General features: G+C 48.2%; 1 protein-coding gene and 1 long non-coding RNA gene across 3 annotated transcripts; both read right to left on the reverse strand.

Moving 5' to 3' along the window:
* Nucleotides 1-2,087: 2,087 nt before the first annotated feature.
* Nucleotides 2,088-35,094, reverse strand: LOC122461799. Of its 2 annotated transcripts, XR_006283988.1 has the most exons (6): nt 35,000-35,094; nt 34,806-34,893; nt 21,237-21,330; nt 17,393-17,521; nt 7,785-8,026; nt 2,088-4,955 (listed from the first exon to the last, which is right to left on the reverse strand). It is a non-coding gene; the product is annotated as an uncharacterized LOC122461799 (long non-coding RNA). The 2 variants fall into 2 exon arrangements; XR_006283989.1 differs by lacking the exon at nt 21,237-21,330.
* An 8,240-nt stretch (nt 35,095-43,334) lies between these two features.
* On the reverse strand, nt 43,335-62,911 carry LOC114020408 (HEPACAM family member 2). Its single transcript, XM_027826393.3, has 6 exons — nt 62,783-62,911; nt 58,859-58,958; nt 53,192-53,524; nt 50,421-50,705; nt 48,440-48,565; nt 43,335-46,572 (listed from the first exon to the last, which is right to left on the reverse strand). Exons 2-6 carry the CDS (start codon nt 58,923-58,925, stop codon nt 46,481-46,483), a joined length of 903 nt encoding a protein of 300 aa, XP_027682194.2. The 5' UTR covers nt 58,926-58,958; nt 62,783-62,911; the 3' UTR covers nt 43,335-46,480.
* Between the last annotated feature and the right edge of the window lie 8,275 nt (nt 62,912-71,186).

Raw genomic sequence — 71,186 nt, forward strand, 5'->3', positions numbered from 1 at the left:
AAAGCGTTAAAAAAAAAGTCCCCCAGGTAAAGGAAAGGGAGTGGGCACCTGACCAAAACAGCCAATGGGAAGGCTAGAACTTTTTAAAATGGAGAAAAAAATTCCCCTTTGTGTTTGTTGTTGTTCTCTGGGAAAGAGGGGAACAGGGAGCAGTTATACTATGAGAAGCTTTAAGCCAGGTATGATCATAGATCATCAGATCATACCTAGAATGACTTATTTGGAACCCCCAGATGTGTAAGTAGATCAGGAATGTTTAGAAAGATGCAATTAGGTTTATTTCTGTTTATTTCTTATGGCTAGAGGACTCCTTTGTGCTAACCCCAGATGCTTTTGTTTGCTTGTAACCTTTAAGCTGAACCCCCAAGAAAGCTATTTTGGGTGCTTACTTTTTGGAATTACTCTTTTAAAATCTAGCAAAAGCCTACATTCCAGATGTTTTTTTTTTTTTGTTGTTTTTAATAAAATTTATCTTTTTTAAGAACAGGATTGGATTTTTGGTGTCCTAAGAGGTTTCTGCATGTTGTTTAATTAGCTGGTGGCAACAGCTAATTTCCTTTGTTTTCTTTCTCAGCTCTTCCCCGGACAGGGGGTGAAAGGGCTTGAGGGTACCCACAGGAGGGAATTCCCAAGTGCGCCTTCCTGGGTTCCAAAAAAGGGGTTTTGCATTTGGGCGGTGGCAGCGTTTACCAAGCCAAGGTCAGAGAGAAGCTGTAACCTTGGGAGTTTAATACAAGCTGGGAGTGGCCAGTATTAATTTTTAAAATCCTTGTGCACTCAAAGTGCCAGAGTGGGGAATCAGCCTTGACAGGGGTAAAACCACACCAAGTTGTCTCTCCCTATCCATCTCTCTCCTTTTCATCTAAGAAGACAAAAGAAACAGACATTGGGTTTTGGAAGCAGATCCTGACCTGACACTTGGTCAGCATTGTTACTGGGAACCTGTAGTAAGAACTTCCCCTTGAACCAAGTCTGGTTTGTTAAGTTTAGAAAGTTCAATTCTGACTCCAGTGCCGTATGCTTGTGCTCACTTAAAGCCTATCTCTGTGTAGTTAAACTAACTTGTTTTATTCTTTAATCAAAACTAAACCAATTCTGTGAACTATGCAGGTAACTCCATTTATGGCAGCTCGCCTTAGAGGGGCAATGGGCCTAGTACAACTGGACTGTCCCAGAGAGGGTTGGACAGTGCAGAACACATGTTTTTTGGGGAAATCCCAGGACTAGGTGTGGTTTTGGGTTACCCTGCAGGTGGTAACCAAGCATAGTGGAAGTCAGAATGTGGCTGGTGTGTGCCAATAGGCTACTGGGGTCAGAGTTGCTGGACTTGGGCTGTGGCTATACAGCAGTGGTTCTCAACCCACAACCCGGGGGTCACTTGTGGCTCAATCAGCACACAGTTGTGGCCCATGTGACATCCTCAGCACCATACAGGTAGTATATATGTTGTGTGGATGTGGCACACATAACCCATAGAGGGCTGCTTATGCGGCCCACAATAGTAAATAGGTGGAGAACCACTGCTATACACAGACAGTCAGGGGGTGCCCTGCATGCTGTCAGGCTGTTTGTGAGAAGCCCAGGTTGGGTGCTACAGCAGCTAAGCACTGTGAGGCACCCCAAGTTGCAGGCAGAGGTGACCCAGGCCCTCACTGGTCTGGATTGCACCCTGGAATGTCACATCTGGGACATCCCCTCCAGGTTCTTCACCGGGACTTTGTTTTTCTACAGTGAAGACAATCCCCAGAGACTGTATCCCAGGTGCTACCCTGAGCCTCGTGCATGCTGGGGCAGGACTCTGGAGAGTTATTCTATGCAGCACAGATGTGCCCAGTGAAGTCTGTGATAGTGTCACGCCTCTATATGGAGTCTAAGCCCTCTAAGGAACTCCCAAGGCAGAGCTGAACAGTAAAACCCTGTTGGAAATGGTGCCAGCCGTACTGCCTCTTACCACCCCTTTTCCCACCTACCTGCCATGCCTCACAAGAGAAGTCTGGGAGAACAAAAGCCTGCCCAAGTTTGCCTTTAGCATAAGACTGAGGCCCTGCTCACCTATGCATCAGCTGTCTCATGGCATTTTCCTCAAGAGGCAGGGTGTTAACCCCAGTGTCCTGGCCTCATTCAAACACTGATAATTATATTTTTCCTCTTGAAATCCCCCCTGATGCTTTCAGTTGGCTATGGTATTCTTCACTTCCTGTCCTAAACTGTCAAACAGCTGCCATGTTCCATCCTGGGGTGGCTACATTTTGGAGACGGATGCAGTAGCCCCTCTCTATCTATCCCACACTGTGACAGGTAGTGCTTGAGGATCATTTGAGCTGGAATGTGCTGTAGATCACGTGAAGGCTTGTTTGAAATGAGGGCACCACTTTCAGTTATGATTTGTCCTCTTTCCTCCTCTTCCTTTTCCTTCCTCCTTGTCCAATGTCCTGCTTTGACAAAAGCCACAGCCCAGGAACTGAAAGCTGCCCTGAAAGGCTGAGATGCTCTTATTTGCTAGGGATGTTGCTTTAATACTCCAAGCCAAGGTCTTGGCCCTGGTCAATGGGAACTTTGCCACTGACTTTATTGGAACTAGGATTTGGCCCTTAAAAAATGTTACAGTAAAGGCAGCTGCATCCAGCTGCTAAACCTGAACCATTTCTAGCAAGTCGATCTTTGTATCTTTCCATAGACTCATTGAGCTTCCTCAGAGCGGGCCAAAGGTTGTAGCAGTTACCCTATAACGAGCTACTTGACCCCAGGCACCATGACTGTGTGATCCACGAGCCAGGCTGGGATCTGCGTCAAAACATCCTGCACTGTAAAACAGACATGCATGATGCCCTGTCTCTGGAATTCCTAATCCACTCAGACCCGGGCAAAGGGCATCCTGTGGATTTCCAAACAAAGCGGCACTAAAAGCATTCCCCCTGCCCAGGGCTAAAAGAGAATCTCTGCTTTGTTCCTAAATGGCCCAGCAAGCTGGGAGAAATGTGCAAACCACAGGCGTGGAGGAAGCAGACTACAGCGGAGCAGCAGCTGTGGCCAGGGAGCTGACTCCTCGGAAACCTTCACCGCAGGCTTTCTGCTGGCTCAGGCGTTTTGTCCTGCATCACTCCCCCCTCCCTGCTTTTTCACTGGAGTTGACACCATTCCCTGTTAAGCAGGAAGAGAAAAGCCAGCTGTTCCAATAGCTCAGGACCCTCCCAGAGCTGTGAGCTGAGCCACGCACCCAGTGTTGCTGACACCTGAGAGCGGAGCCTGTTCAGCATGTGCTCTATTGTAATTTTGTTCTTGTTTATTTTTAAATTCTTTTTTTTTTTGGTTCACTGGAAAGGAAAGAAAGATGCTAGTTTAAACATTAAAGTGAAGAAGTTGCTTTGCTGCAATAAAACTAAATGTGTACAAACACACACACACACAAAGGTGCTCCCCAGTGGAAGCTCCCTCTGCAAAGTGCCAGGCAAAGTCACCCTCTGAGCCAGATTCTTCCCTGTGTCCAGCTTCTGCTGCATGCAGCAAAGGGGCAAAGCTGCCAGGCATCTACTTACAGCTCCCTTGCTCTCTGTCCAGCTGCAAGTTCAAGTTAGAGCATCCTTTGGGCTGCTGTAAGGTGTGCCAGTGGACAGTAGTCCCTGCCTTTCTCCAGCCTGGATGGACAGGCCCCTGTGCCAGAGGCTGTGGAGAAGGGAGAGGCATGAGCCAACTCTGCTGGATCTATATCGGCTGGGGACCCCCCCATGCTGAGTTTGTTCCCAGCTAAGGGGCAGTCCCAATTCTCTTTCCACCACCTGAATGAAGCAAGTCAGAGAATCTGTTCCTCTATGTCTGCAAACAGCTCGGAGCCCTGAGATTTATTGTTCTTGTAGCCTGGGTATCTAGCAACTGCTTCTGCAAGTGCCAGCCAATGCTGTTCCTTTGATGGAGTCACAGAGGGAATTGGCTACCACATCCTTCTCCCTCACAGGCTTCCTCTCCGCCCTGCTATCCCAAGACATTTGTGAGACAGAGGCAGCTGTCCCAGGCCCTGGGTTTTCCACAGAGAGATGGATGCAAAGACTGGAGGAATTGCTCACCAAGCAGGGGTCAGGTTGAGCCAGTCCAGGCTTGTATGTTATAGCAGCACTTTTCTCATAGCTGCTGTGGGCTGTGCAGAATTTAAGCTTTTACTAAAAGTGAACAAACACAAAACCACCCAAGTTTCCAGTCCTAACGGGGCTGAAGAAAACCTTGAGTGTGGACTGACATGGTGCCGTGTGACAGTTTGCAGTCGCTCAGCCCAAAGAGAGAGGGGTCCACCATATTCGTTAGGGAGAGATGAGACTTTGGTCAGTTGAATCCATTATGGCTGGGCAAGCTCGTCCTTAGACAGCGGACACAGCAGTTAATTAACTGATCATCTCAGCTTCCCCTATCTGGGGCATCACTCACTCCTTTAACTCCATCCCCAACGCTGGCTTTTATCTTATTGCTATCTTATGCTGGTTATTAACTTTCAAGATTTGGATCTTTCTTAGGGGGTTCCAGTAAACATTATACATGTCGCCAAAATGCTCCCAGCATAGCATCATGCTTCTTCCTCCATCATTGCACTTTTGCTCTTGTCACAGGGAAGCTGCAGGGATTAATTTTTTTTTTTTTAAGACCAAAGGTAACAGAATAATAGGCCCCGCTCCTGCAATCTGATCCTTGACCCCCTGTAGGCCATTGACTTCTGTACTCCGTGTAGGGGTGAGGGTCCGCCCAAATGGATCAGAGCCTAAGGTTACAAGGCCTGAACCTCAGCTGGTGGAAGTCCAGTAACCTGCACATTGGTAACAGATGTGCAAGCTCAGCACCAGTGTGCTGAGCTCTTCTGGAAATCTGGCCCTCTGTAGTGTCCGCAGCTCCATTCCAAATGTGAGGGTGGCCGGAGGCTGCATGCAGAGCTCTAAGGGTCGTCTGGCTGGCAGGCTTCACCTCGGCCCCTCCTGCAGTAGGAACGAAGAAAAGGGAACTCTATTTTCATACTGAATCATTTTTGGTTTTGAAACCTTGTGTCGAAACAGATGCTGACAAAAGCAGAGAGGCTCAGCGCCCTGCCAGTCCTGAGACAGCCCTGGCTAAGGTACCATGCGTGCATTGCAGGCACCCAGACAGGCCAGCTGTGCTTCCCTGCCTCGCCTTCTGCCCTGGGCTTCTCCTTTGAGATCCTGATCCGCAGCTGGCTCTCTCACAAGCCCAAACTCTACAAGGTGAAAGTAGGGGAAGGAGGGTCATGGGGCTAGAGCATGAGACTCGGAGTCAGGCAGTTGGGGTTCTGCTCTTCTGCTGACTCATTCTGTGACCTTGTGCAAGTCATGGCACTGCTCAGTGCCTCAGTTTCCCTGTCTGCAAAGTAGGGATGATGACCACACTGAGCTAATGGAAAATGCCCTCAGAGCTTGTGATGTAAGATTGCAGCTAAGTACTATGTAGCTAGAGGGAAGGAGTCAGGAGAATCCGCCTCACTTCATCTCTCTCTTTGGAATTGATGCCCAGTAGAATCTGATTCATGTGGTTGGATTGACTTTCCTGTTTATGTTACAAAAACTTTGAATAACAAAGGAAGAGACAAGGAAGAAAACAGACTGGTGGGTAATTCTAGTGGCTCCTGCTCTGCCAGTGGCTGCAGCATCCCCCTCTTCCTCTTCCTCCTCCTGTGTGAAATATTTTCCCCAACAGGAGAGCTTTAGAGAGAGACCCTCTACTCAACCCCCCCGACTATAGGGAGGGGGCATCTGGCGCTGCTCTCACTGAACCCAGCACGGCTTGCTCTGATGGGTTCTGGAGGGCTCGCAGCCTTTCATGGCTGGGGAGACAGGCACAGATATGCCATCTTCGAGATCAGTAAAGGAAGAAAGAGGGAAGGCCAAAGGGGTGGTGTTCAGATATCACCGAATAGAACAGAAGCGATCTTGAGAAAACATAGCAATTGAGCGTAGTGCATTATAACAACTAGAGGGAGCTGGTAGATAGGAAAATGGCAACTATGCTGTCTGACTAATTCCATCATTGGAGTTTAGTGGCAGGGACTGGGTTCTTTAAGGAGCCTGGATACCAGAGCAATAAACTTGGGCTGGTCAAAGATTTTCCACTGAAACTCTTTTTGGACAGAAAATTGGATTTCAGACTTCTAGTTTGCAGCTGATCTTTTTCTTGTTGTTGACAAAGTTTTCCATAGAGTTTTCATCAACATTTTCTGAGCGGGGATTTTCTGACCAGCTCTAACCCTGACTAATGTCACCTTAGCAAGGGTGACTCAAGTCACAGGGCTCCTAGTGTTGATGCCAGACCCTGGCACCATACCTCCTGTGGTGGATTGCTTGTTTCTGAACCCCAGGCAGTACCATCACTCCCAAACATTCAAAACCATGAGTCAGGCCTCAAAAGTCATGAGATCAGCTTAAAAATCATAAGTTTTTTTTTTTTAAATCAACTATGGGTTCTTTTAACTTGTGTTCTTGTTTCTGAGCTTTTTGGGTACACTTGGGTCATATTTTTCAAGTGACCATAAGGGCCAGAAACTTCCTGAAAAATATAAAAGAGCAGAGGGCTTATCTACACTTGAAATGCTACAGCAGCACAGCTGTGCTTCAGTGTAGATATTCACTGCAATGACAGGAGGGGTTCTCCCAACTGGCATAGTTAATCTACCTCCCCGAGAGGTGGTAACTAGCTTGAGTTCTTCCGTCAATGTAACTTTTGAGTCTAGACCTGATCTGAGAAGCTCATACAGTCACATGACTCCAGCCGCTGGAACTTTAAGAAAAACACCAAATATTGTGAGACTCACAATAAAATCATGACTTGGCAATTCTCGCTGTGTGTACCCACGCAGTCATGCCCTGCTCGCTGCTGACAGGCAGCCTATAGCAAATGTGCTCTCACTGCCTCACCCAGCACCGGTAAAAAAAAATAAAAAAAAAAAATAAAAAATGGAGGTGGCTCACGTTCAAAGTACTGTTTGTACCATAGGGTTTGAAATGGGGTGATTTTTCATTTCTTCCATATTGTTATTTTTTAAATCATTTTTTGACCATTTTGAATGTTTTCATTTTTTATTCTCCCTCTCTCGGGTTTTTCTTTTTCCCCCAGAGTAAAGGGCAGAGGGAGGGAAAATGGCAGAAAATGTGATGAAATTAATTTTAAAAATGACTTTTTTGCATTTGCCAGTTTAATTAGAAAAAAAAATAGGAAATTTTGGAGGGGAAAAGCAAAATTTTTTAGTAAAAATTTCCAGTTTTTCAAAAGGCCATTTTTCTACAACTGCAACAAAACAACATTTCATCTGAAGCCAGAGAGCAGTCCTGACAGGGAGGCAGATCTCTGACGAGGCTGTGAAATAATCTCCCAAGAAAAGGTGTGAAACCTCATTGCTTGGGGCATTTGGAGGTAGAATGGACAATGCCTTGGAACAAGGCCCCATTAGGTCCTTCTCTTTATGCCCTCAATGGAGGTGGTCTGAGGTAACACAGACCAATATACCATGTCCGTGTTTTCTACAGTTTGCAAACATTATGGTGCCTTTCCTACATAACACTCTGGCCTTTTGCTCCTACCCCTTGTATCATGGGGGAAGCCCTGCCACATGAGAAAGCGGGCTGGAAAGGAAGGCATAGGTGCAGCTTCCCAGGGAAGGAATTCCTGTGACATCTAAAGCCAGGAGTTAGAGTTCAGAGTCACATCCACCCTCAGCAGCATGGGCCGTACCCTGGGAATCCTCCTTCTGAAGACTCCACTGCAGCCCCACAGCTGCAAAAGGGCTGCTCCCTGCTCACCTGCCTGATATCCTCTTGGTGAATCTGACACTGATCCTGCATGCCGTTCAACTCCCGGTTCCTTCTCAGGGCCTCCATGGCATGGGGGTTCCACTCAGAGGCATGGACAAAGGCAGCACAGACGTGGACCAGATACGACAATGTGAAATAGCCAGTCCTTTAGGACAAAGGATGACGGCACAGTCCCACAGCAGCCCTGGCTGGCTGTTTCCTGCAGCCCTCAGTATGGGATCAAAGCTCTCCTGGATGAAATGAACTGACTGGAGACCTATAAGCCATGCCATGGTCAGGAAGAAGGCCCCACCCTGGAATAAGGGGGGGAAGTTCCACTGAGACATGCTGATAGCAGCTGCACAGGGCCCCCTACTGGAAAGATGCTGCCAGCGGGTGACATTACTGGACGGAGAGTGAGAACGAAAGTATGAACACTGAGAATGAGCTGGACTCCTTGTGACTGATTCTAACAGCAGCAGAGGGCAGGGTGTGGCTGTCTGGGGCCAGGCTGATCCAGGTAAGGACCTGCAGGGAGTAGCAGTGAATTGGGGCTTGTCAAGGTTCCTCCCCCACTCTGAACTCTAGGGTACAGATGTGGGGACCTGCATGAAAAACCTCCTAAGCTTATCTTTACCAGCTTAGGTCAAAACTTCCCCAAGGTACAAAATATTCCACCCTTTGTCCTTGGATTGGCCGCTACCACCACCAAACAATTACTGGTTACTGGGGAAGAGCTGTTTGGACACGTCTTTCCCCCCAAAATACTTCCCAAAACCTTGCACCCCACTTCCTGGACAAGGTTTGGTAAAAAGCCTCACCAATTTGCCTAGGTGACTACAGACCCAGACCCTTGGATCTTAAGAACAATGAACAATCCTCCCAACACTTGCACCCCCCCCTTTCCAGGGAAATGTTGGATAAAAAGCCTCACCAATTTGCATAGGTGACCACAGACCCAAACCCTTGGATCTGAGAACAATGAAAAAGCATTCAGTTTTCTTACAAGAAGACTTTTAATAGAAATAGAAGTAATTAGAAATAAGAAATCCCCCCTGTAAAATCAGGATGGTAGATACCTTACAGGGTAATTAGATTCAAAACATAGAGAACCCCTCTAGGCAAAAACCTTAAGTTACAAAAAAGATACACAGACAGAAATAGTTATTCTATTCAGCACAATTCTTTTCTCAGCCATTTAAAGAAATCATAATCTAACACGTACCTAGCTAGATTACTTACTAAAAGTTCTAAGGCTTCATTCCTGGTCTATCCCCGGCAAAGACAAAATATAGACAGACACACATACCCTTTGTTTCTCTCCCTCCTCCCAGATTTTGAAATTATCTTGTCTCCTCATTGGTCATTTTGGTCAGGTGCCAGCGAGGTTACCTTTAGCTTCTTAACCCTTTACAGGTGAGAGGAGATTTCCTCTGGCCAGGAGGGATTTTAAAGGGGTTTACCCTTCCCTTTCTATTTATGACACGCCCCCCAAATCTCAGCTAGGGTGAAACACTGGCTGGGATTTCTTCCTGGAGCTCTAGGAAAACAGAGTTAATAAGACACATGCATCTCTAAATATGCTACCAAGTACATAAAGACTAACAATATTTTCCACATCTCAAGGACGATTTTAACCAGTTGATTCTGGGAAACTTTCACGGGAGAGTGCATCAGCCACTTTGTTAGAAGCTCCTGAGATGTGTTGGATGTCAAAATCAAAATCTTGGAGAGCTAAACTCCACCGAAGAAGTTTTTTGCTATTTTCTTTGACCGTGTGAAGCCACTTCAGTGCAGCATGGTCGGTTTGCAGGTGGAAACGCCGTCCCCAAACATATGGGCGTAGCTTTTCCAGAGCGTAGACAATGGCGTAACATTCTTTTTCAGTGACTGACCAGTGGCTTTCCCTCTCAGACAGTTTTTTGCTGAGAAACACTACAGGGTGGAATTCTTGATCAGGTCCTTTCTGCATTAAAACTGCTCCCACACCACGCTCGGACGCATCTGTGGTTACTAGGAACGGTTTGTCAAAGTCTGGGGCCCTTAGTACAGGGTCAGACATGAGTGTCGCTTTAAGCTTGTTAAAGGCCTTCTGACACTTTTCGGTCCACTGAACCGCATTTGGCTGTTTCTTTTTGGTTAGGTCTGTCAGTGGGGCGGCGATTTGGCTGTAGTGCGGTACAAATCGTCTGTAATAACCGGCCAAGCCTAAGAAGGATTGAACCTGTTTCTTTGACTTTGGGACAGGCCACCTTTGGATAGCATCCACTTTGGCCTGTAGGGGGCTGATAGTTCCTTGACCCACCTGGTGTCCAAGGTAAGTCACTCTGTTTAGGCCTATTTGACACTTCTTAGCCTTAACAGTTAGTCCTGCCTCCCTTATGCGCTCAAGGACTTTTTGTAGATGTTCCAGGTGGTCTGCCCAGGAATCCGAAAATATGGCCACATCGTCAAGGTAGGCGACTGCATATTCTCCTAATCCTGCTAGGAGACCATCTACAAGTCTTTGGAAGGTGGCGGGTGCATTTCGCAGCCCGAAAGGGAGTACATTAAATTCATACAGCCCGAGATGTGTGGTGAAGGCTGACCTTTCCTTGGCAGATTCATCTAGCGGTACCTGCCAGTACCCCTTGGTTAAGTCCAAGGTAGAGATGAACTGGGCCCGTCCCAGTTTCTCTAATAGTTCATCTGTGCGTGGCATTGGATAGTTGTCTGGGCGAGTTACAGCATTTAGCTTACGGTAGTCCACGCAAAAACGTATTTCCCCATCTGGTTTGGGAACTAGAACCACTGGAGATGCCCATGCACTTTCAGAGGGGCGGATTACACCCATCTGTAACATATCCTGGATCTCCCGTTCTATAGCAGTTTTAGCTTGAGGAGACACCCGGTAAGGTTGGACTCTAATTGGGCGAGCATTACCTGTGTCAATGGAGTGATATGCCCGTTCAGTCAGTCCTGGGGTGGCTGAGAACGTTGGCGCGTAGCTAGTGCACAGCTCCTGGATCTGCTGTCGCTGCATACGCCCAAGGGTCATGGAGAGGTTCACCTCTTCCACACCACCAGCACATTTCCCTTCGTAGTAGACACCTTCAGGCCACTCAGCGTCGTCTCCTCCCTGGGCTGTAAACTGACAAACCTTTAATTCTCTGGAATAAAAGGGCTTTAGAGAATTAATATGGTACACCTTAGGCTTTCGGTTGGAGGTGGGGAATGCTATGAGATAATTAACAGCTCCCAGGCGCTCCTGGACCGTGAACGGCCCTTCCCACGATGCTTCCATTTTATGGGCCTGGAGCGCCTTTAAGACCATGACCTGGTCCCCTACTTTGAAGGAACGCTCTCTGGCATGTTTATCATACCAGGCTTTTTGCTCTTTTTGAGCATCCTGTAAGTTTTCTTTAGCAAGGGCTAAAGAGGTTCGGAGGGTGTTTTGTAGGTTGGTTACAAAGTCCAGAATGTTAGTTCCTGGTGAAGGTGTAAATCCCTCCCATTGCTGCTTCACCAACTGCAATGGCCCCTTAACCTCACGGCCATATACAAGTTCAAATGGGGAAAACCCTAAACTGGGGTGTGGTACAGCTCTGTAGGCAAAGAGCAACTGCTGCAACACTAGGTCCCAATCATTGGAGTGCTCATTTACGAATTTACGTATCATGGCCCCCAAAGTTCCATTAAACTTCTCCACCATGCCATTTGTTTGATGGTGGTAAGGAGTGGCAACCAAGTGATTTACCCCATGAGCTTCCCAAAGGTTTTTCATAGTTCCTGCCAGGAAATTAGTCCCTGCATCTGTGAGGATGTCGGACGGCCAACCTACCCTGGCAAAAATGTCTGCTAGTGCCTGGCACACACTGTTAGCCCTGGTGTTGCTTAGAGCTACTGCTTCCGGCCATCGGGTGGCAAAATCCATGAAAGTCAGTATGTACTGCTTTCCTCTGGGTGTCTTTTTCGGAAAAGGACCCAGAATATCCACAGCTACTCGCTGAAATGGAACTTCAATGATGGGGAGTGGCTGGAGAGGGGCTTTGACCTGGTCTTGGGGCTTTCCCACTCTTTGGCACACCTCACAAGACTGGACATAGGTAGAAACATCCTTGCCCATTCCCTCCCAGTGGAATGACCCCCCCAAACGGTCTTTGGTCCTGTTCACCCCAGCATGGCCACTAGGGTGATCATGGGCTAAGCTCAAGAGCTTGGCCCGGTATTTAGTTGGAACTACCAACTGTCTCTGAGGATGCCAGTCTTCCTGGTGTCCACCAGAAAGAGTTTCCTTGTATAAAAGGCCTCTTTCTACAACAAACCTGGATCGATTAGAAGAGCTGAGAGGCGGTGGGTTGCTCCGTGCCGCCGTCCAAGCTCTCTGGAGGCGTTCATCTGCTTCCTGTTCGGTCTGGAACTGTTCCCTTGATGCTGGAGACATCAGTTCTTCATTGGATTGTGGACCTAGGCTTGGTCCCTCTGGAAGCGATATAGGGGATGGAGCTGTTTCTGTTGACTGTGAACCGCTCTCCGCTGGTGCACTATGTTGGGATTCAGGCTCCGGCTGAGCCTCTTGTGTCGGGTTATCGGCTGCTGCCGGTTCAGGGTCGGTGGGGCCCTCTAGTGTTGAGGTTGCAAGTACTGGATTCAGGGCTGACAATGGGTCTGGTGTTGGTTGTTCGGCTGGTTCCGGTTCTGGGACTGGTTCCATCTGGGTCTCTGGGACTGGATCCACTACTGCTGTTGCAGACATTGGCCTGGGGTCCGGGTCCATCACCTCTGACCGGGTCCTGATAGAAGTTTTCGGAACAGAGCTAGGCCTCACGGCTTGTTTAGCCTGGCTGCGGGTGACCGTTCCCACCCTCTTGGCTTGCTTCACATGATTGGCCAAGTCTTCCCCCAACAGCATGGGGATGGGATAATCATCATAGACTGCAAAAGTCCACGTTCCGGACCAGCCCTTGTACTGGACAGGCAACTTGGCTGTAGGCAAATCGAAAGAGTTGGACTTGAAGGGTTGAATCGTCACTTGGATCTCTGGGTTGATTAAATTGGGGTCCACTAAGGAAGCATGGATAGCTGACACTTGTGCTCCGGTGTCCCTCCACGCGGTGACCTTCTTCCCGCCCACACTCACAGTTTCCCTCCGCTCCAAGGGTATCTGGGAGGTATCTGGGCCTGTGGACCTCTGGTGTGATTCCGGTGCAATGAACTGTAATCTGTTGGGGTTCTTGGGGCAGTTGGCCTTTACATGCCCCAGCTCGTTACATTTAAAACATCGTCCAGCTGACTGGTCACTGGGGCGAGGAGGGTTGCTGGAGAACGGGGTGGAGGGACGATAAGGGGTCTGGAGGGTTCTTTGGGAGGTAGGTGGGGCTTTGGGCGGCCCCCGGTAATAGGGTGTGGTCTGGGGTTGTCCCTTCTGGTCTCCGCTCCAACTGCGACCAGTTTTCTTCTTCTTTGCCACCTCCACCCATCTGGCTCCAATCTCTCCTGCCTCGATTACAGTTTTGGGCTTCCCATCTAGGATGTATCTTTCTATTTCCTCAGGAACACCCTCTAAGAATTGTTCCATTTGCATTAGGAAGGGCAAATCTACTGGAGACTCACCACTTGCTCCTGATATCCAGGCCTCCCAATGCTTCACAATGTGGTAGGCATGTCGGGTAAATGACACATCTGGTTTCCACCTTAGGGCTCTGAACCTCCGACGAGACTGCTCGGGTGTTATCCCCATTCTGACTCTTGCCTTGGATTTAAACAGTTCATACTTGTTCATGTGTTCTTTAGGCATTTCAGCTGCCACCTCAGCTAAGGGTCCACTGAGCTGCGGCCTCAGCTCTACCATGTATTGGTCAGTAGAGATGTTGTACCCAAGGCAGGCCCTTTCGAAGTTTTCTAAGAAGGCCTCAGTATCATCACCTGCCTTGTAGGTGGGGAACTTTCTGGGATGGGGAGTGGTACCTGGAGAAGGATTGCTAGGGTTTGTTGGTATATTCTGCTGAGCCTTTACCTTCTCCATCTCCAGTGCATGCTTCCTCTCTTTTTCCTTCTCCTCCTCCTCATGCTTCCTTGCTTTTTCCTTCTCCTCCTCCTCATGCTTCCTTGCTTTTTCCTTCTCCTCCTCCTCATGCTTCCTTGCTTTTTCCTTCTCCTCCTCCTCATGCTTCCTTGCCTCCATTTCCCTCCTGTGGGCAGCCTCCTGTACCTCCTTCTCCAGCCGCATGAGTTCTATCTGTCTTTCATGTTCCTTTTGTTTTTCCTCAGCCTGAAATCTGGCTAATTCCATCTTTTGTTGTGCCGTGGATTCTGTCATCCTAAACTCTCTGTTTTTAACTAACTTTACACCCGAGGTTTAGAAATAAACAAACAAAACTTGGCTGTAAAATTTTGCTGTGCTGGAATAGAATACCTATTCTCTGATAGTGATTGTCAGCCTACAAAAAAAAAAAAAAGACAATTCCCTTGTCTCTGCTCTGGGCCCAAATCAAAGCAAAAACTTCCAGCTACTTTGAAACCTGTTTACCCAGCCCAAAGAAAAACCAAGTTTCCTTTTTAAACTTGTGCTCCTTGTAAAAAATCAAAATCCAAAAAAAAAACAACCCTGCCCCTTTTGTCTCCAGGCAAATGGGTAGAACACCCCCCCTTCTATTTACTTTTAGGGAAAAAAAAAAACTCTGGGTTGGAAGACTGTGAATTTCCCTGCAGGAGTTAAGTACCCTGCCTCCAGGCAAAGAAAACCTGCAATTCACAAAGATAATCCCCTTTTGTCTCTGCTTGGCCACAAAGCAGAGAAAAAAACAAGCTGCTTTCAGTTTCAGCTGCTTCTGGACTTCCTTTTTAAAAATCTGTATTTCTAGTTCAACAAAATCTCAACTGGATCTCAAAATGATTTCAGGTTAATCCCACCACTATGCCACCATGTCAAGGTTCCTCCCCCACTCTGAACTCTAGGGTACAGATGTGGGGACCTGCATGAAAAACCTCCTAAGCTTATCTTTACCAGCTTAGGTCAAAACTTCCCCAAGGTACAAAATATTCCACCCTTTGTCCTTGGATTGGCCGCTACCACCACCAAACAATTACTGGTTACTGGGGAAGAGCTGTTTGGACACGTCTTTCCCCCCAAAATACTTCCCAAAACCTTGCACCCCACTTCCTGGACAAGGTTTGGTAAAAAGCCTCACCAATTTGCCTAGGTGACTACAGACCCAGACCCTTGGATCTTAAGAACAATGAACAATCCTCCCAACACTTGCACCCCCCCCTTTCCAGGGAAATGTTGGATAAAAAGCCTCACCAATTTGCATAGGTGACCACAGACCCAAACCCTTGGATCTGAGAACAATGAAAAAGCATTCAGTTTTCTTACAAGAAGACTTTTAATAGAAATAGAAGTAATTAGAAATAAGAAATCCCCCCTGTAAAATCAGGATGGTAGATACCTTACAGGGTAATTAGATTCAAAACATAGAGAACCCCTCTAGGCAAAAACCTTAAGTTACAAAAAAGATACACAGACAGAAATAGTTATTCTATTCAGCACAATTCTTTTCTCAGCCATTTAAAGAAATCATAATCTAACACGTACCTAGCTAGATTACTTACTAAAAGTTCTAAGGCTTCATTCCTGGTCTATCCCCGGCAAAGACAAAATATAGACAGACACACATACCCTTTGTTTCTCTCCCTCCTCCCAGATTTTGAAATTATCTTGTCTCCTCATTGGTCATTTTGGTCAGGTGCCAGCGAGGTTACCTTTAGCTTCTTAACCCTTTACAGGTGAGAGGAGATTTCCTCTGGCCAGGAGGGATTTTAAAGGGGTTTACCCTTCCCTTTCTATTTATGACAGGGCTGCTGGAGGGGGATTCAAGGCAGGATATAGGTTGGCCAGGAGGAGTGGGGGCAAGGCAGTAGCAATGAATGGCCCAAGAGACTGGGAAGCAGCAATGCTTTGGGTCAGAGGAGGGGCCTATCTGGGGCAGTTGTTCCCAATCTATGTAAATTACATAGCTGATTAAGTTACCACAGAGGTTCCGTGTAGTTCTGAGCTTCCTGCCCCTCTTCTGGTGGCATGAGATGAAGGGGCTCTCCCGAGGGATAAAAAGTCACAGTTTCCCAAAGAGAAATGATTGTGACTCACATGCTCTGCTCCCAGAGACCCAGCAAACTCATCACAAGAGACAGGCCTGAGTTTTATTCCCAAAGCTCTGAAGAGGGAGACAGGGATGGGCTTGGGGACCCTACAAGGAGGGTATCATTTCCCCCTTTTGGAGCAAGAGGTTTCATTTGCTTGTTTAATGCTGTCGGAATTTAGCCCTTTTAGGTCTGGGTGTTTTTCCAGCCAGCTGCTGGGGAAGCAACTAGCAAGCCCTGTGCAGATCAAAAGGAGTCTTACTGTTTCTTGCAATCCTATCCTCCACTGAACCAGAGTGAAATGCTTTGCTCCATCAGTGCCCCTGGGCCCCTGCCCTGGAACCCCTCAATAGTCAGCGCTGCAAGGTGGAGCAGAACTCACTGATCTCAGGCAGCCCTGTTATTGCTGAGCTGAGTCAGAAAGCTGCTGACAGTCCCAGCACGTGCTCCCCAGTGTAACAGGATCATAGGTGTGCCTTGGGGACAGCAAATCACTTCCCCCCTTGCTTTCCTCAGCCTGGGTCCTTCCCAATCCCCCAGGGAGTGGAAATGGAGTTAAGGAAGCGCCTACCCTGACTCATGGACAGAATACGAAACGTGCACCAATGTTTTCACTAAAACAAATAGGGAACCAGCAGCACTAAAAATCATTAAGAACATAAGAACGGCCATACTGGGTCAGACCAAAGGTCCATCTAGCCCAGTATCCTGTCTTCCGACAGTGGCCAATGCCAGGTGCCCCAGAGGGAATGAACAGAACAGGTAATCATCCAGTGATCCATCCCCTGTTGCCCATTCCCAGCTTCTGGCAAAAAGAGGCTAGGGACACCATCCCTGCCCATCCTGGCTCATAGCCATTGATGGACCCATCCTCCATGAACTTAGCTAGTTTAAACAAGCCCTGCCATCCTTCTAACAGAGGGATGGGAAGCTGTCCAGCCTCCCTGTAATTCCTGTACTGTACATGCCTTTGTGCCCTTCATTTATGCCAACATTGCCCCCTGGCGGTCAAAGTCCAGAGAAACAAGTGTCTTTAACCAGTATCCCTCCACCAGTTTTGGTTCACTGATATAGCATGTGACCCACTCCACCGATATCAACCCACTCATCTGAAGAATGAGATCAGATCTTCTCAAATGGTGGTTCCCAATCTTTTCAGGCAACTCAGCTTGTTTATTGTTTATTATTCCAGCCAATGCCTACTATCTCCCATCGGATTATGTACATCCTAAACTCTCATTGGCCTTGGGACTACTCCAAACCCTCTCCCAGTACCTGCTCCCACCAGCATGGCAGCTTCATATTGGAACACGGGACTGTCCTCCTCAATGCTAGCAAGATAAGGCAGGACCTGGAGAAGAGGAGGAGGATGCCTCCTTGGATCTCCGACCCTGCTCCAGCAGCTGGTCTCCGCTACTTTCTGTGCATAAGGATTCATATTTCCTTGTACTGAAGAACTCAACACTCTGGGTAGAGAACGTCATCATTGGCTTCCTTACCTGCCTGGGTGTCTTTGGTTCCTGCTGCTGAAAAGCATCAATTAGCTTCTCTTCCCAGCCCCCTGCTGCTCAGCTGTGGATGGAGAAGAAGGCTTCTTCTGGTGCAGAGGTCAGGGTGAAAGGACGCCACTGCAAGTGGGAGGCAGAGGGACAATTGATGAAAATATACTGGCCCACTTCCATGTTGAAGCCCTTCTTGTGCACCTGTAGTTCTAATGTGTTTGATAGGTGCATGACAGCCTGTGGGAAAGGCACATCCGCCAATCATGAGTATGTCCCACCCAGTTGCCACTACAGCTACCCACCACTGCTTACATTGGCTGGAGTAGCTGAGTTCCCCCTGCCCTCAGCAGTGCTCCTTCCCCACGGCCAAAAGTGACTTCTGCTGGGAAAGGCTGGCATTGGAGTGGTGAGGAGCTCCCTACCCCATTCCTTTCAGTGACTCCTGCTGGGAAAGATCCCTACAGTGATCCTTTGTAACTAGGTGGTCTGCCCCTTTAAGGGCAAGGAGGTCTGAGGCCAGCCAGCCTTGTTCAGTTAGCACCACCCTGCTGCACCTGTACGGGGTGTTGGAGTTCAGAGGAAGAAAGCCCAGCAGCAGATGGGGGCTGGTTGGTGAAGAGGACTGGCAAGCTGCTCAGAGATGCGGTAAGAAGCCTGGCTTGGCCTAGAGAATGTGGGAAGGCTCTAACCTGCCAGAGGCCCTTGGTAGGAGGGCGGGCTTGGCCTGGGTTGTCGGGTTGATTGGTGCATAGGAGCTGGTGGCTAGGCAGTAAAACAGGCTGCTGCTGGGGCCTGCCTGCAAGTAAGGGGGCTGAAGGCTGAACCCAGTGGAGCTACAGATTCTCTAGTTTTGGTACTGGTTTGTACTTGGACTAAGGAGCCTGGTTACCCTGCAAGGAATGAGAACATAAATGAGACCTGGATGGAGAGCCAACTCCCCTCCCCAGCCCATGGGAACCCTGCAGAAGAGGGTGAGGTGGAGAGATTACAATGCCAGCTTTTGCCCTTAGGGGTGCTCTGGCATGGTGAGTTGTGTACACCCCAGCCGGAGAGAAGCTGAGAGGGGTAGCTGTGGGAAAATAGAATTTTATTTCTTGATCTCCATAATGGAGTGGGGCAGATGAAAGCTACACCCTCCAGGGGAAGCGGTTGTCCTGATGCCCCCCCTTACCTTTGTAACAATGATGCTGTGTTGAATGTGAGAACCGTTACACCTTCTCACAGACCTAGAGAAGGACTGGGGCCAGCCCCACTGCCAGGACTGTGCAGACAGAAGGGAATTATACAATGTGAGGGCCTTCCTGCCGCAGGTGGGAGCTGAGTGGAGGTTTGGTGGTGGAGGGCACCGATGTTCCTCCAGAGAGATGCCCAGATCAAATGCTCCTGTGTAACATTTTGGGAAATGTATTATGGGACATGGTTCTATCCTGGCACAGAGTGACATGGCAGCACCAGCACTGATAGTAGTAGCTTGCGCTATAGAGAACTGTCCCACTCAGTTTGATTCAGGTTTTCCTAGCACTCCCATCGCCAGGGTGTCTGTGCACCTTTTCAGCTGGAGCTCCCAATACACTTGGCAGATGTTATGTAAGCCTTGCACCCCCTCCCCCTGTGCAGTAGGCAATTATTATTATCCCCATTTTACAGAAGGGGAAAACTGAGGTATACTGCTGCCATTTCTCACCTACTCCATCAGGCAGAGAACTAGCAAGGAAGAGGTGGGTTGGCCTCTGGGGTGGTGTGTTGATGAGCAGTGCCTGGAAAGTTGAGCAGGGCTGAGGCAGGTAGCTGTGGGGAGGCTGGGAATGGGTCCTGTGTGGCTTGCTTGGCACAGTGAGGGTGAGAGAAATTAATCTCTCAGGATTCCAACAGGGCGTGTTCTCTGATATTATAGGGTTTGTCCTTCTTGGTAGGACAGAGAGAGAGAGAGCCACAAAACAAGTACAGCATAGACAGCGATGGTGCAAGCTCCCCCATACTGCCCTGGTAGCCCCCCTGACCAGGAAGAACCACTTCTGTGGGGGGAGGAAGTGAACCCCCATGGCCAATTTAGTCCTTGATCTCAGTTGAATCTACTTATGAGGGTCCCAGTTAGCGGTTTTGGTGATGCAGCCTTTGGGAACTGGACTGAGACCACAAAACTCCTTATACAAAGGACAGCAACAGCCATCAGATGGTAATAACTGTCAGTCCCTAAGGGCTAGAATTTCAACCAGTGCCCTAGATGTGAACAGGTCTGTAGCCCCCTTAGAATTCCCTGAGCCCCAAGCCATCTAATCACCCAGAGGTGGAGTGGTAGATCTGTTATCACTGGACCTATTTTATTTCCTGGCTTCAGTCACTCTTGCAAGGTGCTATCATTCAGGGCTAGTCTACACTGGCAATGCTAAAAAAACCACCTCCACGAGAGGCATAGCTACCAGTGCTGGGAGTGCGGTTCCCAGCGTTGGTGCCCAGCTTACACGGGTGCTTTACAGCGCTGAAACTTGCTGTGCTCAGGGGTGTGTTTTTTCACACCCCTGAGTGAGAAAGTTACAGCGCTATAAATTACCAGTGTAGACAAGCTCTGAGTTCTGATCCAAGCTGGTGCCTCGGCTTTCATTTAATCAGTGTGCTAATGTAGTTTAGTCTCCCCAGGTCAGTGTCTGGATTCTAGTGTATTTACTATAAGGAGATAGATGGTTTTGTAAATTATCTTTGTCTGTTTCCTTATCTGGGTGGGACATGAGGCTGCAGGGGCCTCTTAGGCTACATCTATGCGGGTGGAGGGGGAGAACCCACCCTCAGCAGCATATCTCAGAGCCTAGATGAGCTGATTTGGGTTCAGGCTGCAGGGCTAAAAAAATAGCAGGGTAGATGTTCAGGTTCAGACTGGAGCCTGGGCTCTGAAATCCACCTCTCCTGCCAAGTTTTGGTGCCCAGGAGTCTCCATCCAGACGGAGCCAGGGGTCTCTTTTAGCTGTGTAGATGTACCCTTAGAGCGAGCGCTCAGAATGCTGGATTTGTATGTTTCATCCATTCCTGTGGGTGGCTCCTTAGTGTGTAGATATGGGATCTGATTGGTCACCTTGTGAAAGAAGTAAAACGACAGCAAGACAGTAACAGGCTGAACAACCAAAGGACTATACCGCAGAGTCTGTTGTACAGAATTCCTACCCAAAGCCCCTTTTGCTTATGGACAGCATGACACCAACTTCCTCTGTGAGCTTCAAATGATTCATTCTAAGCAGAGTGCACAGGTTGATGCTCTGAGATGGTCTTGAAGACAATGTTAATATGTGAAATGGTGGGTGAAGGGGGACCCGCCTTTAATTAGGGAGCAAGAAACAACGGAGCTGCAGAATGGGAACTCAAAAATAGAGTCCTAGAAAAAGGTGAGACAAAGAAAGGAACATGGTTCCGGTGATTGAGCGAGATCTGCTTCCCTTACAGAAATGACTCTTAGGGTCACCCTTAACCCAGACAATTGTATTCAAATAAAGAAATAATAATCATATAGATGGTGTCACAGGCGTGTGCATGGTGCTTTATACGTAAGAACAGCCATACTGAGTCAGACCAATGGTCCATCTAGTCCAATATCCTCCACCAGTATAAGTTAGAGTAGGTCCCCCATGGCTCTAACTTATGCCAGTAGCCTGATGGCCCGAAAGGGTTTTATGCCAATGGAGGATCAACGTAGCAGGACTGTGCTTGGCAGGTCCTCTCTGCTCCTCTGGCACACCCTCACGCTCCCTCCTTCTCTGGAAATGGGGGGGCTGGCTGGTCCAGGAGCTGGCTCTACCATCTCAATCCACCTTACACCAGTGGAGAGCTCCCCACTGCAATTGGAATTCCCCACCTGTCAGCCACAGCCTCAATCCATTCCCTTCTGAAGGACTTCTTCCTCTAGGCTTGTGTGTTTTTGGAGGATCACAAAAAAGGACATCAGTTACCTGAAGAAGGTAATAGCGAGACGTTAACATTCTTTGCTCTGCACCCTTCATGTTTTCTCTAATGATGCAAAAAAAATATGCTCATGCTCCCGTCTTACTATCTAACAGGGTTAAAATGCACAATAGAGAGAAACAGACTCTGGGGCAGTCTGAAGGCTCAGCATCAGGCTAGCCCAGTACTTGGGCCGTGATCCGCACTGTTAGGTAAGAGATCAGAATTTGATTTCCACACCCAGCCTCTTGTTCCCTGGGACAGCAGGACTGAGCATGCTGCAGAGGACGGGTGAGCAGCCCACTGAGGAAAGTCTATCAACTGCATGAAAAAACTTGTGGCATCTTAGAGACTAACCAATTTATTTGAGCATAAGCTTTCCATGGAAAAGAAGCCCTTGAGGAATTCCACCATGATTTCAACAATTTCCATCCCACCATCAACCTCAGCCTGGTCCAGTCCACACAAGAGATCCACTTCCTGGACACTACGGTGCTAATAAACGATGGTCACATAAACACCACCCTATACCGGAAACCTACTGACCGCTATTCCTACCTACATGCCTCCAGCTTTCACCCTGACCACACCACACGATCCATTGTCTACAGCCAAGCTCTGCGATACAACCGCATTTGCTCCAACCCCTCAGACAGAGACAAACACCTACAAGATCTCTATCAAGCATTCTTACAACTACAATACCCACCTGCTGAAGTGAAGAAACAGATTTCTGGGAACTCTTCTGGCTCTATCAGTCACCTACTACAGGACAGGCCTAACAAAGAAAATAACAGAGCCACTAGCCGTCACCACTAGCCGTCACCTTCAACCCCCAACTAAAACCCCTCCAACGCATTATTAAGGATCTACAACCTATCCTGAAGGACGACCCAACACTCTCACAAATCTTGGGAGACAGGCCAGTCCTTGCCTACAGACAGCCCCCCAACCTGAAGCAAATACTCACCAGCAATCACATACCACACAAGAGAACCACTAACCCAGGAACCTATCCTTGCAACAAAGCCCGTTGCCAACTGTGCCCACATATCTATTCAGGGGACACCATCACAGAGCCTAATAACATCAGCCACACTATCAGAGGCTCGTTCACCTGCACATCCACCAATGTGATATATGCCATCATGTGCCAGCAATGCCCCTCTGCCATGTACATTGGTCAAACTGGACAGTCTCTACGTAAAAGAATAAATGGACACAAATCAGATGTCAAGAATTAACATTCATAAACCAGTCGGAGAACACTTCAATCTCTCTGGTCACGCGATTACTGACATGAAAGTTGCGATATTACAACAAAATAACTTCAAATCCAGATTCCAGCGAGAGACTGCTGAATTGGAATTCATTTGCAAATTGGATACAATTAACTTAGGCTTGAATAGAGACTGGGAGTGGCTAAGTCATTATGCAAGGTAACCTATTTCCCCTTGTTTTTTCCAACACCCCCCCCCCCCCCCCCCGACGTTCTTGTTAAACCCTGGATTTGTGCTGGAAATGGCCCGCCTTGATTATCATACACATTGTAAGGAGAGTGGTCACTTTAGATAAGCTATTACCAACAGGAGAGTGGGGTGGGGGAAGGTATTTTTTCACGCTTTGTGTGTATAAAAAGATCTTCTACACTTTCCACAGTATGCATCCGATGAAGTGAGCTGTAGCTCATGAAAGCTTATGCTCAAATAAATTGGTTAGTCTAAGGTGCCACAAGTACTCCTTTTCTTTTTGCGAATACAGACTAACACGGCTGTTACTCTGAAACTTGCTGCTCTGCAGTGTCCCGTGGGCAGACTAAGGGCTGAATTGCGGTGCTCCAGATGGAGGGCCTGCACGGTGCCTGTGGTCAGAACAGAGACGATGATACGTGGGGAACACCTCGCTGGTCAGAGGGGAAGCACCATATGAATGGTGACTCACAGCAGGAGGAAACTCCTGGGAAACCTCAGAGCTGCTCTGGCTTTTCTCCAGCTGTGGGAGCCAGTCCTGTAGGAGCTGTTTGCAGATGAGTGCAGTCCCTGCCTCAGCTCAGCTAAATGGCTGCAAATGCAGGAAAACAGTGAGACTGGAGAACTCAGGAGATTCCTTCGTAACTGGATTTTGAAGTGGGAGGTCAAATTCTGCCTGCTGGCAGACAGCCATTACCAATGGATGGCTGCTAGGTTACCTGTGGGAATTGGTGGCTTCCTTTCCACTTCTAGAAGTAGCTGCACCAGATCAGGGCTGGAGTGGGGGAACACAGGAAGAGAGTGGGGCAAATCTCCATTGTCACTCTCCATGCTGAACTTGTCTGCACTACAATCAGGGTGTCACTGACTAAAGCTGTTAATAGTTGTAAACTCACTTAACTAAGAAACTGTGACTCTGATCATTGCATTGTCCCTACAGCACTAGGGAGATCCGTGGTGGAGCCGGGCTCTGAATGTCACTCAGACAAGAGGCTGCGTGTGCATCTTCGTTCAGTGAGGAGAAACCATTCTCCACAAGATAGGAGACTCGCTAGTTGTTTCAGACCCGGAGATTCCTCCTCCCCCAACCTGGACTGAGTAGGAGAGCTAGCAGTTAATAGCCTGTGCACCTGGACGACACTAAACTATCATTGAGATCACGCAGTGGAGCTCAGCACCTTCCCCGTGGGACTGGGTGTCCTAAAAGGAATAAGTCTTCATGCACTGAGCTCTGTCAGCCAGCCGGTACAGAGTATTTATCAACAGGTGCCTGGCTGGCACCTTGTCAGAGGAAAATCTCACTAGTGAGGTTAGCCACCTGGATGAAAAGGAGATCGTTGGGAGCAGGTTTCAGGTTTGTTCTTTCCTCCTCTAGCATATAAGAGTCTGAGTTTACATCTGGATGTAACAGTGACTAAGTCCCATTGCTAAAGGGAGCACCTTCCTGGTGGCTAACCAGAGACCCGTCTGAAGAGGTGGAAATAGAGGGAAAACCTGAAAGGAACTTTCCCAAGATGCTGTGATTCTAACACCACGGCTGGAGGAGAAAGGGCTCTGACAGTTTATATGGCCTTCTGAAGCTACCAGGCCTCTCAATGCAACATCAACCAGGATCAGGCTTTTATCCAGTAGAGAAGACAGATCCCGGGGCCTGTTTCTACATCTCTCTTTATGTGCTCCACTCACCTTCTGCTGTTCGGTAGCAAATTGCTTGATCACTGCATACATCAGCATTACTCCAAGTGTCCTCATCAGGATAGACCAGGGGTCTCAAGCACACGGGCCGCATGTGACCCGTGGGGTTATTTTCTGCGGCCCACCAGCTCCCCACAGCCCCCCAGTGTTTACCTAGTGTGGCTCCGGCCCGGCGCACACCGGGGGCAGGGCAGGCTCCCCGCCTGCCTGCCCTGCCCCCGCGCCGGGAAGCAGCCGGAACCTTGTGCGGGGGGGGCACAACGGTCTGTGTGTTGCCCTGGCCACGCCTCCAGGCCCCGCCCCCCAAAGCTCCATTGGCCACGGTTCCCTGTTCCTAGCCAATGGGAGCTGCAGGGGGGCAGTGCCTGGAGGCACAGCTAGGGCAACACACAGACTCCTGGGCCGTGCCCTGCCCCCTCCCCCCCACACAGGTTCCAGCTGCTTACTGGAGCAGGGCAGGGGCAGGGCAGGCAGGCAGGCAGCCTGCCCTGCCCCTGGTGTGCGCTGGGCCAGAGCCCGCCCCCTGCACTCCTCCTGCAGCTGAACCCCCTGCTGCATCCCACACCCCTCCTGCACCCCGATCCCCTGCCCTGAGCCCCCTGCTGCACCCTGCACCCCTCCTGCACCCTCTGGGGGCAGGGAGGGGGCCGAGTTGGGGTGGGGATTTTGGGGAAGGGATTGGAATAGGGGCAGGGAAGAGGTGGGGCAGGGGTGGGGCCTCATGGAAGGGGTGGAGTGGGGGCGGTGCTGGGGCAGTGGAGGGGTCAGTGTTGCGGCCCTCAGGCCAATGTACTAGTCCTCATGTGGCCCTGGTGGTCATTTGAGTTTGAGACCCCTGGGATAGACTCTTGAAGGCCATTGGCTGAAAAAAAAAATTCCTACAGGCCTGAGTCAAACAAACAGGAGTAAAGCGGTTATAAATGTGGCTTCTGCCCCCATTGGCAAAAGTTAGTGAAAGGAGTAAGAGTCCAGTCTGGGCTAACACAGGGCAAGTTTTCTTACTTTTCAATATAATATTTTATAGCCTGGTCGAGATTGAAGGGAAAACTTGATGGGAATTCTGCACTCCCAAATAATAGAAATTAAAACACGTTTCCCATTTAAAACAAGCAGTTACAAATGGGACAACAGGAATGGTGATTTTAAAGTGGATCAGATCACCGTACATCAGAGGATCAGCTCCGTGAATTTAAGGGATGATAACACTGGTTTAGTGGAAGTCACTATTTTTGCAAATCACAAAACTACATTGAGTTTCACCAATCCTCACATGCCACCACGTTCCCCCCACAGCTGATTCTGACAGAGGGGTGTGATGCCCTCCTGCTAGTCTTAAGGAATGCTGCATGGCTCTGCCAATGCTTGCTCTGTCACACAGCTTAGGGCCAGTCCTGCAGACCCTTTCACCTCCTGAATTTCAGTGAAGTCAACAGAAATTTGGCATGTGGAGGACTTGAAGCCTGGTGTAGTCATTGCTGGTAATAAGAGACATGGATAGATCATTATGGCATGGGGGAAGTGACCTAGTTTCTGTGCCAGATAGCACCACAGTATGTGGACACCAGTTCATAAGATGCACAGGCCCAAATCCTCAGAGGTATTTAGGCACTTATGTTCCATTGAAATCAATGGAAGGTAGGAGCCTAAATACCTTCGAGACGCTGGGCCATGCTCTTTTATTATATACCTCCATCGTGCATGGTGTGCAGGGAGAAAGGATGGTTGTGCAGGTACGGCACTAGTCTGGGACTCAAGGGGCCTCAGTCAAGTTCCCAGCTCTGCTACTGCCGTCACATGTGACTTTGGGCAAGTCATGCAGGCTGGGGATGGCAAGGAAGCCTCGAGGAGGTGATAGAATTCAAGGCCGCAAGGGACAGCCATATCAGCCTCCTCTAGAGCACAGGCCACCAACAGCACCCACACACTGAACCCAGCAACTGAAATGAGACCAAAGTATGGCAGCCCACAGGAGACTAGACTATAATGTGCGAGAGAGAGAGCGACCAAGGTGCTCCGAGGCCCCTACAATGGCAGGGAATTGATTACGTGAGATATACTCAGATAATCCCAGCAAGCAACGCTCACCCCATGCTTCAGAGGAAGATGAACCCTGCCTTCTTCAAGGTCACTGCCAATTTGTCCTGGGGGGAAATTCCTTCCTGACCCACTCTGATCAGTTCGACCCTGAGCATGTGTCAAATATAAAGGGAAGGCTAACCACCTTTAAATCCCTCCTGGCCAGAGGAAAAAACCCTTTCACCTGTAAAGGGTTAAGAAGCTAGGATAACCTCGCTGGCACCTGACCAAAATGACCCATGAGGAGACAAGTTACTTTCAAAGCTGGAAGGGGGAGAAACAAAGGGTTCTCTCTGTCTGTGTGTTGCTTTTGCCCGGACCAGAGCAGGAATGCAGGTCAGAACTCCTGTAAAGGGCTAATAAGCAATCTAGTTAGATATGTGTTAGATTCGGTTTTGTTTAAATGGCTGATAAAAACAGGAATATACATTCCATTCAGCACAGCTTATTTTGTGTCTTTTTGTAACTTAAGGTTTTGCCTAGAGGGATTCTCTATGTTTTGAATCTGATTACCCTGTAAGGTATTTACCATCCTGATTTTACAGAGGTGATTCTTTTACTTTTTCTTCAATTAAAATTCTTCTTTTAAGAACCCGATTGCTTTTTCATTGTTCTTAAGATCCAAGGGTTTGGGTCTGTGTTCACCTATGCAAATTGGTGAGGATTTTGATCAAGACTTCCCCAGGAAAGGGGGGTGTAGGGTTTGGGAGGAAAGACATTTCCAAGTGGGCTCTTTCCCCGTTTATATATATTTGTTAGGCACTTGTTGGTGGCAGCAATAAAGTCCAGGGGCAAAAGGTAAAATAGTTTGTACCTTGGGGAAGTTTTAACCTAAGCTGGTAAAAATAAGCTTAGGGGGTTTTTCGTACAGGTCCCCAAATCTGTACCCTAGAGTTCAGAGTGGGGAACGAACCTTGACAGCATGTGAGCCAGAACCAGTCAGACAAGCACCTTAGAGAAAGAAAATGCTTGTGCCACTTCAGAGCCCTAGGACATTAGATGGGGAAGGCTATCTCCATTTTTGATGCTTCAGAGGGAGAGGACCCCAAAAAAATAAAATAAAATAAAATAAAAAAAATCCACCAACAACCCTCACAACCCAGAACACATTGAGGAGGGAGAGGAAAGAATCCCTTCCTGGCCCCGGCTGCACGTGCCTGTCTGAAGCCCTGAAGGATGAGACTTCAGGAAAATTAGACATGAACAGAAGGGACTCTCGGGGCTGCTGAGCCCTGCATCCTACCATGACAGGCACCCCTGTCAGACAATCCCACTCAAATTTATCCAGCTATATCTCAAAACTAATTAAGCTGGTTGCTCCCATAACTCCTGTTGGGAGGCTGTTCCAAAACCTCTCCCCTCAGATGATTAGAAGTTTTTTTAAATTTCCATATGCCCATTTGTTCTTGTTCCTTTAGCTTATGAAGCCTTTCATCCTTCCTGGCATTTACCCCCTGATGTATTTATAGAGGGCTTTCTATAAATACATCAGGAGGTAAACACTAGAGCAACTTAAGCCTTCGTTTTGGTAGGCTAAACAAGCCAAGCCCTCTATTACCCGGATCATCCTAGTAGCCCTTCTCTGCACCTGGACAAAGGCAGCTGAGATCCTTGGAGGTATTAGGTGAGGCATTTCCAGAAGTGGTAGTGCTATTGTACAAGGTACTGATAAGACCTCAGTTGCAATACTGTGTACAGTGCTGTTCACTATGTCCAAAAAAGAGGAATACAAACCGGAAAAAGATGGTGTGTACAGACAGCTATCTATAAATACATTGGGGGTGTGGGGCAAGTGGGGGGGACAGTAAATGCCAGCGAGGATGAAGGGCTCTTTAAGCTAAAGGACAATATTAAGCTAAGGGACACCCAATGAAGTCTGGTCAAAGTTATAAACTCCCCCATTTGACCTGAAATATCAGTTTGAAGTTTATCTAGAGAATGCTCCATTGGGGATCTCCACTGGGTACGAGATGGGAATTTATGTCCTCATGACTCTCCCTGCCCACCACATCCTTTCCTTAATTTTTTCCACACCCTGAAGTCCTTTACTGGACTCAGTTCCTTTAGCTGGTCTGGCCACAAGTTACCTTCTCACTCCCTCTAGTGGAGCATTATAAATGTGTCATTTTAACATACAGACCATGGCTTCCCCTCCAAGAGAACCCAATGGAAACACCAACACCCAGTGTTTCATTTACTGCCTCTGACCCCATAAACTCCTAAAAAGATTCTCGTAGTCCCAGCGTCAGCCCAATGTAGCTGGCAAGGTGCAGCATAGGTGAGTTGAGTAAAGACACACAGGAAGGGTGTAGGTATGTACGCGAGTCTAGACCCTACCTGGCTCTCTACTTGCCCAGGCTATGCGTCTCCATCTACACTGGCATTTTAGTAGTATACTGTCCCTTCGCCCCAGGGAAAGGCTCCAGCAGAGGGGAGGTAGTGGGACAGTCTCCAACAGGGGCTTTTCCCAGCTGCCTCCCCCGCCAGAGTCTTTTCATGGACACGTGTCGCTACACACTGCGGTGTGGATGCAGCTTGGTTTTCACTGTGTCATGTAGCTACATGTACACTACACGCTGCTGACACCGGCGTGTAGTGTAGATGTAGCCTTTTAGATCCTAGCCTGAGAAGCTTGTCCGACCATCCCTCCCTCCCCCGCTTTTGAAGAGGCTCATTTACATTTTAAACTTCAATTAACCAGAATCAGAATCTCCTTCCCAGAAGCCTGCCAGCCCTGCTGTCCAGGAAGCTCAGTAATCAAATCAACTTCCTTTTGCGGTGGCTTGTGGCTGCCGAGCCCCGCTTTCCCCTCAGTCTGCTCTAAAGTTTTCAACTTCATTTGTAAATTGGAAATTGCGGTTACTCAGGAGAAATCTACAACCTCTCTTCTTGCTGAGCACCCAGCAAGTAAGCTAGGTGTTAAGTATTTTAATACCCGAGGCTGGCTGAGTTGCAATCAATTTATACAAGCAACCCAGGCAATTGGTCTGCGTCCTTGCAGGGGGGCGCACATCCCCAGTTTGAGGCCTTGTCTGCACTTGCAAGTTAGAGCGCATTAAATCAGCCTCGGGCACCCTAACTCCTGAGGTGTCCACACTGGCAAGGCACGTAAAGCGTCCGGACTCCACGGCTGGAGCGCCCCTGGTAATCCACCTCCACGAGAAGCATAAAGCTTGCTGTGCCCTGGCTGAAGCACCACGCTGCCAGTGTGGAAGCCCTGGTCTATTAATGTGCTCTGATTGGCTTCCAGAAGTGTCCCACAATGCCTGTTCTAGCCACTCTGGTCATCACTTTGCAGGGCAGTAGAGTTCACTCAGGTGACCAACCAGCAGACCTGCCCTTTAAATTCTTTGGGAATTTTGAAATTCCCCTTCCTGTTTGCTCAGCCAGGCATGGAGTGCTCTCAGCATATCTTTCCAGGTGACCATGCCTCCACGCGTCAGCCAATCCCCAGTATGGAGCAATGATGAGGTGCTGGACCTCAGTGTTTGCAGGGGGAGGAAGCTGTCCAGTCCCAGCTGCACTCCAGCCATAGAAATTACAATACCTTTGGGTAGATATCAAGGGCCATGATGGAAAGGGGCCATGACCAGGATGCAGTGTAGTGAAGGGTTAAAGTGAAGGAGCTGCAGAATGCCTACCACAAAGCCCGTGAGGCAAACAGCCGCTCTGGTGCTCCCCCTGCAACCTGCCGTTTCTACAAAGAGCTGGACGTGCTACTTGGGCGTGACCCCACCTCTACTCTGAAGACTACCATGGACACTTCAGAGGACATAGCAGCACAGAGTTCAACAAGGCAGGAGGAGGAAAGCGGGAGAGAGGGTGCTGGGGGGGGGGGGGCGCAGAGCCAGAGGACGGCCTGGCATCTCTAGGTGCATGCAGCCAGGAGCTGTGTTCAAGCTAGGAGGAAGGTAGCCAGTTGCAGCAGACAGTGCTTGGGGAAGAACAAACAGCAGAAGAGGTGCCCAGTAAGTGGCTTTTATTTTGGGAAGGGAGTTGTTCAATGCGGGCTCTTGGGGAGAGGAGGGTTGCAGAAAGAAGGGTTAGGGCTGCATGCATGCCTAGATGCGGAATAGGGCGTTGATGTGCTCTCTCACATCACGGTAATCAGCCTCAGTGATCTCTTTGAAGGTCTCATGCAGAAGCTGGGCAATCCGCTTGCGCATGTTCCTTGGCAGAGCTACTGTGCTCCTTGTCCTAATAAGGCTAACAGGTCTGGACCACCATGCCATGGGGGGGGGGGGGGGGGGGGGGGGACCATTGCTGCACACAGGCAAGCAGCATAAGGGCCAGGGCAGAAACCACATTGTAGTAGAAGACTCTCCCTTGCTTCCCAGATCACCCTCAGTAGTGAGATATCTTCCAGGATGAACTCATCCTGTGGAAAATGTGGGGACAGTGTTCAATACAGGGGCCCCCTGCAGCTGTTGGCTCTCCCCAAGGCACAGAACCAACCCCAGAGGACACTATGGCCCTGAAACAATCAGTCCGCCTTGCCCCTGTGCTTACTCACCATTTTGGGGCTTCTGTGGGTTATGTGTGCTCGTTTTGGGACCGGCACTTTCTGCTATTGTGTACACTGTACTTGTCTTTAAGTACAGCAGAATAATTGCTCTGTCTAGTATGAACAATGCTGACTCTGTTAAGTGTTGCATTTTGGCTTTACAGATGCAATCTTGAGATCCCAGCCATCCTTGTTATCAACGACCGAAAGACTACAAAGAATCAGGAAGCGTATGCGAAGAACCAAAGAGGACCTGCGGCATGAAGTCATTGAGCAGTCCCTTACTGAAAATCAAAAAGTACAGGTGTGGTGGGAGACTGAAAGGAGCCTCCCCCAACAGAATGCGGATTGCCAGCACCAAAGCATGGAGCAGCTCATATGCATTATGGACCTCCAAGCAGACTCGATACAGGCTCTCATAGCACTGCAGATGGAGCAAATCCGTGCTCCCCCCCCCCCCCCCCCCCCCGCAGCCCTTGTCCCAAAACTTTCCCTTGTGCCACCATGTCACCGCCAACCAACTTCCCCCAACATCCAGTTTCTTACCACCACGGGCTGCCTCCAACACCTGTAGCTTCACCACCCAGCCCTGCAAACTATGACCCTTACCCACTGCACTCAACCCCCTCACCATGCATTTTAGCCAGCCTGAAGTGCAGCACTCATTGCACGGCACTCCAGACAGGAAGTCTGAATATGATAACAGGAGATACGCAAGTCTGTGATTGTCCCACTTCCCACCCTGCCTCCTTTCCTCCTCCCACACAGCATAGATGTGTCATGCCCTGTTTCCCCAGCAGTTGTTTTTCAATAAATGATATTTTTGGCTTTGAAAACATGCTTTATTGCATTAAGCAAAAGACACCGAAGTCCAGGAAAGCAACAGGCACTGCAAGTCAGTGCATCATACGTAGCAAACACAGATGCCTACTAGCATTGGAGCCACCGCACTTCACCCCCATGGCTTTCAGCATCAAATTGCTCCCTCAAGGCATTCCTAATCCTTACAGCCCCGCGCTGGGCCCCTCTAATAGCCCTGGTCTCTGGCTGTTCAAATTCAGCCTCCAGGTGTTGAACCTCTGTGGTCCATGCCTGAGTGAAATTTTCACCCTTCCCAAAATGTTATGGAGGGTACAGCATGTGACTATAACTGTGGGGATGTCGTCATCGGCCAGTTACAGCTTCCCATACAGACAGCTCCAGCGGCCCTTTAAACGGCCAAAAGCACACTCAGTCATTCTGCACTGACTCAGCCTGTTGTTGAACCGCTCCTTGCTGCTGTCAAGGCTCCCTGTGTAGGGTTTCATGAGCCACGGCATTAGAGGGTAAGCGGGGTCTCCAAGGATCACAGTGGGCATTTCAACTTCCCCTACAGTGATCTTCTGGTCTGGGAAGAAAATCCTGGCTTGCAGCTTCCTGAAGAGGCCTGTGGTCCGAAAGATGTGTACATCATGCACCTTTCCAGACCAGCCTGCGTTAATGTCCATGAAACACCCACGATGATCCATAAGTGCCTGGAGAACCATAGAGAAATACCCCTTCTAATTTATGTACTCGGAGGCAAGGTGGTCTGGTGTCAGAAATGGAATATGCATCCCATCTATCACCCCTCTGCAGTTAGGGAAACTCATCTGTGCAAAGCCAGTCACAGTGTCATGCACATTGCCCAGGGTCACTGTTCTTCTGAGCAGGATGCAAGGCCATGCAAACTTGCATCAACACGATTCCAGCAGTCCACTTTCCCACTACAAACTGGTTAGCAACTGATTGGTCGCTATCTGGAGTTGCCAGCTTCCAGATTGCAATAGCCACCTGCTTCTCCACTGGCAGGGCAGCTCTCAATCTCATGTCCTTGTGCCCCAGGGTACATAGATATTTAGGTCAGAAGGGACCATTATGATCATCTAGTCTGACCTCCTGCACAACGCAGGCCACAGAATTTCACCCACCACTCCTACAAAAAAACCTCACACCTATATCTGTGCTATTGAAGTCCTCAAATCGTAGTTTAAAGACTTCAAGGAGCAGAGAATCCTCCAGCAAGTGACCCGTGCCCCATGCTACAGAGGAAGGCAAAAAACCTCCAGGGCCTTCCAATCTGCCCTGGAGGAAAAATTCCTTCCCGACCCCAAATATGGCGATCAGCTAAACCCTGAGCATATGGGCAAGATTCATCAGCCAGATACTACAGAAAATTCTTTCCCGGGTAACTTGGATCTTACCCCATCTAATAACCCATCACAGGCCATTGGGCCTATTTACCATGAATATTTAATTACCAAAACCATGTTATCCCATCATACCATCTCCTCCATAAACTTATCAAGTTTAATCTTAAAGCAAGATAGATCTTTTGCCCCCACTACTTCCCTCGAGGGTGGGGGCGAGCTTAGCACACAGTCCCATGGAAGTGGCTCTCCTCATCCAAAAGTTGTGCAGCCCCTGCTCGTCATCCCAGACTTGCATGACGATGTGATCCCACCACTTGGTGCTTGTTTCCCGAGCCCAAAAGCAGTGTTCCACTGTGGTGAGCATGTCCATGAATGCCACAAGCAATCTCATGTCATATGTGTTATGCGAGTCGACATCGGACTCCTCACTGTCAGTTTGTAGCTTAAGGAGTAACTCAACTGCAATTCGTGATGTGCTGGCGAGACCCATCAGCATATTCCTCACAAGTTCAGGATGCAATCCCACAGACTGAGAGGGAAGACAGAACGTGCAGTACAAAAAACATTGAAAGATGGTGCCAGATGTGGACGGAAGCCCAGGGATTGTTGGGATGCGAAGCGATGCATCACGGGGCATTGGGACAGGACCCAGAATGCCCAACACCCCCCCTTCTCACAAGCCACAGCACCAGAATGGGAAGAGGTGCTCTATGGGATAGCTGCCCATAATACACTGCTCCCAATGCCGCTGCAAGTGCTGCAAATGTGGCCACGCCAGCGCGCTTGCAGCTGACAATGTGAACACGTGGCAGCACTTTCCCTGCTGTGGTCTCTGAGGGCTGGTTTTACTCAAAGCGCTCTACATCTGCAAGTGTAGCCATGCCCTGAGAACCTCTGGTCTGAAGGGATTATTTTGCCAAATCACACCATACATTTCCCCCCAAATGGATCTGTGTTGTGGTGCACTATTATAGGATTCCTTTGCACAAGGCTTTCCAATATCTGAGCCCTCCTCTTTCGAAGGAGTTTTAAGGTTTGCCTGATCTCTAGAGATTAACCTTTAATGTTGTTTTGTATGCTGGGTAAAAATAAATAAAAAGACTCGCTGTTATTGTGGTTGGTGATTGATTCCTTTGGTATACCCTACCCATATTCCCTCTGCTGCCCAGACAAGCTACTGTGGCAGTCCTCGCTCAGGGGTTGGTTGTTCAGGTAGCGTCAGGGATAAGGCCTGTGATTTGCAGGGGGTTGTTGGTAGGGGGGCCAGGGCCCTCCCACTCCACCAGGCTCCATAGGTGCTAGAACAAGGGGTGCTGCAATACTTCCTGGCTTGAAGTGGTTTCCATTTTATACAGTTTACAATTTGGTTCAATGGCTCTCAGCACCCCCACTATACAAATTGTTCCAGCACCCCTGCCGGGCTCCAACCCAGGGCCCTGTGAGGGGCTATCAGTGATCTGACAGCCAGGGCTGCATATGGCTGCCCTCCTGGCCACTTCCTATCACCCCCACCTCCCCTGCAATTGTCCCAAAGTCAGGTTAAGGCAGTGCAAAGGGTGTCTGCTCACCACAAGGCTCCATGTAGTGTGGTATCTCAATCTCTCTCTGGTTATGGCCCACCCTCCTGGGCCAGCGCAGTCCTAGGGCTTTCCCCTGCTGGGATAGTCCAAACAAAAAATAAAGGGGATTACCAAAGTCCACACAAGGGGGAGAAGGGGAATGCTTCGCTCTCCGGCTGTCTCTGGGGCAGGCCCTCCCTTACCTTGGGGCAGTTGTCGTAGGGGGAGATTCTGCCTTCACTCAGCTCTTCTGCCCTGGAGCTGCAGGTGGCAGAGCTGCTCTCTTCCCTGGTCTGCCACTAAGGGAGCTGCTCTTCTGCCTTTTAACTCCTCTTCCTGCTGGTGTTTCTCCCGCAGGTGTGATGGGGCGGGACTGGCTCAGCCCAGAGCAATTCCTTAACCCCTCATTGCCCAGTGTGGGGTTTGTTTACCCAATCAGCGTCCCCCTTGAGGGGGTGGGAAGGAGGGTGACATAGGAGCCACTGAGCTGGACTATGCCATCATAGCATTCCCTGACCCAAAGGGAATCCTTACTTGGCTAGACATACATGATTTAAATCCACTCTGTGCAGCTGGAGCCCTGTTTTAAATAGAAAATGTATTACTATTTATTATATTTTACTATCCATCTTTTTATTTAGGGAATTTTAACAGGTTTACAGATCCTAGCTATGTAAGTATCAGGCAGCACAGTAGTCATTACAACAGTGAGCTTTTGTTAGAGAAACGTGGGACAGTCATACAGTCATCAGATCTTTCTGTTTAACAGGGTCTTACCAAATTACCAAGGCAGCATCTTTTTACTACCCAGGACATGTTGTGTCTGGTGATGTTATTACACTGAGGGAGATCTCTGATTACCCGTATTTAACAACCGGGCATATTCAAAGACATTGGACAGGTATGCAGGTGAGAGTACTTTGTCTTAGTCTTGAATAAATGGTAACCAAATATCTAAGAATCTATTTGTCCTCTATCTTGCTGGTATGTAATTGAAAATACATTATTATCACCCAGTGTGGAATTCTCATCAGCCAATAGAATTTCACTTTCCAGGTAAAATATTAATATGAAATAAAATATTAAAGAGCTTAGGAATTTTGTGATGTGCTGGGATAATTGAATGTATGCCTGGTCGGGGCACTGTTGAGCCATGGGAGGCACTCATTCCCCTTGAGCTCAGCACTCTTGCCAGCCCTGCAGTCTCAGGAAGAAGCTGGAGAGCGGGACTAGAAATCCAATTCTGGTCTCCCATATAACAGTGCGTTATTAGCACTAGGCACCAAGTTGGCATATTGCTAAACCGTTTCAGTGGCAAAACCTCCTTATCCTGTTTCTGTTGCCTGTGGATGAAGGGGAGCATCAAAGCATATTTCTCCCCTACCTGGAGAAGTTGTGAAGTGTGGTGGCAAAGCAAGAATTTGACATTTAACTTGTGTCTTTTTCTGACCTTTACCAAGCAACCTATGCCCTTGCTGGCATCCTTGAGAAGCACAGGGCCCTGGCTGGAGAGAAGGACCTATTTGCCCTGCTGTTGCATGTGCAGGTTCATCACAACATTGGACAGAACCTGCAGGCCAGCAAGGGCTCCAGCGGTATGGCTGAACTGTAGGCCGGGGCCACCTCAGTTAGCCCGGTGAGGTACCACAAATACTGCAAAACCAGAGTGTTAATATGAGAGAGAGAGAGAGCGCTTCTGTTCTGCCTCACAGGTTTGGTGTAGGGCTTCCAGCACTGAAAGCTCTTTGGGGCTGGGACTATCTCGTGCTGTGTGTACGCACAGCAGGGAGCACAATGGGGCCTTGATCTCAACTGATGCCTGTAGGGGCTATTGTAATACAAGCAATAATTCATCTTCATATGCAATAGCCAGCAAGGGCCCTGTTCTATGGGGCTTCCTCTATGATCTCATCCCGAAGCCCACCCCCACAGCTAGCACTAATGGGTACCATGCAGGCAGTTTCAGCAGAGAGGCCGAGAACTGATTTGCCCATGGGGATCCAACTCTCCTCTCATGTCGAGAAGGGATTCCTCTTCACACAGTGGATGACAGGCAGTGTGGAAAGCTTGTGTCATTGCTGCTCATACTGTACCTGGCTTGTAGCTAGAGAACTTTAATCTCCAGAGCTATCAAGCCAACAGATGACTCAGACAGGAATAGGTGGGAGGTAAGACACCAGGCCCCAAATAAGCGAAATGTGAGTCTCTCTGCACTTAGCCCTGTTGTTTATAATAAGCAGAACTGGGATTCAACAGCGTGTTGTAATCACTGATTGAATCAATGGCTTTTTAAATTCTTTTTACATGTGGAAGATGTCATAGCCCAGCTGCCTGACTGACACAGCTTGGAGAGCTGTCACGGAGGCCCCCAGATTTCTCAGCATCCTCCTTCAGAGCTTGGGTGGGAGAACAGCATCAAACTTACTGCCAGCAAGCTGCTGCTGTTCTTCGTTGGTATAAGGAAACAAGATGTGTGAGGCCATGTCTACACTATGAAATTAGGTCAAATTTATAGAAGTCGGTTTTGCAGAGAGCGTTTTTTATACAGTCGATTGTGTGTGTCCCCACACAAACGTTCTAAGTGCCTTTAGTCGGCGGAGTGCATCCACAGTACCAAGGCAACCATCGACTTCCGGAGCGTTGCACTGTGGGTAGCTGTCCTGCAGTCTCCACCACCCATTTGAATTCTGGGTAGAAATCCCAATGCCTGATGGGGCTAAAACATTGTTGTGGGTGGTTCTGGGTATATATTGTCAGCCCCCCCCCCCTTCCCTCCCTCCGTGAAAGCAACAGCAGACAATCGTTTCATGCCTTTTTTCCTGGGTTACCTGTGCAGACACCATACCATGGCAAGCATGGAGCCCGCTCAGCTCACCATCACTGCATGTCTCCTGGGTGCTGGCAGACACGGTACTGCATTGCTACACAGCAGCAGCTCATTGCCTTTTGGCAGCAGACAGTGCAGTATGACTGGTAGCCATCGTCGCCGTACTCCAGGGTGCTCTTTTAGCTGACCTCAGTGAGGTCGGTCAGGGGCACCTGGGCAAACATGGGAGTGACTCAGCCAGGTCATTACCCTTTTAAGTTTAATCTCATGGCGATTCAGTCCGGCCAGCAGTCCTACTGCACCGTCTTCTAATGAGCAGCCAGGAGACGATGATGGCCAGCAGTCATACTACACCGTCTGCTGCCGAGCACCCAGGAGATGACAATGGCCAGCAGTCGTACTGCCCCATCTGCTGCCAGCAAGATGTGTAAAGATAGATGAAGTGGATCAAAACAAGAAATAGACCAGATTTGTTTTGTATTCATTTTCTCCTCCCTCCCTCCGTGAAATCAACTTCCTGCTAAACCCAGTTTTGAGTTCTGTCCTTGAGGTTTTGAGTTCTATCCTTGAGGGGGCCATTCTGTTTCTCCTTGATGCAAAGCCACCCCCTTTGTTGATTTTAATTCCCTGTAAGCCAACCTTGTAAGCCATGTTGTCAGTCGCCCCTCCCTCCATCAGAGCAACGGCAGACAATCGTTTCGCGCCCTTTTCCCTGGATTGCCCGAGCAGATGCTATAGCACAGCAAGCATGGAGCCTGTTCAGCTCACTGCAGCAGTTATGACCATTGTAAACACCTCGCGCATTATCGTGCAGTTTATGCAGACCCAGCACCTGAAAAACCAGGCGAGGAGGCAACGGAAGCACGGTGATGAGGACATGAACACAGTTTTCTCTAAAACCGCGGTCCCCAGCAATTTGGAGATCATGGTGTTACCGGGGCAGGCTCATGCCTTGGAATGCTGATTCTGGGCCCGGGAAACAAGCACAGATTGGTGGGACTGCATAGTGTTGCAGGTCTGGGATGATTCCCAGTGGCTCTGAAACTTTCGCATGCGTAAGGGCACTTTCTTGGAACTCTGTGACTTGCTTTCCCCTGGCCTGAAGCACAAGAATATCAAGATGACAGCAGCCCTCACAGTTCACAAGCAAGTGGCCATAGCCCTGTGGAAGCTTGCAACGCCAGACATCTACCGGTCAGTCGGGAATCAATTTGGAGTGGGCAAAGCTACTGTGGGGGCTGCTGTGATCCAAGTGGCCAACGCTATCAAAGATCTGCTGATATCAAGGGTAGTGACTCTGGGAAATGTGCAGGTCACAGTGGATGGCTTTGCTGCAATGGGATTCCCTAACTGTGGTGGGGCGATAGACGGAACGCATATCCCTATCTTGGGACCGGACCACCAGGGCAGCCAGTACATAAACCGCATGGGGTACTTTTCAATGGTGCTGCAAGCACTGGTGGATCACAAGGGACATTTCACCAACATCAATGTGGGATGGCCGGGAAAGGTTCATGATGCTCACGTCTTCAGGAACTCTGGTCTGTTTAAATGGCTGCAGGAATGGATTTACTTCCCAGACCAGAAAAAACTGTTGGGGATGTTGAAATGCCTATAGCTATCCTTGGGGACCCAGCCTACCTCTTAACACCATGGCTCATGAAGCCGTACACAGGCAGCCTGGACAGTAGTCAGGAGCTGTTCAACTACAGGCTGAGCAAGTGCTGAATGGTGGTAGAATGTGCATTTGGACGTTTAAAAGCACGCTGGCACAGTTTACTGACTTGGTTAGACCGCAGCGAAACCAATATTCCCACTGTTATTACTGCTTGCTGTGTGTTTCACAATCTCTGTGAGAGTAAGGGGGAGACGTTTATGGCGGGTTGGGAAGTTGAAGCAAATCGCCTGGCCGCTGAATACGCGCAGGCAGACATCAGGGCGGTTAGAACAGCACAGCAGGAAGCGCTGCGCATCAGAGAAGCCTTGAAAACCAGTTTCAGGACTGGCCAGGGTACTGTGTGACACTTCTGTTTGTTTCTCCTTGGTGAAAACCCGCCCCCTTGGTTGCCTCTAAATTCCCTGTAAGCCACCCACCCACCCCCCTTCGATCACAGCTTGCTTGCAAAGGAAATAAAGTCACTATCTTTTAAAAAATGTATTCTTTATTAATTGATTATAAAAATAGGGAGGTTTCAGAGTAGCAGCCGTGTTAGTCTGTGTTCGCAAAAAGAAAAGGAGTACTTGTGGCACAAGTACTCCTTTTCTTTTTGAAAAATAGGGAGATAACTCACAAGGTAGCCCAGGTAGGGTGTGGGAGGAGGGGAGGAGGGAAGGAAAAGGCCACTTTAAAACTTCTTGAATGATAGCCTTCTACTGCTTGGGCTGTCCACTGGGGTGGAGTGGTTGGGTGCCCGGAGCCTCTTCCCCTCACCCCCCCCCCCATGTTATGAGGCATCTGGGTGAGGAGGCTATGGAACTTGGGGAGGAGGGAGGGCGGTTAAACAGGGGCTGCAGCAGCAGTCTGTGATCCTGCTGCCATTCATGAACCTCCAGACTCCGGAGCATGTCCATTTGATCCCGCAGTAGCCCCAGCGTTACCTCATGCCTCCTCTGATCTTTCTGCCGCCACCTCTCCTCACGTTCATTGGCCAGTTTCCTGTACTCTGCTATTGTGTCCCTCCACACAGCTCTGTCAGTGCCGTGTCATTAAACATAATGATTTGTGTCCTCTGTAGTGGAGGTACAGACCCTGGTATAGCTGTGTTGGTAGGATTAGACCTGGTGTCATGTGTATCAGACACAAACCTGCTGTAGCCCCGTGCAGTTAGAAAGGCCCCAATGTCATCTATTTATCAGAGGTGCAGGCCCTGCCAAAACATCCCTGGGACTCCACATCCCACCAGGCCTCAAGCACACAATTAAGGGGATCATGTGAACAAAGGGACTTTCAATACCCTCTGTCTTTTAAATGCTCTTGTTTTCTTCTAACAGGCCACCTTGAATTTCCCCAGCCATTCTTGCTGACCACAAACCAATGGGAACTGAACTTGTCAAGGTAACGTACAGACACTAACAGCTGACTGATCAGAGAGCACATCACAATACAACCCCTCTCCTCCTCCTTTTCATTACATGATCATTTATGGTCTATGGGAGCATGTCTTAGGTGCAGCTCTACAGCCCTGGGCCAGCTGTTACTGCACTGTAGCTACGTATCTCAGATGCAATAATATCACAGGATGTGTGTGGTTGTGGATTTACATATCAACAGGCCAACATCCGCATGAGGCAGGAAGCTTCAGCACAGGACAGCTGCACACGCTGGACAGTTCTATGCCAGTCGTTTTGTCAAAGGAAACACTATAGGCCAGATTCAGCCACTCTTACTAATGCTGAGTAGTACCTTGCTCCAGGGTTAGTCCCAGTCATTCCAATGGGATGACGCAGAGTGAAGCATTGCACAAGGTGAGTGAAGGTTGCAGGGTCTGGCCCTTTATCAGCACTTGCATCCAGGAGAGTTACTTATCGATACAGTCCCAGTCTTTAGTTCACATTACGCTGAGATCATTCTGCAAGTGGAGTGTAAATCCCTATCAGAGTGATCCCTGCTGTTACAAGGTGACCCAGCCCTTTCACCCTCTCCTTGTGTGTGTCCCTCCCAGGTGAGACTGGAGGTGCGCTTTGCTGCAGGAGCAGTTAAAGTGCAGGAGAAGCACTTTGTGAATGAGGGTGTCACCTGCAGCCTGGTTCCCCTGCTTCTGCTCCTGCAGGACCAGGTCCTGAGCTGGTTAAGGTAAGTCCCACTGTCGTTATCTCCCCAGCATGACAGACCCTCACTCCACAGCTTCTCCCGCTAGCTTGATCTTCAGATGTACTTTCCATAGCAACATCCCTTACCCCACCCACGTTCTCCTGTGTGGATGGACAGTACAGAGGAGTGGGTATTTCCTGGCTTCCATCAGTCACTTCCAATGCAGCTATTATGAAAGAGGTCCAAATGTCCATTAATGGCACCAGTGGGGACCCTGAAGGACTGGAGACGTCTGCACCAGATGGTCCCTCAAAATTCCACCTTAGACACTTGGCTTTTCATTGTCATTTATTAGCTGGACAATATTCACTGTTTCCTATTCTCCATTGTGCAACCCTTCCCCATCTCACCTTGATTTCTAGGCATCTAAAGAGGCCAGCTGGAGATGTGAATTCTAGGCATAGTGACTGCTTCAGCGTAAGTGCAGATGGGACAGCTGGTGCAACCGTCCCAAGATTCTGGGCAAAGTCTGTGAGGACCTTGTAAGAAAGCCAGTTCTCTGTCACTAGCTTGTAGTACGTCGGTTATGGCTCCGGGATGCGAATATTGCCAGGAACAGGTTAACTGAAGAGGTTTCTGTGCTCATTAGTCAGTATTGGACCCCTGATTGCAGCAGCTGAAGCTTTGAAATTACTGTTTAAATAGTCCCCGGTGCATGCCAGGGTTGTGTGGTTTCCACAAGGTGATATCTGTGCTGTTGGAGGGAGAAGCCTTGTCCCCAGCATGGAGCTGGATGTGAACTTTCCCTATATTATCCAGACTGGAAGCAGGGGGAATCAGCACATGTATTGGGCCTGTGCATTCCACTACAGGAACCTGATCATCTTTGAAACTGAGATTATTCTGTGCTGCAATACACCCACGATGGGAGGATCTGGGTGGAGGGAATAGCCAGGGAAGAGGCTCCCAAGCTGGCAGAGTGGTTCATGCCCATAAGCCCCTGAGGGGTTGAAAGGATGGAGGAGTACAGAGTCATAAAGGCAGGTGCATGCCTCAATGCAGCTCTTCCCCAGACCCACCTTACACAGGTAAGACAGAGATTGCTGGGGCTAAGCGATGGAGGTGGGGCCCAGCCTGAACCAGCCCTCTTCCTGGCATCCCTCCCTGGGCCCCCTGTGCTGGGCTGTCCCTCCTGCCCTCTGGGGGTACTAGCACCCATGTGGTGACTCCCTGAGCTATGTGTGCCTAGTAAGAAAGATATTCCAGGGAGGAACCAGACCAGGGGCCAGAGAAATTCCAGGTGACAGGAGCAAATGCAAGGTCCAGCCTCAGGTGGGACCCTTGGACGCTGATGTTGTCATCAGGCTGCTCACTGCAGTGTTCACTCTGGACATCTTTCCCTGTACTGATCAGCCCTTTGCTCTGGCACCCTCCTGCGCTTCCCTCACAGTTCACCTCAGCCTTCCTCTGGCTGCCCTTCCTCTAGTCCCCTCCCCTCCATGGCCCCTCGCCCTTCCTTTGTGTTTCTGTTTTAGCTAGTCTCCTAACTAAGCCCTCCCCAAGGATTAAAAACAACCTCCCACCCTCCAAAAACCAGTTGTAGCATTACAATGCCATTTGCCAACCATCCTCTGCTTACTCTGCTTGTAGGTTATGCGGCGTTCCCCAACCCTTGCTCTGTTGTGTCTGGTTAGGCTGTAAATGTAACGAGCAAGAGGGTTGCTGACTGAGGTTATACTATGTAGGACTAATTTACTCTCCCCTTTTTCCTTCACGTCAGCTTACGTCTGTGCTGAAACACAGGTCAGAGAGTTTGGTTTGTTCATTACTTGTCAGCAAAGTGTTACCCAGCGTTAAACCTCAGAGCTGTGGTATGCAAAACCCTGAATGTAGGTGTTAATAGCTGCCTGTCAGCGTTGGAGGGAGAGGGAGAGAGAGAGAGAGACTACCACACAATGTCTTAGGGAGCAAATATTTAATACATACACAAACATTTGCAAACAGATTTTGGAAGACTTTTGAGTAACTTCTTAACCCAAGCTATTAGCCAGTAAGCCTACTGGTGTTCTTTATACAGACTTCCCCACTTGGTTGCTATCATATGTTTCAATACGTGCGTTCATAGATTCCAAGACCAGAAGGGACCATTGTGATCATGTAGTCCAGTGGTTCTGAAACCGTGGGCCACTCGCAGCCCAATCAGCACACAGCTGCGGCCCATGTGACACCCTTAGGGCCATATAGGTAGTATTGGATGTGGCCCACAATGATAAATAGGTTGAGAACCACTGATCTAGTCTGACCTCCCAACACATGCAGACAGGTTCCTCTCTGATCTTCTCAGTCTCTATAGTGCAGTCTCACAGTATGTGCATATACTATTGACCTGGAATGACATTCCCGAGGGGTACCCTGGATTATCAGGCACCTCACAACCACTTGCCCTTTGCATAGGGTTGCCAATTTTGGTTGGACATATTCCTGGAAGTTTATACACAGGACATAATCTTTAATTAAAGATTAATCTGTAATTCCTGGAAACTCCAGGACAATTTGAGGGGTTGGCAACACTACCTTCACAGGAGACAGCCTTGTCTGTGCCAGCTGTGGATCAGCTCCCTGAATCCACTAGCCCCTGCCAACACAAGCCCTGCCTTCCAGGGCCCCGCAGGCCTGGCTCTGTCTGTACAGGTAGCACTAGGCACACATCAACCCCCGATTCCTCAGATCATTCCCTGTAGCTTCCAGCCCCTGAACCAGTGCACACTCCAGAGCTGCCAGGCCTGTTATTCCCAAAGGGACAGTACCCACCCGCTTGTAAGATTCAGCTCAACACCAGCACTTAGACAAACTTATTCTTGTTTTCAGTATAAATATATTATCAAAGTTTAGAGATCCAGGTAACAGTGAGTGAGAGTACTGGGAACAGGTGGTTACATGTAAAGCAAAATCGTAACACGCTTTCAAGAGACTAAATTTAACTAAGAGGTTAACTTCCTGTCTAAAGAAGTTTGATCTCACTCAGTGTTCTCTTCAGCATTTTTCCATCAAGCTTGTTGCTTCCCCCATGAAAGGTGCTCAGGCATCTTCTCTGCCCCCCAAATACAGTCAAGCAAACCTTCAAAGTGCTCCCCCAGATAAGGTTCCCTTCCCCCTTCTGGTCTTCTTTTCCCGTTAGATATGTCTGAAGTCCCCCTCCCCACAGCATCCTTCATTTCCATACAGTTCAGACTTGATAGGAAGCCCATTGAGAATCAGAAAATACTCAGTTTACATGTGAACAGATAGATAAATAACACACACATCCCCGCATTGTCTGACAGAAAACCTGTTTGCACCGGTGCTGGTGTGGGCTGGAGTGCTGAAGAGAAACCAGAAGATTTAGCCAAATTAATTTTAAAGTCCGAGAAGGAGCCACCAATAGTTCTAAGATTGCCTGCTCATAACTGGATTTAGCAAGGTCAGAGGTAAAGAGAAACCAAGCTTAGAAATGTCATGCTGATTTTATCCTTTGATAGACTGTAAGAGTTCATAAAGGAGCTCACAGATACCTTGCTCATGGTGGTGGTGACATATTTTAGACTTGTCCTGGAAGATTTCAACATGCATATTGACTCTTCTCACTTGCCTCTCTATGATTCTCACCTCTTTGGTCGAATCCACACAGCCAGTCGCACCTTGGACCTGGTCCTTGGTTTAGATGTCAATATGGAGGACATCACAGCCCAAGCCCTGTTTCAGATCATCACCTCATGAAGATAGTGGTCAGAGCTCTCCTACTTTCCGTGAAAGACCCACAAGTCTGATTTGACCACTAAGACCCCACCAAATTCCAAAGCGTGCCAATAGGACAGCAGCAATCATGCAAAAGACAAGGAGTCGAGGATCTGGTGAATTATTACCCTTGTGCACTATCCTCAATGCATTGGCCCCTAAACTGCCCCTTCCTCCCTATCACCCATAGATCTCCATGGTTTTCTGACACCCTGTGCCAGACAAAGAGAGAGGGGTAGAAACGGGAGTGTCGATGATGGGAAAACAAAAGCTGAAACAGACAGAAGGAAGCAAAGACTTTCTTCAAGCCTAGGCAGAACCCAGCACTAAGCGCTGTGAAGAACTGTCATCCCACTTCATGGAGAAAATCCTGCCCATTGAAGAAGGCCAGGACTCAGACTGTTCTTGAGAGTGCTGTGGGCATGGCAGCAGAGCTGAAGGTAAATGATCTACAAGGTGGTGGGGGATGAGGCAACTTGGGGAGATATTGAGCACAGTGCTTTTATTTTGCAATGCTGTAGCTTGGTGTCACTTATGTAAATGAAGTAATGCATATGCATAAAATGGAAACATTGGAGAGGGCTCCTCCCAGAAAGACAATGCATATCTTCACCAACACGGGTTGGTGCTGGGTGGTCCAACGGTTGGAGGGCTAACCTGGAACTTGGGAAACTGGGATTCAATTTCCTTCTCTGCCTGAGGGCTGGTCTACACTGCGAAGTTGTTGACAACATTTTGTCTTTCATGGGTACTTGGAAAAGCACCCCCCCAGTGAAAGACAAAAGTTTTGCCGACGCAAGTGGCAGTGTGAACGCAGCTTTGTCGGCAGGAGCACTCACTGGGCTGGACGTAAAGTGCCGACAAAGTACTGAAAAAGAGCATTTACACACGCTGACTTTTAGCAACAAGGCTGTGTCGACACAGCCTTGTCGCTAAAAGCTGCATGATGTAGACAAACCCACAGACTCTGTGTGATCTGGGGCAAGTCACTTAGCATCTCAGTTCCCCACCTGTAAAATGGGGAAACCAATGGGTGTTGCGAGGCTAAGTAAATAATTAAAGATTGTCATGTGCTCAGATACTTTGGAAGCAGGAGTTCATGTAAGTACCACAGGTAGGTAGACAGGTGCATGCAGCTAGTGTGCACAAAGGCAGTTTTACTCCATCTGTAGAGCTCTTTCTTTCTTTCTTTCTTTCTTTCTTTCTTTCTGAAGCCATCTCTTCCCATCAACACTGGGACGTGCACACTAGCAGGACAGGCTGAGTATTTTGTACACATAATAAAACAAAGCCACTCTGAATAGAAACCAGTCTTTCTCCTACCCTTTAAGATTACTTCTTGACGTATTTTATGTAGACAGGGGGAACTCTTTTACAGCTCTTTGTGGGGGGTGTTTCAAAAGTCGTGTTTTCATAAATGGTATCTGTTTAAAAAGCAGAAAATAAAACAACACGAGTCTCCAAGATGACTCTGCATGGATCAAGCAGCTTCCATATGTGATACCAGGTGAGCTTCAGGGGCAGATCATGAAAAAGTGATAGCACTACCATCACATTTGATAACCAGATATGGCCAAAACCTGAGGAAAGGGGCTTATTAAATACCAGAGTGAACCCTACCATCAACTTCTTGTTTGCTCCAGAGGTGGTAGCAGAACCGGTGGGGTAAGGAGTGCACTGGAATATCTGCGGCTGGTATGGAGCAGAGTGTAAAAGTGTATCTCTATGTCATGGCTGCTCTGCCCCTCCCTGGCACCTCCTGTTATATCAAAGGCTTGCCAGCAGCAGGGTGGGGAATAAAGCTATCCAGGATGGTAATCCGCAGCAATTTGGGGGATTTTAAATCTACCAAGTCTCCCTGTCCAGAGATTTGTATTTGATGCCCTGAAAAAAGTCTACAACATTTGAAAAGTGGCTGTTTCTGCATCGGAAACATGCAGAGGTTTCAATTTTGAACGGCACATTTCAAAACCACTTTTTACTCAGGAGCGTAAAGTGGGCATTTCTCAGTGCTCTGCTCCACCCTTTTGTGTGTAGCAGAAGGCACAGAGACTCCTGATTCGGGCAGTTTTGCAACTTCGTTGCAGATGTTTTGCACATTTTAGATAAAACCTGCTTCCTAGCATTAGCTCTCTTGAGGTACTGCGGTGGAGCCCGGCCCTTCCTGAATGGCTGGGAAAGATAGGATGTGGGCAGGGCCGGCTCTAGGCACTCTTGGGGCGGCACATTTCTAGGGGCGGCATTCCGGCCCCGCCGCCTGCTCCCCTGAGCGCGCCGCCGACGCTCCGCTTCTCCCCGCTCCCTCCTTCCCAGGCTTGCCGCTGTTCGGCGCGGCAAGCCTGGGAGGGAGGAGAAGCCGAGCGGCGGCGCGCTCGCGGGAGGGGGCGGTGGTGGAGCGGAGGTTTCTCTACCCCACCCCCAGTTACTTCCTGCGCTCCCCCCCCACCGCCGCTCCCCCTGCTCCCGTGAACGCGCCGCCGCTCCCTCGCCTGGGGGGGGGGGAGAAGCGGAGGGGCGGTGCGTTCAGCGGAGCGGAGGTGAGCTGGGGCAGGACGGGGCGGGGCCCGCAGGAAGTAATGGGGGGGAAATGCGGCACGCCAGGGGGAGGAGGCGGGGCCGGGGATTTGGAGAAGGGGTTGGGGCGGCCAAAATCCTAGCGCCGGCGCTGGATGTGGGACTCTGCTCAGGGAAGAAGTTAACCCTCAGCTAAACACAGGTGCTGAGGGGGTGAACTATGAAGAAGTGCTTGGGAGGCAGAAGTGGCGAATGGCTGTGGGAAGTGAGGCTTTACACGCCCACAGTCATGGGACTAAGACCTGGGCTGTGGGTTTCCTCTTCCTGCATTTTTTTTTTTTTTTTTAACTTGCGTTAACTGTTCTCTGGTTATCAGCATTATCCTTGTGTTTCAACTGTGCTGGCTATGGGCCTCCTCTCCGCAGCCTTGCGGCTTGTGCAAAGCAGGGTAAAAACACCTCCAAATCAGAATGCTTCCCTGATTCCCCGTGGGAGCAGCGTTTTTCATCGCTTTCCTATCAGCCTTGTGCCTCACCTCCAGCTTGCGTGGTGAAAGGCATTGCTGAAACTTCAAAAATCTGCATTTATTTGGCAAGCTAAAGTGTAACCAGTCCCTGCATTGGCCCCTTAGAAAAGAAAAAAAAATGACTGCATCAGGAATATCTAATTACACTTTTCTTTGCACGCAGATGCTTCTATGCAAGCCTTGTAATGGCTGATGGAAGGCAAAGGGGAGGGAAGCTCAGCAGTTGAGGGGCAAGGTGGAGGTACTGGTACCTGACTGGCCTTTGGAGCTGCTTTTCCTGGTCCTTTTCACCCAGCTGAAGATGTAGAAGATGACAATAGCGTAGCCCAGATAGCCAGGGTACCCGTAAATGCCATAGCTCCACCAGGGTGAGACACCTGGTTAGGGTTGACAGAAACACAGAATACAAACAAAACATCTTCAGGGTAAATGATCCAAAGTGCTTCACAAAAATGTCTCCAGGTTTGAACCTTGTGGTTGCATTGACAGCTGGGTTTTTTTGGGGGTGTGTGAGAGAGAAACTGTAACCGGGTTGCCGCTTCATGAGCAGTCCCTCATGGCCAGAGTTCCCTTTTCCGCAAGCCTCCCCTATTTTCCCTCTTCAGGGCCCCAGAGAGTATGTCTACACTGCACACTAAGCCCGGGCTCTGACACAGGTTTGAGGGCGAGCCATGCTTCCAGGCACACAGAAATCAGTCTGATTCAGGTCTGCAAGCACTCAGGACCTGGGTCCGGAAACCCTGCTAAGAGGGGTGGGTCAGAGCCTGAGTCCCACTGGGACTTGGTCCAAGCCCTGTCATTTTCAGTGTGGACGCAGTTCAAGCTGCAGACCTGAGTCAGAAGATCTGTGTTGTGCAGTATGCATACATTAGCATGGTTGTGAGACCCAGGTCCAGAAATTGTATACCGAGGTTTACAGTGCAGTGTGAATGCTCAAGTGTGTTAAGAGTCAGAGTGAGGGCAGGGCCTTGGGAAGAGGGGGCAAAGTGGGGGCCAGAAGAGGCAGGGCAAAGGAGGGGCCTCAGGGAAGGGGCGGAGCGGGGAGGGCCTTGGAGCCCAGCGGAGGTGGAGCACTAGGGTTGCCAACTTTCTAATCTCACAAAACCGAACACCCTAGCCCTGCCCCTTCCCCGAGGCCCTGTCCCCCCGCTCAGTACATTCCCCCTCCCTCAGTGACTTGCTCTCCCCCACCCGCACTCACTTTCACTGGGCTGGGGCAGGAGATTGGGGTGCAGGAGTGGGTGAGGGCTCTGGCTGGGGGTGCGGGCTCTGGGATGGGGCTGGGGATGAGGAGTTTGGGGTGCAGGAGGGGGCTCCAGGCTGGGGGAACAGAGGGGTTCAGGGTGTGGGAGGAGGCTCTGGGCTGGGGCAGGGGGTAGGGTGTGGGAGGGGGTGAGGACTCTAACTGGGGATACGGGAGGGGGGGCACCAGAAATGAGGGATTCAGGTGTGGGAGGGGGCTCCAGGCTGGGGCAGGCGGTTGTGGTGCGGGAGGGGGTGAGGGCTCTGGCTGGGGGTGCAGGTTCTGGGGTGAGGCAGGGGAAGAGGGTGTTGGGTTGCAGGAGGGGGCTCCAGGTTTGTGGGAGCTCAGGGCTAGGGTTGGGGCTTGGGGTTGGGGCACAGGCTTACCTTGGGTGGCTCCTGGTCAGCAGGGCTGGGGAGCTATGGCAAGTTCCCTTTTCTGTCTGGCACTGTGCTTGCACCCCGGAAGAGGCCAGCAGGTCCGACTCCTAGGTGACGGTGCGGGAAATGGCTCTGCGCACTGCTCTCACCCTCAGGCACCGCCCCTGCAGCTCCCATTGGCCACGGTTCCCGGCCAATGGGAGTGCGGAGCTGGTGCTTGGGGTGGGGGCAGCATGTGGAGCTCTGTGGCCCCCTCGCCTAGGAGCTGGACCTGCTAGCTGCATCTGAGGCGCAGGGCGGATCCAGGACAGGTAGCGACTAGCCTGCCTTAGCTCTGCACCACCGTCGACTGGACTTCTAATGGCCCGGACGGCGGTGCTGACTGGAGCTGCCAGGCACCCAGTCAAAAACTGGACATGTGGTCCCCCTATGGAGCACCCACTGGGAAAAATAAAAGCCAGCACCTGTGTCTGTGCCCACATAGTGTCTGAAACACAGATAGGTTTCAAGAAGTGATAGCATAGGTCTTTGTTCGCTGCTTTCGATCTCTATGTCATAGCATAGGCTAGAATTACGATAACAATAATTCATAATGAGTTTCCCTCTTACCAGTCTCAGCACAGAGCTGCAGGATGAAGTCTTTATGCCCAGAGCTGAGTACATTCTGGGCCACACATCTGTAGTTCCCAATGTCGGATTGCTGTATGTTAATGAGGGTCAGGGATGCGTTGTCCTTAGACAGGATGGTGCGGTTTCCAATTGGCAAAGGCTGGTTGCATTTCTGCCAGGAGTAGGATATGGCATTTCCTTCTGTCCCCAGGCAATTCAAGGTGATGTTTTTCCCCTGATGAGGAGCAGATGTCTGTCTGGTGATGTGCACATTCGACACAGGTACTGAAAAAGCACAAGAGGAGCTGTCAAGTTATAGTGACCTCCAAATACAGAGTAATGGGGAAAGCAAGGGATTGTGGGTAACATTATGTACATTCCCGCAAAGCCTCACTGCTTTGCATAACAAATCTGCATTCTAGTCTCTACTTTAGAGCTGGGCAGAATACATTTCATGAAAAGTTGTTCATCAGAAATGCTTTCACTGATGTTTTCAAAGCAAGAATTTCCAGTTTTCTGGTTCAAAATAATTTTTTATTTAGAAATTGAAGCAAATTAGACTGGGAAATAGTTTTTTTTAAAATGTCAAATTCAAAACAAAACCTTTCGACTGGCCCAAAATGGAAACAAAAATCAGATTTGGGTTCATTAATATTTTTGAGATTTCAACTTTTCATCCCAATTCAAGATGGGGAAAAAAGGTGAACTTTCGAAAATATTCACAGGATGGGAAAAAGGTTTTCCAACCAGCTCTGGTTGTAGGTACATATCAATGATTTGAATGTTTATTATCCATTAAGTTTAAATTTACAAGAAACTCAAACCTTTGACTATCTGGAAATCCCCAGTTAAGGCACCAACCTACATTAACTCTGCCAATATAGAGACTATTTATTCCCTTTGCATGCAACGTATCAAAAACGTACATATCACAGGGTAGCTGGTCCCTGTGAGTAGAGCAGACCCAGTGCTCCTATGTCAGAGCAGGTGGGCCCAGCTGAGCGAATTAAAAGTGGGTGGGGCAACACCTGGCGCTATACTCCCCTTCCAGAGGGCAGGAAGGGGAGAAGTGCTTGGGACAGGCAGTGCCTGCGAGAGAGAAGCCACAGTGGAGTAGAACTAACTGCTGTGGTGGGTCCCTGGAGCAAGCAGCCAGGTGCTCCAGAAAGAGCTGGCTGGAACTGGGAAACTGCAAAAAGCAGGATCACCAGAGACCCCGGGACAGGTGTCTGTGAAACCCAAAGACAAAGGGTGAGCTAAGGGACGGTTTCTGTTTGTTTAATTTGCTTTGTTTGGACAATAAACCTTCTTAAAGGGGACTGGGCATGCTTGGAAGCTGGGGAGAAGTCCTGCCCTATGACAGTGCACCACATAACTTTGGCTTATTAATCTGTTACATACAATCATGCCTCTGATATTAAGCATGATGGTTTGTCACATGTCAATCTTTGCCCTTTTCATCTAAGTGCTGCAGTTTCAGGATCTGGGCATGTGAGGTTTGTATATGGAGACATGTTGCGTCTGTGGGTGATTATCTGCCTTGTGGAATTGGAGCCCAATGCTGTTTGGTGCTGAGCACCTTCTGCAAGGTGCTGTGTGCTCTTGGTGCTTTGTAGGATCAGGGTCTTTATGAGAAGTGGTGTATGACTGCTTTTATTTTGCCATTTGCCTGTCAAAAAATCATACAATTATTTGAAGTGCACTGGGTTTGACTGTGAAGAAGGCTGAAAAGTGACCCAACCACTCTATGATTAAGATTAAGTCATTCTAGTTTTTTGTGGTCACTGATCAGATGATAATATTTGCCATGGATGGATACGATAGTATAGGTTTCTGATTGTCTCATGGTATTGCTATGGGAGCAGGGTTCAGGGGTTTTGGCTACATTAATACTGAATTTCTGTATTTTTTCAGTGATAATTCTTGATCTGTAGCTCTTCTATAAGCAGTTCATTGTGAGCATTCACTACTTGACATTCAAAATTTGAGCCATTTTGATTGGACTGATATATGGTATGCACCTGTTCCAAGATTGGATGACTATAACTGTTAGAATTTTCTGGTGCAAATATTTGTGACCACAAATTCAGAATTCACTGTTCATGAAGGTTCCACAGGGTTTCTTTAGAATTCACTCTTTTAGAACATTCTCCACACACACACATTCTCTCTGAACAGGATTTGGCTTCTCCTTGCTTCCTAAAGAAAACCTTCTGATCTTTTTACATTTGGACGTGTTTTCTTTAAACCGTATCCTCCCTCCTCCCTACCCCATTTATACTGCATTGTCAAGCACCAGAGTCTTATAGACCTCAGTAACAGGCTGGGTTCAGGTATTCATTTTTGTACAGTATTAGTAGCAGCCCTTAGAGGGCCTAGCCATGATCAGGGCCTCATTGTGCTTGCCATTATGCAAACACATAGTAAAGATGCTCCAAATAGACACAATAAACAAAGGGTGGGAAAGAGCAAGTATTAATATTATCCCTATTTTATATGTAGGAGAGGCAGGAATTGTCCTGAGTCCCAGTGCAGTGCCTTAACAGGGCCACCCTTTGGTCTGTTGTTAGTCTCCATGGTCAATAAACTGGCTTTAAACAGAACCAGTTTATCAGCTCTCTGTACGTTCTCTTGCATACCTCCCTTTGCCCACTTCAGCCTTTTCTAATCAAATGAGGGCAGGTGTGTGCACTGGAAATTTGTCACTGTCTAATCAGCGGAGGTGGCTCATGCAACTTGGGCTGCCATGGATTTTACAAAAGGCCACTTACTGATCACTGTGACTCTTGACTTGTCGATCTGTTGCTGCCTGTCAAGCAGCTGGATGGTTAGTGTATAGACTCCTTCGTCACTGAAAGTCACACAATGAATCGTCAAGGAAAAGTTTGTACGAGAAAAGACAACTCTCTTCCTGTAACTTTCATTAATATAGATGTTCTTGGAGCTGGGTGAGTATGTTAGAATGGAGACCTCTTCGCTCCTGTTCAGCTGTGCACACCATTCCACGTTAAAGATCGAAGAAGCGTTCAGATTGGTCCCCATCAGCAGTAGTGTGGTGTTGAAGCGCCAATAGACTTCTTTAGTCTTTTGGTCCATCGTGACCTCTGAGGAGAAGAAGTCAAGCAGAACAGCATTAGTCGTGCTGGAAAGGTGGCCAGAAATTAACTCACATGTTGCTCAAAGAAGTCAGAAGCCGTGTTGGAAGGAGGAATATTATCAGTGCTCTGGGGTGCATTGGCAAGGACTATCCTCGCCTGGGCCTCCTTCAGAAATGGGGAACTCGATCATTAACCCAGAGCCCAATCACCTCATCATTTGTATGTGCACAACTCCAGCTGAGTGTACACAACTGTCATGAAGGGTGGGACTCTGGAGTTAGAAGAGCAGCCAGCCCAGCGTTTATTCTGAGGTGCATAGGAAGAAAAGTAGGGAGTCAAAAATTTTGGAGCGTGACAGTGAAACGTTTGCTCCAGTGAAAAAATTGGGGGGATTTAAGAGGAAGCTCTTCTAAGCCCACCATCATGCTTTCCTTGCCCAGCAGGTTTGCTCGCCATTATGATCCAATGACTGCCGCACTGTTGGGCTGAAGATCATGTTAGAGAAGGGGAAACTGTTTGAAATCACCTCATCCACCTGCTGAGCTATTCTAACCTTTGACAGCAAGATCTCGGGCAAGATACCGAAGCCACAGTGTGTCCCGATCTCATACTGATTCAGGTGTGTTTTTCTTTTGCTGTAGCAAATCTAGGACCAGACATGTGACCAGCTCAGAAAGACAGATACCACGGTGAGAGATGCCTTAGAAATAGCTAAGACAGATGGGGAAGAGCATGGAATGAGCTTCTCCTTTCCTAAAAGCACCTAATAAAGATATTTAGGTATGTTTTAAATGCCCAGGAATTAAAACAGACAGAAGAGAGAGCACCATATTTTCAGTGTCTGTGTAGTCCTGTCTAGACTGGAGTTTTTAATCCCTGCTGTAACTTGAGATAATTGGCTGCCATTTAACTCCACCTAATTAACATGAATGTAAATGCAATGCAAATACTCCACATTGCTCTGGACACCAACATTTGTCCCTGGTTGTAGCTAAGCATTGAGTTCAATCGGATCTTGTTGCACTTGTGACAGTGCTGTGATTCCACCATGGAGTAATGGGAAAATATTCTCTCTGCAATACTGTTGCTGACTGAGGAGGAGCAACACGAGAAGTGGCACAACTGCTTTTCAGCAGAGACATTTACAGAAGCTGTCACAAAATTAGACAAGCCTTTCAACTGCTTTGCACGTGACTTGCAGATCCCAAGTCAAAGCAGCTGCAGTAATTATAAATATGGAACAGAGGAAAGATCTGTGTCCAGATTCTCAGAATTAAACAGATGGAAATCAGTGCAGGCCCACAGTCCTAGACCCCACCCTGCTGCCCCCTTTCTCAGCACTCTGCTCCCCACTAGAAGCAGGAAAGAGCATCCCCTGTGCTCCATAGCAGCCATGCAAGAGGAAAAACTTTTTGAGCACCCTGTGCACAAGGGCCGCTCAGAGTCTAGCCATCGCTGCTGTTTGCCTGTATAGGATGTGCCTGCATGGCACTAAGTCCCCTAACTTGGTCACTCTGGAAGCCGTTTCAAGAAGCACATAACCCTACTGCTGTTCAAGTGACCTGTGGCTTCACATCTCTTGTTTCCTCTTTGGCATCAACACCTCTTTTGCCTTTCCTCCTCTGCTTACCCAAGGCAAATGGCCATTTTGCAACCCATGTTTCTCAGAACTGATCTCACTTCCTGGCTCTGACAACAAGGGCCAACCTTTCAGACTCTGCAAAGGGCAAATGGTGGGCAAGTGGCTGTCAGCATCTCACGCACCAAGGAGTGGAGTTGACACTGCTGGGGCCAGAGCAATATGCAAAGACAAGGGAAGGGAGACAAACGTCACATCATGCCCACAGTGTTCCTAGGGCTTAGTATCTGAGAAGGTCTAGAACAGGGGTGGCCAAACCGTGGCTCTCAAGCCACATGCGGATCTTTTACAGATAAAGTGTGGCTCGCAGAACCCTACCCCCATTCTCCACCTACCAGACTGCAGGGACGGGGAACAGACCTCAGGACCTCTGCCTTGCAGTGGGGTGGTGGAGTAGGGGCTTCTGCCCAGCAGGGAGGGGTGTTTTGGGGCCACAGACCCATGGGGTGTGGCAGCCGGGGTCTCGAGCCTTCAGCAAGAGCAGTGCTGAAGCGCTGAGCCCTGGCAAGCGCCTCCTGCTGGGCTGAAGCCCCGAGCCCCGGTAGGTGTGCCCTGGCTCTCAAACTTTGGAAGATTGTTGGATGTGGCTCAGAGGGCCAGTAAGTTTGGCCACCCCTGGTATAGAATATGCCAACAATAGTTGGGTGCTGCTACTCCACTGACCCCCTGTGGGGAATTTTTATTTTTAGCACAGCTGTCAGTACGGGGTGAGACAAGGTGGGTGAGGTGATACCTTTTACTGGGCCAACTTCTGTTGGTGAGAGAGATGAGCTTTTGAGATACACAGTAAAAGATATGACTTCACCCTCCTTGTTTCTCTCATATCCTGGGACTGACCAAGCTACAACAACACGGCATAGTACAGTGTGATGCATTTTACAGCTGCTATTTCTCTTGGTATTACCCCTCAAATTACTCAGGTAAATGCGGCTAACAGCTAAGGCCCTGGGCCATCACAGAGCTTAAACCTTTCTCTAAAAAGCTGATCCTAGACAGTGCAAGCCAGTGGGAGCTTTGTCATTGGCTTCAGTGGGAGCACGATCGAGCCCTAAGTGCAGATGCAAAGAAGTGCACTGGAGTTCGTGGATCTGCCGCCCCTGGAGAGCTGAAAGCAGTTACCTGATCTCCTAGTTGGGAGGGCAAATCTTCTGCTTGTCCAAAGGCTCTGCACAACATGGGTAACAGCCATACAACTTTTCCCCACACTGAACTACCAAACTGCCTTTTGGACTTCACCAAAGGGTAGGAATGCCCAGATTTAAATAAAGGAATCAAAATGAGATCAAGAAAAGGCACATCTTATTTGCCAGAATTTTTATTTTGCTGCACTCACCCAACTCTCCTCCTAAATTGAGAAGTATGTTGCAGAGAGGAGACACAGTCTGACTTTCAGATCAAAGACACAGTGCATACAAGATAGTAAGTGTTTGTAGCATTAGACCCTAGACAGACAAGGAGACAACAGAATTTCTTTCCAGACATGCCAGTTCCTGTGACATAATTGTGAGTTTTGTGATATTGGGTGTTCTGAAAGCCCCAGCTCCTGGTGTCGTGTGTATGAGAATCTGAGCTTAAAGTAAGTTTCCAACCTTCATGGTTGCAGAGGTAAGCTGGAAAACATGATCCCTATGGGATCAAAAATGAGAAGACAAAAAGACTCCAAATTCATTCTTTTACAAAAGTCTCATGGTTTTGGGGGGACCTGGCTTATGAGTTTCAAATCTTTCGGGCTAGCAATACTGCAATGAGGTGGTCCCCCCACATTGAACTTCCGTACATTCATCTATCACGTGATCATTCCCTGTTCTGTGGCCATACTGAGGGCTTCTGCTCCCAGGCTGTCGCTCGAGTTCATGGGGACTAAATTCACCACAATTGTTTATTTAAGGATCTTTATTTTCAAGCATGAGCGAGGGAGAAGGCAGGGCACGCTGGACATGTCTTTGGGTTTAAGAGCAGAATTTTTAAAAGAAATACCTATGCTGATTAGCAGCTAAATTGTGACTTTAACTACATGCCCATACAGGGGAAGTAAGAACCCTGCTTATGGGTCTAATTGGACATTGGACTGGGAGGAGTTTGTGGATAGGCAAAGGCCAGCGACATGACTTCCCTCACCCGCTCACTGGCATAGGGGATATCATAATTTGTTGCTGGTATAGGAAAGCAGCAAACTACTGCATTTCCTTCTCCTTCCCCAAAGCCAGGAGGAAACAGGGGTATAACTGTGACTCAGAGGGGTGTCTCTGAGTCACAGTGCGTCCCGGGGCTTCTCCTAACTTGGCATTGCTTTCTCACTACCCTTTGTTCAGGGCTGCATCTAGGGTCACAGTCCAGCCCTGTGTGATCTGACTGACTGAAAGCGGTTCAATTATTTCTGGTGCGTGGTTTCCTGGTATCTCCTCCATCAGCGGATGGTGAGTTTCCTTGGGAAACGACTTTCTTTTAAATTTTAAAAACTTTCTTCAAAGCTGTTATAGGGCTGGTGTGATGCTGGCTCACGGCAGAATCAGCCTTACTAAACCAGTCATTACTGCAGGACATGGGCACATCAGTAGATTCATGGAGAAAGCTCGATGGGCAATTTTCCACTTGCTTGCCCACTTTTTCACTTGCTTCTTGAGTCCAATCTCTCCACTCCCATGCAGCTGCCCAGAGTTGTGGGGATGGGAGAGGGAGAAGCAGCGTCACATTTGCCTTTGTGTGATGAGGATGGAAGTGGGGAATGGAACCTGTGGATACAATCTGAGCTCCTTGGGACCAATGCAGTTGGGCCATAGGGAAAGCCAACTGAAGTCAGTAGAATGACTCCCACTGACTCGAGTGGACTTTGGATCAGGCCTCTCTCTGCACCTTGGATGTCCAGTTTAACCATTTCCTGTTCCACAGCGATGAGTGTGGCATAACAGATCAGACAGACATACTCCAACAAATAACCCAGCAACTGGTTTTCTAAAAGATCTGCTCAGTTCAAACAGGAATTAATTCAGAGAAGCCTTGGAATCTATTAATCATTCACACTAGAATTTGGGATACTTTTCTTTCTGTGAACATTCTGAGAATAAACCCTTCCTCATCCAGACTCACATGGAAGGGGGGTTTATCATTTGTGCCCCGGCTGAACCCCACTGACTTCAGTGGAGCTGTAGGCATGCTTGATTGTCCACCCACATAGGTTCTGATCCTGCAAGTGGATGAAAGTTGATAAAAGGGTTTGTGAATAATTGTAAAACAGAGCAGCAGGTTTTGTGTGCAAGAATATTAATATTGGGTTGGCTTCCCCCCCCCACCTTGTATTCACCCAATTCTGTTCCACAATCTCTATTGACAAGGATGATGTATATGATGCAGAGTGAATACAGCTTGACTTTCATAGCCCAGACGTAACTGGTGGTGATGGCAGGCAGAATACGCTTGCTTCTATTAATTTTAATTTTTGGTGTATAAGAGTGCCCATCAGTACATTCTCCAGGCATGGAGCAATATGCAAAAACAAGAATTTGTTGAACAATAGCAGCATGAAAGACATTTTTCTCTATCACACAACTGTAGACTAGTTCTGTCCTCAAAACATCCACACACACACACAACTTCATCACGCTAACCTTGAAAACTAAGCCCATTTGATAAAGGGATTATTGCTGGATGGTTATTGTCACAAAAGTTGCTTTAACATCAGACACAGACATCACTTCACTTACCAGGAAGAAGGCAAGCAAGATAGAGCAGAAGAGCAAGCAGCATCTCATGCAGAGTTTCCCGGGGCATGTTCTTCCTGGAAAGTTACAGAAGAGCTAGAGCCTGAGAGAAAAGGAGTGAGAAGTGTTGCTTTAATAAACATTTTTTTACAGCAGTTTTCTTGGACAAATCTATCTTTGCATCTATCAGATAGAAAGGCTGGCCTCCTGGGTCCCAGCTGAGTGGTTTCAGTTTAAAACCTGGTTCTACCACAGATACTCTATGTAAATTTTGACAAATCATTTAATCTGTGAGATGCTCGTGTAATTAAAAAATGAATCATAATGCATATGCACAAGGGTGGGATGGGGGGGTGAATTCAGGTTGCACTGCCAACCTCAGTTCTGGTATTTCCTAACTTTCCACTGTGTGACTTTGCAAGCTTAGTGTCCTTTTCATATAGCTTTGGGATGGAATTTCTTACATTTTTAAAAACATTAAAATTTGAAAAAACAAAAATGTCATTTAATCACATTGACTCCCCGTGTGATTCATCAGCCAGGTGAGGAACTTTAGTTCCACAGCATGGTACTTTACCACTTCAGCTAACAGAGTAACTGGTAGCAGTAAGAGGTTGTCATCTTCTATATAGACCTGCTACTACAGGGCGATGAGCCACGCACTTTGTCAATGGGTCTCACAGCTGTATTTGTTTGACAGCAAAGGAATGTTGAGATTCAGGTATAATGGGTTAAGTTCCAGGTTCTGGAGGGGAGTGTGCTTTAGTGGTGGCAAATCTTCTGTGCCTTCACCAGTCTGTCCCCTTCTGCTCCCATCCTCCCCCTCCCAACTCCTGCTGCATTCCCACTGCTCTCACCTGTGTCCCCAGCCCTTGACCATGTCCCCCACCTCTGCTCCTATCCTCCCATCCCCAACTCTCAACCCCTCTTGTTCCTATCCCCCTCCCATCTTCTATCCTGTCCTGCCCCCATCCCCCTAGCCCTTCATCTCTTCCCCCCTCTGCCCTTCTCCATTCGTCACCCCTCTGCGTCCCAGTCAGGATGCTTTCTCTTCCTCCTCCATGGAACCAGCAATGGAACATTGAGCACACAGGAGAGACACACCCGGCCTTCAGCATCCCAGTCCAGTCCACTGAGCCACACTGCCTCCCTTTACTGTAATGCTGCATATAAGCCTGACCCTGCTCCCACTTTAATCAATGGGGGTTTGTCGTGGATTCCACTGGGAACAGGAAAGGGCCCTGACTTTGCATTCCTTGCTGGCTTTCTCCTCCTAACACACCTCCAGAGGCAGGAAAAGAGGTTTTGCCTGTAATGTGTGGGACGCTGGCAGACCAGGTGCCAGCTCATGTCAGGACCTCTGGGCCTCATTGAACACTGCCATATGCATAGCTGGAAACCAGTCTGGCTCGCCTTGGTGTTAGCATTGTTAAAATAGATATTAGAATTATTATAAGACTGTGTTTAATGTTTAGACTTTATGAAATGCTTGTAAGATGTTGCATATATTAGTCTTACTTGTATGTATACTTTAAGGTAATATGTAAGTGTTTGCTCTGCAACTATAGATAGATAGATTTGCTTAAACTGTGAAACCCTACAGTAAGAGATGTGTTACCAAGTGTGAAATGCTAGCTTACCACAAGAAATATCGGCTCCTGCGCAGAAAAAACAGAACTACAGACACCAGAGAAGCTATTGTGGAACATCAGTGGACAAAGAACTTTGCAATTGCTTCTCCCAGACCTACAAAGAGGGGACTAGGATTACCAGGAATCTGGTTTTCAACCAGAATGACTGGTCGAAAAGGGATCCTGGTGGCTTCGGTCAGCACCGCTGACTGGGCCATTAAAAATCCAGTTGACTCTGTGCGACTCCCAGGAAGCTGCCAGCATCTCCCTCTGGCTCATCGCACTTCATTGCACTGCGACCCCTTTCTAACAATAAAAATTACTACACGACCCCAGGAGAGGGGACCTAAGCCCACCCTAGCCCTACTGCCCGGGGGTGGGGTGGGCAAACCTGAAGCCCAAGGGCTTCAGTCCCCAGCAGGAGGCCTGTAACCCGAGTCCCAACGCCCAGGGCTGAAACCCTCAGGCAGTGGGGCTCAGGCTTTGGCTTCAGCTCTGACCCCCAGCAAGTCTAAGCCAGCCCTTGTGACCCTATTAAAATGAGGTTGTGACCTACAGTTTGAGAACTATGGGTGTACAGGATCATTTATCACACAGGCAGGCTTGTGGCCAGATAGAGTGCTGAAGGGGACTGTCTGTGACTCCGAGGTAAGGCTGAAGTTCACACTTGATACGTGGTTGGTGAAATCTGTTTATAGAACTCACACCCAGTTTGGGGTTTTTGCCCTGCTTCTTGACAGTCTGCCTGGAGGTTGGTGCTCATGCCCGTGAGCCCCCATAGGCAGCCTGACAGTATGTATCAGCTCTAATTAAAGTATTTCCCCCATTAACTCAGTGTGTGGAGGGGAAGTTGGGGTTGCAAAGGACTGGGGCAGCTCCACTTCTGTCTTTCAGTTCTTCGTTTTAGAACACACATGATCTAGAACAAAAATGCCAGAAACCAGCTTTCCAGAATTCAGCTTCCTGGCCATTACAGCCACTAAAGATCAAAGCAGCACACCACAGACTTTCATGGCCCGATCCTACAGTCCTCATTCAGGCAGGATTGGGCCCATAAAGGGTTAACAAATCAGAAGGAAAAATAAGCCCCAATGAACTCAGCCTTTCCATCTTGAAAACAATCAATATCAAAGTGTCAGCTAAGTATAATGTCACATTTTCTGTTAAAAAGAGGGGGAAGCAGATTAGAGAAACAGAGGTTAACAGCCTTGCAGAAAGATAACCTTTAGAGACATGGCTTTTCCCCTTTCTTTATTAATCAGTATATACCTGTCTCCATGAAGAAAGAGATCACTATAACATATGGCACATACTGTAGCATGGAACACAATAATTCAGACAGAGAAATTCCTCTATAAAGGCTGGGCCTAAAAACTTTACCAACATGAGTAATCTTTACTCACCCAAGCAGTCATGTTTCTAAGGGCTTGGCTATCCAAGGACATTCAGGAAAATGAATTTGAATTAGCTAAAGGTGTGGATTAGTGAAATTGCTGTGTGATTGCTCTTATTCAGAATTAAAGTGACCTTCATTTTGTTTAGCTTAATTCACTTTGGAATTCATAACCTAAGTGTCGTAGGATAGAACCCTACTTTTGGCCCTGATCCTGCATTGGGCTCAATTAACATGGACCCTTACAACCGGACAGAGTCCAGTTTACTTCAATAGGAAGTAGAGGTGCAAGGGTCCACACAAATGCTTCTTAATTCAGGATCGGAGCCTTCGTTAGAAATGATCTGCATGCAGGAGGCATATAGAAGAGGACCGTTCAGCCTTGGAGGCAAAGTGAAATGTTAGCCCGACAAGCAGATGTATTTCAAAAGCAGTTTAAAAATAATGCAGTGCTCAAGACAGGCAGGAGTGGAAGAAGATAATATGATGTGAGGCAGAGAGTGGGAATAAAGGAAACAAAAGGTAAGAGTGAAAATACTAAAATGAACCTGAGTCCCTGGCAAAAGGCTGAGAAAAACCAGAATTGGGTACCACAGGGAGTACAACACAGAGCCCTCCCCACCTATTAGTCTTCAAGCAAAACTCCTACTGAAGCCAACGAGAGGTCTACTTTGAATGGATAGACCCGCCACTAGAGCTTACAAACTACCAAATCCCTGCTCCTAAAAGAAAAGAAATGAGCATCCTAAGTGATTGTTCTCTAATCACAGTGCAGTAGCAGAGCCTTCCAGGGGACTTAGGTCCAATGTGCTGGGAGGATGGACACACTCATCGCTTAACACAGCTTTTCTCATTCTGCCCATATTCTGAGTGAAGACGAAATAAACTTTTACAAACACTAACCTTCCTTCCTCCCGCTCAGGACTGCGTGGACTCTGTGTTGGGTGACAGAGGAGAGTGGTAAGGGGGGTACGTGGAGGGAGGGGAAATGACACGTCTACTTCCTGCCTCTGGAGGTGTCTCGCAGTATGAGCCATGATGCAATACAAACAAAAGCCCCCACTGTGACATATGAGCAGCACCATTGTCTGTGGAAAAATGCAGAGAAAATGCTGATTAGTGAAATCAAAGGGTATGATTTACCTGCTATCAGAGGAGTGATTGCAGCTTGGGCTGGCAAATCCATGTTGGCTTTAATTGAGCTAGCATGGCTAAAAATAGCAGTGTGGATGATTTAGAATTCTCAAATCACTTTAATTCTCAGGGGGTTTCCTGGTTCTGCTTTCAAGCAGAGGGCTCTGTAGGGAAGTGTGAAATCTGGATTTTCAGTCTGCAGCCAGCCTCAAGTGGGATGGGGTGAGGTATGCCTTTCTATTTTAGGGAGCAGCCTGCTTTCTCTCTGTCTGGTTTTGGTTCTTGTGTGGCATCTTTCTGGATTGGAAGAAATAAAGTTGTCTTACATTGCAAACTTCCAGCTAGAGTGTTGTGTTTTTACCTAACTTCGCTAAGTGTAGGCTGTGAACATAACCAAAGGCATTAGGGCACCTCGTATACAGAGAACACTGAAGACATAAAAAGAACTTGAACACAACTAAAATCTCTGTGACTAAGGCCTGGTCTGTACACTGTTTGTGTGGTTTAAATAGCTCACTAAGAGGTATGGTTTGTTTGTTTTTTAAACCAATATAGTTAAATGGGTCCAACCTGTAGTATGGAGACAGCTATATTGGTATAAAGAGGGGAATAAGCTATACTGGCATAAGCAGGTGTGATGGGATGTACAAACCCCACACTGGCCAGAAGAAGGGTAATGAGGGAGTCTGGGCCCAGTCACCCCACCCAGCTATACCTCCAGTGTCAGGTGTGGAAAGGGGAGTTAAAAGGAGAGAGCCTAACAAGTTGAGAGCTAACCAGGAAGGAGAGCAGATCCAGAGAAGCCTGGTTGCTAGCCAGGAACTGAGTCTGCATGCCAGCAAGGCAAACCTCCCTAGGGATAGGGTATTTGAAGACAGGCTGTGATGGGGTGAGATCTCCACACTAGCCCTGCAAGAGCAGAATTGGGCCAGGTGGGCCCAATCAGCTAATTAGGCTGCAAACAAGGGAGCTTTTGGCTGGAAGTGGCTAATTAGAGAGATTTCAGAGTAGCAGCTGTATTAGTCTGTATCTGCAAAAAGGAAAGGAGTACTGTGGCACCTTAGAGACTAACAAATTTATTTGAGCATAAGCTTTTGGGAGCTACAGCTCACTTGTGCAGGAACAGGCAGGGCATATAAATCCAGGAAGCTGGCTACAGGTTGGGGGAGCTGGGAAAGGCTGCAAGAAGGCAGTCCCTCCCTGGGAAGAGGGTTCTTGGAGCTGGTACACCCCAAGAAATAAGGGGAACCAGAGTGTAGAAGCAGTCCAGGGAAGGAGCAGTGAGGGCAGAGGGAGGAGTCCAGAACTGCTGAGCTGAGGGTCTCTAGGCTGGAACCCAGAGTACAGGGCGGGCCTATGTTCCTTTACCAGCCATTGGAAAGTGGCAAGGGGATTGGAGATGCCAGACAGACAGTGGGTCTGGAAGGACTTTGAATTCCCTGGAAGGGGAGGACCTTAGCTACCTGGCTGGAGGGCCAAGCCACGAAGATGAGACTGCAGTCCCTGAAGTGAGAGGGGCTGCATGCTGAGACAGCAGGGAGTGTGACCACACTGGAGGGGGAGAGCAATGCCTGGCAGAGCTCATTCCCAGGGTGGCCAGCAGGAGGCACTGCTAGCAGTGAGTGAACCTGTGACACAGGCCCTAAAGTGAAAGGCAGGGTTTTGCTGAAGACTTGCTGAATGGGTGCCCCCTCACACACCCTGCTTGAGTTCCCTGTGCCTCTGCGGGTCACAATTGAGAATACCAAATTCAGGACAAACTCCTGAGAAATAGGGCAAACACACCCCAAAACTGGTGGTTATTCTCCCATAGAATATACCAAACCAGCAACAAAAGTAAACTTTTCTGTTTCACCACACTGGTTAACAAAACCTCAGAAAAGCAGTCTCCTTTGGTATTCCAGTCCTTGTATCACCACCAGAGACACTAAACTTAATGATTGGTTATTTAAAACCAAGTTCATCAAACAAAAGTGTTCTTCTGATCCCAAAGGACCAGCCACATTCCCAGCTCAATATATAACTCAGATCTTACCCAATAATCATGCTGTTGCAAATCCTTGAGTATCTAAAATCTAAAGGTTTATTTATAGAAAGAATGTTGCGAGTTAAAATTGGTTAAAGGAATCAGATACATACAATAAATGCAAAGTTCTTGGATCAGGCTTGTAGCAGTGATGGAATAAACTGCTGGTTTGTTAAGTCTCTGGCTGCTTCCAAATCATTGAAATGTCCTCAGTCCATTGGTTAGAATGCTCCCATTAGTATAAATTCATAGTCCAGAGGTTTGAGCAGGAAAGAGGCAAAATGGAGGTGTTTCCAGGGCCTTTTATAGCTTCTGCCAGGTGAAGGGAATCTCATTGTTCTCACTATAGAAAATTACAGGTGACAAGTTGGTGTTTGGGGTCGCGTGGGCAAGTCACATGTCCGTCATGATTTTGCTTAGTCATAGCAGAGGCCACCACAGGAAAGTCCATTAAGCGTAGATAGGCGTCTCCTATGGTCCATTGTGAGGTAAGTGTTCTTTGATGGGTCACTCAATTTGAATAGTTCCTTCACAATGTCCTGGATAAATACCTTGTTGGTGTTCTCACGTGACCAAACATTTGAAATACAGGTATATAGTTAATATTTATAACTTCAGATACAAAAATGATACATGCATACAAATAGCATAATCACAGTCAGTAAATTGTATCCTTTCCATATACACCTTACTTGACATACTATGTACAAGAGTTGTTGCAATTTTATAACAGTGATGGCAACAATGATCTACATGGTCGTATTTTGTCAGATAACTGTCACACCCTGTTTTCCCTTGTTTGGGGTCTTTGACACCCCAGAACGGGTGGAACTGAACACAGTGTCTTAGCTGCAGGGCTGAGGCTCCACAAGCCTGGACCCTGTGAGAGGTGGTGACTGACCTTCTGAGATAGCTTTTGGCAGGGTGAGTAATGCCATGTTGGGCCACCAGGGGGCATCACAAAGATGAACCCTGCCACAGAGCCCTGCACCAAAATTGCACAATGGTGACTGAGATAGATATTAATAATCCCATCAGAGATTGTGCCTTGTAACTGGGAGGAGGGAGGGAAAGGTAGTTCAGGGGCTCAGGAGGGCTCTTTCCTGGATGTCTCACTGGCTAGTATGGGATGACTTGGAAAAACTATTAGTGTAAGCATCTGACACGGTCATCATCACTGCAGGCTCTGAGCACTGCCTCAGTATTTAGGGCTTTATCCTTACAGTGCTTCTGTGAGGTGAGGAAATATTATTCCTATCTTTCAGATGTGGGAAGCGAGGCCCAGAGAGATTACATGGCTGCCCAAGGGGAGCGTGTGGCAGAGCTGGGAATGGAACCCAGGTCTCCTGAGTCCCCATCCAGTACCTTAACCGCAAAACCAGCCTATACTAAATCTAGCTAATTGTCTATTTGCTACCCTAGTACCATTGACTCAGGATTCCTTGTCCTCACACAACTGTAGGAAAACTGAGTAGGTTACCTTGCTGGAGGTTCAGACTAGGTATTTCTTACCGGATGCATGACTGGAGTAGTATCCAACCCTGGCTTGACAGCGTTGGTGTAAATAAATTGCACTTTAAGTAGCACAAAGGAGGAGAGATAGCAGGGTCACTTCTACTGGCCAATATGGACATTACTGGATACTTAAGTTCCCATTGTATTGGTATTTACGACCTGTTGTAATACTCTCTTCTATATATTTCAATCCATATAGGTTATAATGGCTGATATGCAGCGCCCCCTTAAGGACCTGTGCTGTATGTGTAGCATAGATGCATTAGATTAATTAACTGCTTTACATGAAATGGTAAATAGGTCTGAGGCCATAAAACATTTCTTTGCTCAGTCACATCCTGCATAATCCCATTGAATTTTGGGAAATCTGCAATAACACTCAAACAATCACAGTGACAAATCCCAAACTTGTTTTGTTGGAGAGGATGCACCTCTGAGGATGAAATTTATACTCCCTTCTAAAACCCAGCTCTCATCACATCAAAAAGGATACATGACACTGGCAAAAAAGGCACTGGAATGTAAGGGTGAGATGCTATTTATCCTCCATTTCCCCAAGTGGGGAGTGTCCTCACTTGTGGGTGGTGGAGGACTAGCTGAGTGGGTACAGACAGGCCTCTCAGTTGTCCTCCAGTCTCAACTTTTAAAGAAGAATTAAAGCCAACTCTAGTCATGGTGGGAAAGAAAATCTTGAAAATGTGACCTGAGTGTAACCAATTAGATACACAAACCTGGGTTTGCAGAGAGCCTGAAACAATAGCTCTCAGGTGTGAGCTGCCCCACTTTACGTCAATGGATGCTAACTCAGATGCCAGTGATGATAGTTAACCGTGTTGATACCTAAGATATCTCACTGTTTATCAACAAAGGTAAGAAAGAAGATTAAGTTTATTATGAAGATGTACACAGATATTTCTCAAAGTGAGGGGACAGAAGATGTATCCATTAAGATGTTTAGGCCTTTAACAACACATGGTGGTGCGGGTGGGCTGGGAGGAGGTGTAAATGGCTTCATTTTCCAGGTGAGGTTGGGAAGAGCTCAATTTTCAGAAGTCTGGGAAGCACTGCTACATGCTATCGAAACTGGTTAATGTAATGGAAAGATGAGCTACCTGACCATGAAAAGGAGGACTTGTGGCACCTTAGAGACTAACCAATTTATTTGAGCATAAGCTTTTGTGAGCTACAGCTCACTTCATCGGATGCATAAAAGTGGAAAATGCAGTGAGGATATTTTTATACATACAGACCATGAAAAAATGGGTGTTTATCACTTCAAAAGGTTTTCTCTCCCCCCACCCCACTTTCCTGCTGGTAATAGCTTATCTAAAGTGATCACTCTCCTTACAATGTGTATGATAATCAAGGTGGGCCATTTCCAGCATAAATCCAGGGTTTAACAAGAACGTCTGAGGAAAGGGGGGAAGGGAGGGGGTAGGAAAAAACAAGGGGAAATAGGTTACCTTGCATAATGACTTAGCCACTCCCAGTCTCTATTCAAGCCTAAGTTAATTGTATCCAATTTGCAAATGAATTCCAATTCAGCAGTTTCTCGCTGGAGTCTGGTTTTAAGTTTTTCTGTTGTAATATCGCAACTTTCATGTCTGTAATCGCGTGACCAGAGAGATTGAAGTGTTCTCCGACTGGTTTATGAATGTTATAATTCTTGACATCTGATTTGTGTCCATTTATTCTTTTACGTAGAGACTGTCCAGTTTGACCAATGCCCCGTGCATTGGGAGAGAAAACCTTTTGAAGTGATAAACACCCATTTTTTCATGGTCTGTGTGTATAAAAATATCCTCACTGCATTTTCCACTTTTATGCATCTGATGAAGTGAGCTGTAGCTCACGAAAGCTTATGCTCAAATAAATTGGTTAGTCTCTAAGGTGCCACAAGTACTCCTTTTCTTTTTGCGAATACAGACTAACACGGCTGCTACTTTGATACCTGACCATGGTCTGTGGCTTTTGTACTCTCCATGGTGCTGATGTCTGCTCATAGTTAATAGGGGCCTTTCCATCCATGCACAGTGAGGCTAGATCTACACTTAAAACTGTTGCTGGTATAGTAATGTCACATAGGGGCGTATGCAGTAGTGTTGTAGCTGTGTCAGTCCCAGGATATCAGAGACAAGACGGGTGAGGTAATATCCATAGATAATTATACTGACGTAAGTCCTTTTGCCAGTATAGCTTATTGTGTCTGGGGATCTTCTGTCAGTTATACCAGAAAAAGCAGGGGCTGTAGAGCACCATTGAAAGGGGGGCCTTTCACCCCCCACCAGCAGCCTGCCCCCTTCTGCCCCCTAGCCCAGTGCCCCTATATCCACCCCCTCCAAATTTGAGTGGGTGGCATTGAGACCTGGCACACGGGGTCACAGTGCCCCCTGGATTTGGTCAGGTCATGGTCTGGCTGGACCCCCGGCTCCATGGCCTATGAGCAAAAGCACTCCTGTGCTAGCGTAAGCTGTACCTACACTAGGAGGCGTTCCCAGTATAACTACAGCAAGAGACCTTTTCTAGTGTAGACTAGCCTATGTGTTGGGTTTTGTCCTATGGGATACCAGACCTTATCAAGGGCACCAAACGCTGGCTTTCTCGTTGTCTTGCTGTGTGGTGTGAGCAGTTTTGATATGAATGTGTAACCTGCACTGGCAGTGTGTGAATCTTTGTCCACCTCTAGTGGCTACTCCACTTAAGAAGATAAGAGTCTACTACAGCCTTTGGCTAATCTTAAGCTCAAATCATAGAGGCTCATGCTTTAGCCTTCAAGGCCTGATGTTCAAACCTGCCTGATGACCCAATGTGAGAGTCAGTAAAGATGCGCAGAGTGATAACCAAGGGTGAGCTACCTACTAGGTAAAGATAAGTCTCTCTGGGCCTGACTTCATTATAACGGACACACCATTCACACTTCCTTCTCACAATGGCCTTTGGCATCCAGCATCTGTTCTCATCAGACGATGTGGAGCCTATGTGCATGAGTGAAGAGAGGGTCAAAGTCAATTGTAAAGATTAAAGCTTGCTCCAAAACTTGCCTAGCAAATCTGGTTCTCGATTCTCTGTCTGCTGTATGCATTTCAGTTCATCTGAACATCAGAGAAGGTAGGATATAATTTCTGGACATAAAGATGGTTCCTATTAAGAAAACACTCCTGGCTATAGTTCACAGTGGGAGAGAAAAGCCTGTCTACTTTGCTAGTAGGGAAATATATTGAAAATTAGATGAAAATTATTTTATAGCTCAATAATTCTACATTGTACAGAAAGATATTGGGCACTCAGTTTTCACCAATGACCCTCACAAGACCTGCAAGTCCCAGGAGGTACCTGAAACAGTCAATAAATTCAGCTTGTAGTAGCTTGTTTTTACAGCAAATTATCAACCATCTTGTGCACCTATCCAGTTTTGCATAGTTCAGTGTGCTACTTGGGAAGTACAGATACTGAATCTGCCATGCCCTCTGCTGGATTCAAAGCAGCAGCACTAGAGTCTCTGCCAGACCACAGGGATTTGCCCTGTGTGTCCCATAAGCTGAGGAATGTGCCAAATAAAAGGCAACTTGGTGAGTCTCAAAGATCATTTAGGTTCCTGCTGCCATCACTGGCCCAGGCTGTCAGATCAGTTCATGTTTCCTTTCAGCACCTCTCATTTTCTCTAGGCAGTGTTTGTAAAGCCCAAATTTTCACATATGGGTGCTTAAAGTCAGTCAGCTAAATGGTTATATATGTGCATTGCAGTAGTGTCAGAGCTCAGCACTCCATTGTGCTAGGTGCTGTACAAACTCAGAGGCAGTTTTAAGTGTCTTGTGATGAAAACTACAGATCCCAAGCCAGGGTCCTGATCCTGCAATGAGCAGGCCCCTGGGCTTGTGTGGAGCTCATTGTGGGCTCAGGGCCAAAGTCAGGCGGGGCGGGGGGGCTCTTTGCCTTCTGAGACGAGGCAGGCAGCCTGCCCCACCTAGGAGATGTTTGGTAGGCTGCTGGCTGGAAAGGGAGATCCTCCAACTGAGCTCATTGAGGCAAGTATCTAAAGAGAAAGGGTCCAAGTGTCCTTTCTCAAAGCCCCAGGAGATCCACTCAGTCTGAAGGTCCAGGTACCTCCCTGAGCAGGTAGTATGAAGACCCTATGAAGGGACTATACTTGTCTTTCTACCTTCCTCTTGAGGATGGGTAATGACAGCAGGAGGTTGCCGGGTACAAAGAGCCTAGGGACTGGCCTGCCTGGCCCTTATGGGAAGACTGGCCTTCTTCCCATATCCCCTCTAAACTACGAGAGTCTGGGTTGCTCCTGACTGGAGTGAGGCTGCCTGACTATGGCAGTGACACCGTCCCATTTAAGCCAAGCCGAGGCTCTCTGTCAGCTGGTCAAAGCAGGGAGGCTCCATGCAGACAGATGTATGTGTTGTCTGTTCTCCTCCCCCCACCCCTTTGTGAAAATCTAGCTGCTTTTATAGACCCTTGTTTAAAAATGTCAGCCCCAGCTATTGAATAAGTGGTATGACATAAACAGACAGAGAGAGAGACGCCAGCCTGCACAGCTTACAAGCAGCATAGCCACAACTGTGGGTGTGATACTGAAAGTCATGCTTGGGTTGGAAGAGAATCAGTGCCCCGCCCCCTGAGGCT

Source organism: Chelonia mydas, chromosome 9 (genome assembly GCF_015237465.2).
Source record: "Chelonia mydas isolate rCheMyd1 chromosome 9, rCheMyd1.pri.v2, whole genome shotgun sequence".
NCBI lineage: Eukaryota > Metazoa > Chordata > Testudines > Cheloniidae > Chelonia > Chelonia mydas.

Bases quoted from the DNA above. Each gene is read 5' to 3' on its own strand.
- LOC114020408 (XM_027826393.3), bottom strand. From the start codon at position 58,925: ATGCCCCGGGAAACTCTGCATGAGATGCTGCTTGCTCTTCTGCTCTAT. The intron at 53,525-58,858 runs GTAAGTGAAGTG...TCTTCTCCTCAG, and splicing joins TCTTGCTTGCCTTCTTCCTG to AGGTCACGATGGACCAAAAG. The intron at 50,706-53,191 runs GTAAGTGGCCTT...GTGCTTTTTCAG, and splicing joins GTCAAGAGTCACAGTGATCA to TACCTGTGTCGAATGTGCAC.